At 40.6% G+C, this 72,089-nt stretch overlaps 1 protein-coding gene across 3 annotated transcripts; it reads right to left on the bottom strand.

Annotated features, from left to right (window-relative positions):
* Positions 1-22,629: 22,629 nt before the first annotated feature.
* etaa1a (ETAA1 activator of ATR kinase a) lies at positions 22,630-55,598 on the bottom strand. 3 transcript variants are annotated; one of them, XM_073051243.1, is made up of 6 exons: positions 55,352-55,598; positions 49,417-49,554; positions 48,598-48,674; positions 47,412-47,512; positions 26,425-28,652; positions 22,630-24,320 (listed from the first exon to the last, which is right to left on the bottom strand). In XM_073051243.1, the coding sequence occupies exons 1-6, from the start codon at positions 55,530-55,532 to the stop codon at positions 24,187-24,189; spliced, it is 2,859 nt and encodes a 952-aa protein (XP_072907344.1). In that variant the 5' UTR covers positions 55,533-55,598; the 3' UTR covers positions 22,630-24,186. The 3 variants fall into 3 exon arrangements, with proteins under 3 accessions (XP_072907344.1, XP_072907346.1, XP_072907345.1); XM_073051244.1 differs by lacking the exon at positions 22,630-24,320 and adding an exon at positions 25,905-26,323; XM_073051245.1 differs by lacking the exons at positions 47,412-47,512; positions 48,598-48,674; positions 49,417-49,554; positions 55,352-55,598 and adding an exon at positions 40,618-40,755.
* Positions 55,599-72,089: the final 16,491 nt, after the last annotated feature.

Here is a 72,089-nt window from a genome sequence, read left to right as displayed (position 1 = left end):
AGTGATACAGACCATCAATCTTACTTGCTGACAGGATCTTGCTCAACTATTGTCTAGGGTAATTTTATCAAAGAAGCAAGAATACACTTGGCTTTAAATATATCCAAAATAATCCATTCTTAGAAAATTATCAGAATGTGCAAACTTGCCTCAAGGCAAGACAAAATGCAACTGTTATGTTGTCAATGTTAGCTTATACATTTATACAAAGTCTTAATGTAGCAAACTCATGGATTTTACAGGACAATTATTTAGCAGAATCTATCACTGAATAAATTATGCAATATTTCTGCAGGTGGCTGGAAATTTGGCCAAATGTATTTATTTTGAGAAAAATCTTAAATGAAGTAAAGAGGAGGAAAATATGCTGGAGAGAATTCCAGAGCCCAGGATACAGGCAATTGATGACATGAACATTAATAATAGATAATGAACTGTGGACAACACACACAAAATGCTGGAGGAACTCAGCAGGCCGGGCAGCATCTATGGAAAACAATAAACTGTCAACATTTCTGACTGAGACCCTTCATGTTAGTCCTAATGAAGGGTCTTGGCTGAAAAGCCGATTGCTTACTCTTTTCCATAGATGCTGCCTGGCCTGCTGAGTTCCTCCTGCATTTTGTGTGTGCTGCTTGGATTTCCAGACCTGTAGATTTTCTCTTGTCAATGAACTGTGGGATTTACGAAGACCTGAGTGCAAAATCTGTGAGATTCAAGGGATGGAGAAGGTGTAATGGGATTTGAAAACAGAGATTTGAAATTATATTTTGTCATAAATGAGAAGGTGGATTAAGTTATCTCAGCAGTAAGTTTCTCTGACTTTGTTAATGTCTCTCAGCTCGGCACTAAAGTGCCAAGCTAGATTTTAACACACAAGTCCGTGGACTGGGTCTTTAACCTAAATTATAAAAGTGTGTGGGACCTATGTAATAACATTTGCAAAATCTTTGGCCATTACAATTGTCTTCATTTTAATATTGGTATCAATATTGATGTAAAAAGAAAAAAATGTATGTGATTTACATGGCTATTTCTCTTGAACCCAGATTATCCATGAGATGTGCATTAAAGAGTCAACATGATTACACGGACATGGAAGAAATAATTTACTAAACAATTACCCCTGGAAGGAAGATTTCTCAGTTCAAATTTTCCATCTATATAGAGAATTAAGGAATATGAAAACATAGAACTAGAATAATTGGCAATAATCCAAAATAAGATTATGGATATTGCATAGCATTTGGTCTTTTGCAAAGTGAAATCTTACCTTGTGTCTGAAAATGATTTTCCTTTCCTGCCAAAGACCCCTTTCTTTCATTTAGTTTTGTAGGTAAAAGCAGAAACAGATGTCAGAAGCATGCCATGGACTCAAGGTATTACCTGAGAGAGGAACTCAACCCTGCTGTTTAATGTTCCCAATAGTTACAGTAAGATCTGGGAGATAGCAGTGAGCACAGTATTCACTTCCTATTGCAACGCATGCAAGATATTCCAAATCTCCTTTTCACTTCGGTTAAACAGTCAACACCCTCACGTGTTTGGTGGTGCTCAGTGCAATATGGCTATGTCGAAAGATCCATCAAATTTGTCCACTTCCTTTGCTCTTTGCCCCATAGCTCTTCACATGTTTCCCCTTTAGGTGTTGATAGATATGAATAGTGAAGTTGGAAAAAAGGGCAGAGAGCAGCATGAAGATTTTCAGTTCAGAGTGGAGGCAGGATTTGTTTCCCTTGGAGTGAAGGAGACCTGATTTGAGGACTACAAGATTATGAGGACTTTTTCTTAGCAGAGATATCTATGACAGAATGCATGCATTTAAGAAGTATGAGGGGTTTTGAAGAGATTTGAGGAATAATTTTTACACCCAGAGGATGGCTGAAGCCTTTGGCACACTGCCTATTGTTGTGTGGCAGACAAGTATTCTCATAACATTTTAAAAGTATTTACAAAGGTTTGTAGATGAGCACTTAAAATGCCATAACCTGGAAGGCTATGTCTGAGTACTGGGAAATGGGATTAGTGTGGATAGGTACCTGATGGCTGGCATGGGCATGGCTGGCCAAAGAAACTGTTACTGTCTTATATGACTCTGCAACATTAATTCCGTTCTGAAATTATTAATGATTCTGTTCTCCTATCTTTATTCACTTCACCATACAAAATAGGTTTTTCACACCTACAAACTCTACATTAAATCCCTGCCCCTCCCAAAAGCACATCCTCAAGGCCAGGTCAAATCAATCAAAGCTGGGAATTTCTGCTAATTATCATTTTTTGAAGCCTTTCAGGAGATTCTATATCTTCACTTTTTTCATTTCTTGAACATTGACACGTACATGGTTTTGCATGACTTATTTTTAAATTTACAATAAGACAAAATGTTCAAACGCAATGTATCTGGATTTGTAATTTTAAAGGGTAACTTCAGTTCTTTAAAATTATGTTATACGTGGGTGGTAGATTGGCACAAAAATGGGAAAGATTTATTTTTCTACAAACCTATTTTCATTAATTTTATTAATCAACTCCAATGTTAAGTTCTTGAGTAAGTTGAGGGACACTGGAAAATGATTTTTCATCAAGTTTCAATTAAAACTTCATTTTGATGTACATTTCCAGTGAGATTGAACAAGAATCGATGGCAAAAAGTGGGTCAATTTTTTTTGCCAGAATTGCTAATTCTTTCCAAAGCTAAATTTTCCAAAGCTAAAAAAATTCCAAGACAAAAGCGAACTCACTTAAATGGAGCACATATTTCACAAAATCTTTAACATTAAAAAAAAATTCAACATGACAGAACTTTCGATATTGGAAGAGGAAATCTGAAGGGGTGACTGATTTAGAAAGATCTATAAAGATGGTAAGTTGCTACAGCAACTCGTATATCAAGCTGAAAATCTAAAAGCTATCAAGAGATGCCATCAAAGAGGAATTAAATATTTTCAAAAATCTGAAGCAATTTCTATTGGATAGGAATAGCGGGTCAGTCAACAGGACTTTATGATGATAACCAAGTCCTTTGATTTCTCTTTATATTCCTGAAAGGAGATCTATGAAGAATCATAACAGTCACTAGTCAATGCAAATAAACTTCACACAGATGTAGAATGGCCTTTTTTAGGTGTTAACATTATAACAGTGTACTATCAGAAATTGAAGTGGTTATAAGAAACTCTATTTACTTGTTCCACAGAGATCTAGTCTGAATCACAAGGAAATTTCATTTTTAGCCACCCAGGACTAATTCCTGCAACTCTTGATGTTGGAGAGCAGGAGCCAATGATTGACCAGACTGGCTAATGCAGGTCTGGCTAACCCACACATTGAACCAAAATATGCATCTGTAGAAAAGCAGATTTCAATTCAGGACTTCAATCAAAGAGCAAAGTGCACTCAATAGAGAATATAGTTATGTACCAATAAGTAATCAAGAGCCACTGAAGTCTTGGAATTGCTGTATGAAATAGCCCATGAAATGGTGCCAAAAGAGAAAGCACTGTGATGTGCCATTATAACTTTTATTACTCTTTCAGCAGCAACATTCCTGCTTCACACTAGGCACATCATAATGGCCGTAAAATAGAAAAGGATGCAATTTTAAACTGCAATGAATAACCCATATATTTGAGACGGATTAATCTTAAGGTTCTGTTGATGTACATAAAATATTCACTTGGGATTTATAACAATAAGACAAAAACATTGATGGCCGGCTGTTTTGTGTCTTACTGCCTCCCATCAACAGCTCAACAAGCGGTGGCCTTCCACAAGTTCAAAAAAATGTAGAGACCTTGTTTTATGCTCAGACTTACTCACAATGGTCTACTTCTGTGGTATATAGAAGTGTGGGTGTACCTTTAAGAACTGAGCATTCCACGTTATGTGATGTTTGATTCACTGTTGTAAGCTGAGTGCTGTCCATCTTCATTAAGGGAAGCTTTGTTGGCAGCCCAACCTTGTCACTTGCTGTAAACAGCAAAACAGATGACCCTGTGTTGAGAATGAGGGAAAGGCAGGGCAGTATTTGAGGGTGAGGCTGTAGCTGTGCTACAACTAAAGACTGCAGTTTCCTCATTTTAAAAAAAATACATCAGAATTACAATATGTGTCTACTGAATCCATGAAAGCCATCTGTCTCACATTTCGATAATTCCACATTAATTTCAATTTGCATAATGAGCAATTTACAGTGGCCAACTAATCTAACGAGCTGTTAATTTTTGGGATTTTGAGGAAACCGGAGCACTCAGAGGAAATGCACACATAGAGAATATGCAAGCTCCACGCACACCATATCCATGGTCAGGATTGAACCCAAATCTCCATTACTATGAGGAAGAGGCTCTATTCACTGTCCCACTGTTAAAGCAAAATTTAAGAATCAGAGGGTAAGAAAATATTCTGGAGCCAGTCATGCTTTGTGCCTTTAGTCATGTGGGTTTGACAGATGCCAAGAAGTCTAGAGCTCAACCCAGACCAGACCAGTCCAGATCTGAGGCTCCAACATGGAGAACAGATAATGAGAAATTGATGGCATTTGTTTCACTGCCTGAAAGGTAATTTGGGAAAAGACGGTGGCAAAATTAGATGGCTCCCTCTATGGAAGTAAGTGCAATGATCAAGTTATGAATAGTGATGGACTAGCAGCATTACAGCCAGTGTTTATTGGTAGCTCATTTGTAAAGGAAATTAAACCCCAAGGTAAAAGGCTTGCCAAGCAGCTAGAACTGAGTTTCCCAGAAGAAGCAAGCTAGAAGTTGGGCCAACAGCTGTGTGCCAGTTAGTTTGCAAAAGTATTGAGTGATGTTGGAATGGAACGCCTATGATGGAATTGCATATCTATGAATTTAAAGGTGAGGATCCTAGAAGTGGGGTAAAACAAGTTGATGTTATCAATGAAGAATATACCTGGGGAATAAATGACTACTAAGACTCCTTTCAAAACTCAGGGTTAGAGTTGAACTCTTATTTACATGGTTGTGAGGCAACAAGTAAAGAAAGATGCTGTTGTGCAGTTGAATGGTAGCAAGACACCTCGGCAGAAGGCAATCATTGTGGAAATACCTGCAGAGGCAGAAAGGCAAAGCTACAGAGTATCCATCAAGAGGCAGAAATTCATGTCAGAGTGAGTATTTTGTGGTGTCAGTCTCTGACAGCCGGGCTAAGTTCAGGTAATGGCCTGGATGATGCATGTGGCCCAAGTTCAAATTCAAGTTCAAGTTTAATTGTCACTCACCCATACATGAATACAATCAAACGAAACAGCGTTTCTCCAGGGCCGAGGTGCAAGACACAACACCGGCAATCACACACAGCACAGGGCGTAGCCTCATAATTACAATAGCAGTGAGTATGCAGTACGGTCTCAAAGAAATATAGCCCGAGTCTCCGAGTGTCGTATCCTGTAGGTTGATTGTGCACGGATGATGCCGGTAAAACACGCCTGCAGCCGCCCGGTCATCAGACACTAGTGTAGCCGCTGATGAACACAACCCAGCTTGTCTTCCACTGAGTGGACACTGGAGGGACAGGAGGGGCCAGCTTGGACGCCTGCTGCTCCACACTGTCGGAGGGCTACGCCAGTGACCCGGCAGCATGATGTTCTGGACTGAGCAACAACCGAGGCCATACAGCTCCCTGCTGTCGGTCTCACCGGTGAACCAAACTTGCAGTAGTTACCAATATCCAACAGGGTCTTGTGATGACAAGAGGGATGTCCAAGGTAATTATTTGCACTGCTTGTTGGACTGCACACAACCTCCGTGCGCTGCCTCCAATGCCTTTTCATAGTCCAGCTCCACTGCTATTGAACTCCTTGCTAGTGGGGCAGACCTGCAGTGACTGATGTTTTTAATATCCAGCAGTATCTTGAGATTGTAAAAACAATTAAACGATGAACAATTACACCTTTGTTTGGACCCCGCGACGCAGCTGTGACTGGGCATGCCACCATCTTACCAGATGTGATGAGTCATAGGTATAGCAATATTTCACAAATCTGTTTTCAAAGCAACCCACTATGTCACTTAATCACATATCACCAGCAAATGGATATATTACGCTAGGTCCCTTCATCACAAGCATTATTATAACACTATGGTGATTATGAAAAAATAAACAAAAGATGCAATGTAATATATTTAGTCTATTAGAAGGTCTTTGATAAAGTCCAACATAAAATGTTATTGCACTTAGATGGCATACTGTGGACTAAGTATTGGTTAGTGAATAGAACATAGGATCAGGAATAAATGGGTGATTTTTTTGGCTGGGAAATTGTATCTCAGGGTTATTCAACTTTGAACCAATTCCTTCAGATCACCACATTTTCTCTGATCATCAATAACTCAACTAATCCGACTTGGACCATAAGATGTAGGAGCAGAATTAGGCCATTTGGCCCATCGAATCTGCCCTGCCATTTCATCATGGCTGATCCATTTCCCTCTCAGCCCCAATCTCCTACTTTCTCCCTGTATTCCTTCATGCCCTGACCAATCAAGAATCTATCAATCACTGCCTTAAATATACATAAAGACTTGGCCACACAGCTGCCTGTGGCAAAGAATTCCACAGATTCACCACCTACTGGCATAAGAAATTCCTCTGTGCTTCCATTCTAAAAGGATGCCCTTCTATTCTGATAGAGTTTTCTGGTCTTAGACTCTCCCACCATAGAAAGCATTCTCTCCACATTCGTTCTATTTCACCATTAGGTAAATTTCAATAATATCACCCTTCATTCTTCTGAATTCTAGTTAATACGGGCCTACTACCATCAAATGCTCTTCATATAACAAGCCATTCTATCCTGGAATCATTTTTGTGAACCTTCTACAGTTTCAGCATCTCCTTTCAAAGACAAAGGACTCAAAACTGCTCACAGTACTCCAAGTGAGGCCTCTCCAGTGCTTTATAAAGTTTCAATATTACATCCTTGCTTGTATATTCTAGTCCTCTTGAAACAAATGATGACCTCACATTTGCCTTCCTCACCACAGACTCAACCTGCAAATTAACCTTTGGGGAATCCTACACAAGCACTCCCAAATCCCTTTGCAACTCAGTTTTTTGTATTTTCTCCTCCATTTAGAAAATAGTCTAAACTTTTATTTCTTCTACCAAGGTGCATGACCATACTCTTCCAGACATTGTATTCCATCCGCCATTTCTTTGCCCATTCTTCAAATCCGTCTAAGTCCTTCAGTAGCCTCGCTACTTCCTCCATCTATCTCCTTATCATTTGCAAACTTGCTGGCAGTCTGGTGCGGAGCAGTTGCCATACCAAGCTATTTTGCATCTAGATAGGAAGCTTTCCATTGTGCATCATTAAAAATTGGCGAAGGTCGAACGGGACATGACAAATGTCTTTACCTCCTGTGGAAGTAAAAGCACGGATGGTTGTGGGAGGGATGTTATAGGAAGGCATAATTTTAATGAGATTGGAGGAAAGTATAAGAGGAATGTCAGAGGTAAATTTCTTTATACCAAGAGTGCTAAAGTGCATTGAATGCGCTTCCAGGGATGGTGGTAGAGGCAGATATATTGGAGATACTTAAGAGACTTTTAGATAGACTCATGGATGACAGAAAAATGGAGGGATACAGAAGAGGGAAGCATTAAATTGATTCTGAATTAAAAAACCGGCACAATTCAATTAGTCAAAGGGCATGTACTGAGCTGTACTGATCTATGTTCAATATTCTAAAAGATTTAGAAGAATCTGGGTGTCTTTGTACATGAATCAGTGCCAGTTAATATGAAGACCATGAAAGCAATTAGGAATGTAATTGAATGTTTGTCTTTATGGCCAGAGGGTTTAAATATAAAAATGAAGACATCACTCAGATGTCTTGTAGGAAAGGCAGATGAACTCAGGGCATGGATCAACACATGGAATTATGATACTTAGTCATTAGTGAGACTTGGTTGCAGGAGGGGCAGGACTGCCAGTTTAATTTTCTGGGATTCTGTTGTTTTAGATGCGGCAGAGTGGGAGGGATTAAAGGAGGAGGGGTGGTGTTACTAGTCAGGGAAAATGTCACAGCAGAGCTCAATCAGGACAGACTAGAGAACATGTTTAGTGAGGCCTTATGGATAGAACTGAGAAATAAAGAAGGTATGACCTCATTAATGGGGCTATATTATAGACCACCCAACAGTCTGTGGTAGAGGACCAACTTTGTAGAGAGATCACTGACTGTTACAAGAAATATTTACTCGGGAGTTGGACACCGAGTCTATAGAAGTGAGGCAAAGCAGCATGTGAGATCATGAAACCTATGCAGATTAGAGAGGAAGAGGTTTTTGCTGTCCTGAGGCAAATTAGAGAGGATATATCCCCAGGGCTGGACAAGGTGTTCCCTCAGAACCTCTGGGAGGAAATTGCAGGGGCTCTAGTAGAAATTCTGTATTTAAATGATCCTTAGCAACAGGTGAAGTACTGAAGGATTGCAGGATAGCTAACGTTCTTCCGCTGTTTAAGAAAGGCTGTAAAAATAAACCAGGAAATTATAGGCTGGTGAGCCTGACATCAGTAGCAGGGAAGTTATTGGAAGATGTTCTAAGGGACTGGATATATGAGTATTTGGATAGACAGGGACTGATTAGGGATAGTCAGCATGGCTTTGTGCATGGTAGGTAATGCCTAACCAATCTTATAGAGATTTTTTTGAGGAAGTTACCAGGAAAGTGGATGAAGGCAATGCAGTGGATGTTGTCTTTGTGGACTTTAGCAAGGCATTTGACAAGGGAGGTTGGTCAAGAAGGTTCAGTTGCTTTGCATTCAAGATAAGATAGTAAACTAGATTAGACATTGACTTTGTGGGAGAAGCCAGAGAGTTGTACTAGATGGTTGCCTCTCTGACTGGAGGCCTGTGACTAATGGAGTACTGTGACAATTGGTGCTGGTCCATGTTGCTTTCCATCTGTATCAATGATCTGGATAATAATGTGGTTAACTGGATCAGTAAATTTGTGGATGACACCAAGACTGGTGGTGCAGTGGGCAGTGAGGAAGATTATCAGAGCTTGCAGTGGGACCTGGACCAGCTAGAAAAATGGGCTGAAAAATGGCAGATGGAATTTAATACAGACAACTGTGAGGTGTTGAAATTCAGTAGGACCTGATGCAGTGAATGATAGGGCATTGTGAAGTGTGCTAGAACAAAGGAATCTGAGAATATAGGTCCATAATTCATTGAAAGTGGTGGCACAGGTAGATAAGGTCATAAAGAAAGTTTTTGGCACATTGACTTTCATAAATCAAAGTACTGAGTACAGGAGACGGGATGTTATGGTGAAGTTGTTTAAGATGTTGATGAGGCTAATTTGGAGTATTGTGTGCAATTCTGGTCACCTAGCTACAGGAAAAATATAAATAAGTCTGAACGAGAACAGAGAAAATTTTTAAGGATGTTGCCGGGATATGGAGGACCAGAGTTATAAAATCGAATAGGTTAGGACTTTATTCCTTGGAACATAGAAGATTGAGAAGAAATTTGATAGAGGTATACAAAATTATGAGGGGTATAGATAGCTTCAGGGCTATGCTTGTGAATGCAAGCAGGCTTTTTCCTCTGAGATTGGATTGGACTTCAACTAGAGGTCATGTGTCAAGGGGGAAAGGTGAAATGTTTAAAGGAAACATGAGGGAAAACTTCTTCACTCAGAAGTTTGTGAAAGTGCCGAACGAGCTGCCAGTGCAAGTAGTGAATGCAACCTCGATTTCAACATTTAAGAGAAGTTTGGGTAGGTATATGGATGGGAGCAGGGGTATTGAGGGCTATGCTCCGGGTGCAGGTCAATGGGACTAGGCAATTTAAATGGTTCAGCACAGACTAGACGAGCCAGAGGGCCTGTTTCTGTGCTGTACTTTTCTATGACGATAACTCCACACTGCAATTGCATGTGGTTTATATAACTGCAGTGAGACCACAGCTGGAAAATTGTGTACAGATCCCGGCACACTACCTAAGGAAGAATAGATTTTGTAATAGATAGGGTTCACTGGATTAATTCCTGGTAAAGGGTTGGTTTAATGAGGAAGGATTAAGCTAATTGGGTCTACACACTCTGTCTTCTGGAAGAATGTGAGTTAATCTCTTTGAAACATGCAATATTTTTACAGAGATCCTCAGGGTAGAGGCAGGAATGTTGGTCCCCCTGAATGGGCGAACAGAACATCAGGCACAGCATCAAAATAAGCAGTCACCCACTCAGAAATCTTCATCCACAGAGTAGCAAGCTTTTGGAATTCTCTACTCAACAGGAATGTGGAGGCTCAGTCATTGCCTATAATCGAGAAAGAGCTGAATATTATGAGGATCAAAGGAGCTGGAGTTATTGTAGGAAGTTGGCACAGAGGTAAAAGGTCAGTCATCATCTTACTGAATGACCATTTCATTCAAGTTGGATGCGACTGCACAAGTATTAAGAAACAACATGGTTTCTATCAGGTTTCTGTATTCATGGATTTAGTAATTGGCTGAATCAAACTCAGGTTGCACTGGATGCCTCAAGGGAAGAATGTATTGTGTTGTGTACGTGAGTCAGGGTTTCCATAGATTCCCAAGAGTGATGTTATTGTAGGCCTGGACTTAGTGATTTTGGCTGGATACTGTGTACCACAGGTACACTGAGAGAGACTGGAAAGAGTTACATTCAAAGTGCAAGCACTGGAAATAATGAAAAGCAGAAAAGTCAGAGCAGATGGGCTTATAAATTCAAAAGGGGCCCAAGTAAAAAGATCTATCTTCACCTGGTTGTCTATGGGAAGCCAAACAAGAAGACTCTTAAATCTGAAGCTGGGGAGACCGATGAGTTACCCAAGTATCAGATAGTTATTACATAACAATTATTAGGAGATGTTATTATCGAGTTTATGATGTTTGGGAATATATTGGAAACAATATACGTACAAGATTTTATATTGAACAAGTATTATAAACCGGCATTAAGCTTAATGTTATAGTTGATGTTTGGAAAGTACATGATACACTAACTCTTTTGAACAACAATTGTCATATGGGATGTGAGATTGTTCATGGATAAAACTTACTTGGAGAAATGATGATATGAAAATTTTTAGTACTTGAAGTGGTTACTAACGAGTTTTAGTTCAACTTATCGGGTATAGTTCATGACTGAAGGACCAAAGAAATAAACTTATTTAAGTTTAAGAACATTATATGTGGATCATTATAAACAATTATTCATCCATTTAATTTCATATAAATAGTTACCTACATACAGTATACAGTTTGTGGTTTACTTGAGTTTGCTATTCTTTAAAGGATATTTGTGGTATAAATTACTGCGACTGTGCTTTTATGAAATGCGTGAATCATCTCGTATAACTTTTGATACCTTGTTGTGTCAGCCACTGGCATTAGTTGAATGCTGCCTGATTTCAATCAAGTATTTTTGGTAACTCTGTCCTTATTAGTTGCATTATTGAATAGCACCAGACAAGAGCCATCATGCAATACATTCTTCTTTAATTAGCATGTTGAACATTCTCATTTTTCATATCTCTACCTCACTGGCAATTTGTGGGCTCTGGTTCTGTACTATTGTTAATTTTAGTCAAAACTCTCAAGAAACTTATTACAAAGTTCCTTGGGACATTGTTTGCTACCAAATTGACAGTGAGCATAATTATATCAATTAAAGGGCATGAAAATAGTGTTTTTAAAAAATCTGAACATCTTTTAAACTTACAAAGAAACTGATCCAACATGACAAGCAAATATTTTCTGTGCTTTTAAAAATAAATTTCAGTAGATTGATATTACAACTTAAAACACATTTTTGTGATAATTCCATTTAAATATGACTTAATTTTATTTATTTTTAAATTTGCTTTAAGTTTAAAAATTACCTCCCAATTATGCCGGCTCATGGCAGATTTTGCTTTTGATATAACACAAATGCAGAAACTGGAAATGGAGAATATTCAAAACAGACAGGATTTGCAGTGAAAATGCTGACTGTGCCTATCACAGAAATTCTGCTCTCTAATTCCAAACAGATCCCAAGTCTCTACGCATGTTGAACAGAAGCTGGCCTGCACTCCACCTTTCTAGCAGAAGAAACTTGGTAAAATTTCCTTTCAATACGTTGATCATGTTTCTGACTTGGATAACCTTCATTCTATGCCTGGTTGTCACTCAAAATACACTTGCAAATCTAAGTTCATCTTTTAAACTCCAGCTGAGCAGAGCCCTCAAGTCACTGGGTCAGTGAATAAATGTTTCTTAAACAAATTTTACAGTTTGATTCTTCAAAAATTTCGACCATCTGGAAAGAAAATGGTCTGCAGGTGCTTCACTTAGAGAAATATCTGGCCTGAAGCATCTGCAACATCATTGCTCTCTGCTCAAAACTTGTTTGAGTAGTTTTAAGCCATAACCACCTGAAATTGATTGCACCCACAGTAAGTTTAGTATAAGGTTTTATTAAAAAAAGGTACAGGATTTTTCTCCCTTGCACATAGCTGATGTTCTGGATTCCAGCTGTCCCATTATTTGTACTATCTTTAGTCCCAATGTGAATGGGTGAATTGTTGCAGATCGTAGCATATTAACTCTATTATCCATAATACAATCCAAGGCTTGACTTTCAAAACTTCAGGGACTTTCCACATTAATTGACATAGCTAGAATGGGGTACAAAAGAATCTCAGCAAGCCTTCAAGTTAACTTTTAGAAACTTTGCTCCTTGTTATGCTTTGTTCAACCTGCACTTTAAACCAGCTGCCATACAAAGCAAACTAATACATACAAGGAAGTACTACAGAAATGAGCTAATGAAAATAATTAATTAATAACAGAGGCTAAATATGTAGTAATTTATAGTTATAGAGAAATATAGCACAGAAACAGACCATTCAGCCCCCTAAGTCCATACCAACTATCAAAAAAATGTTTATGTACTAATCCTGCTCTCTTCTAATGCATCTCCATTTCCTAGATATGTCAACTCATCTTCCCGCTGCCTTAACATATATGGAGATCCTCTTGTCCTCACCTACCACTCCCCTGAGCCTCTGCATCCAACACATCAATCTCCGCAACTTCCATTATCTTCAGTGGGATCCTACCACCATATACATCTTTACTTCTCCTCCACTCTCCACTTTTCACAAATGTGATTTCCTTGTCCATCTGTCCCTCCTGGCACATATCCCTGCAAAAGGCAGAAATGCTTCACCTGCCCATTCACCTCCTTTGTCATCTCTATTCAGGGTCCCAAACAGTCCTTCTAAATTATATAACAGGTCACCTGCAAATCCATTGGGGTTCTCTATTGTATCCAGTGCTCCCAGCGTGGCCTCCCCTACATTGGTGTGATATGACATGAATTGGGAGACCTCTTTATCGAGCACCTCTGCTCCATTTGCAAAAAGCAGAATTTCCCGATGTCCAACCATTTTAATTCCCATCCCTATTCCTGTTCTGACACGCTGGTTCATGGCCTCCTCTTTTGCCATGAAGAGGCCACTCTCAGGGTGGAGGAGCAATGTCTCATATTCCGTTTAAGTACCCTTAAACCCTGATGGCCTGAATGTTGATTTCTCTTTCCGGTAGTATTTATCTCTCCCCCCCCTTCCCTCTTCTTTCATTCCTCACTGGTACCCCTCCTTCTTCCATTTTTCCCATGGTCCACTTTTCTCTCCTATTAGATTAAAAGCTATTGGTGTACTACAGTAGTTTTATGCTGTCGAAGTCAATCCTGTGGCCATTGTGAATGTAATACTCTGCTACCAGCAATTTCTCCCAGTGTGGCCTCCTCTACATTGTTGAGACATAAGTTAGGAGACCACTTTGTCGAGCACCACAAAGCAGCGTACATCGGCCAGAAGGCACACACAGTGGAAATCAGCATCAAGGAACACAGAAGGTGTATCTGTTTACACTACCTGGAGAAATTGGCAGCAGCAGAACTTTGCATTTGCATTGGCCATAGGATTATCTTCGACGGCACAAAACTACTGTGCCATGCCAAAGGTTTTGGGACTGCCTGGTAAAGGAAGCCATTGAAATAAACGTAGAGGAAAAGAATTTTAATTAAGATGAAGGTCTCACTCTAAGTAAGAACTGGAATTTGATTGTAAATAAGATAGCAGAGCAGAAATCTGATTGGATAAGGACTAACCTATCAGGAGGGGCCATCTACGGTGTATAATACAACTGGACTAGACATGCCCAGGCATCATCCCTGATGAAAATGGCAGAATTTGTCATCGGTAATAGTCGATATCTGTACCAGGCTGGAAGCCCGAGAAGAGTTTATTCACCTTCTAACTTGTCCTCCCTCCCCTCCCTCACCTTTTTATTTTGTCATCTTCTCCCTTTCTTTCCAGTCTTGGCCCAAAATAACGGCTGTTTATTCATCTTCTTAGATGCTGCCTGACCCCCTGGGTTCTTCCAGCATTTTGTGTGAGTTGCTCTGAACTTCTTGCATCTGCAGAATCTCTTGTATTTAATCCTGTTCTAACCTATTTAAATCTCCTCATATTTCCATCAAGGCCCCTATACCACTCATCTATTTGATAGTGGTGACTATTTAAACAAATGACCTGTGTATTTTTGGGATGTGGACAGAAAGCAGGAGCACCCAGAAGAAACCTAGGTTTACTGCCTGACTTAGCTGAGTATTTCTGTGTGAAGCTCGACCCTGGTAATCAATAAGATACAGGAAAACATAAACCTCATCTAGTTTTTAGGAGCCTCTATCCAGTAGGCGCAGAGTTTGATTGAGGAAATTCACTACTGCAAACAAAGCAGCCTTAGCTTATCTTAGGAAATGTGTGTTTGAATATCAAGACCAAACCTTTTGCAAAGTTAACACGAGTGAATTTGCAGATGCTGGAAATAAATAAAAACACAAAATGCTGGCAGAACTTAGCAGGCCAGACAGCATCTACGGGAGGAGGTAGTGACTGGAACCCTTCATCAGGAGTTGCAAAGTTAGAGGGCTTTCAGTCAGCAGTGATTTGTCATCCTCCTACATGCTCCTGAGACCACTGACAGCAAGTACCTCAAAGCCCTGGACGCCATTGTCAATAAGATGCATGAATCAATGAATCATGATAGCTAAGTCATCAACAGTGAGATCCTAATTACATTTAATCAAACAGGCTACATGCATATGTTTAACAACAGATTCCAGTGTTCCAGAGTCATAGCTACAGGTAGATAGTGAAAAAGAATCTAAGGATATTCTCGAAGTCTCCTTTGAGAAAATGCAATATCCACACTGACTCCTGGAAACCTCTGACCCATGATTGTTCAATGTGAAGAAGGAGCATCTGGGTTAAAATTGAGGGAATCCAATATAAAGGACTGGAAGTTCAAACTACCTCCCAAACTACTCACCTACCTAAAGCCACTTGTGCCCCACCTTTAGCAGAGTTTGTAGAGCCCACATTGACCTCATCAGTCACTTCTGAACCCATGGAAATAAATCAGAAGCATGTTATTCTTGATTCTGAAGGACTGCTTTAGAAGAAGCAGCTATAAGGAAAATATACTCTATATTTGAATTTGTTTTCCTCTGTAGAGCTTATAATATATTGTAAATTTTATTCTGAGCATATGTGGCTCTACTCAGCATAAATGCAGAGGAAAAAGATGCTCTAAATTGAGCTGGAAAATGTGTATCAAAATACAAAGGAGCATTGTTAAAAGAAATTATCAGGTCTAGTATTGTGAAATTAGCATGGTGAAACAACATTCATTTCTGTAGATGAATGATTGTTTTGTGCAGTTACAGTAAATCTATTCACCTTTGTTGTGGCTTTCTTATTTATTGATAGTATAAATGTTTGTTCAGTCGTTTTGTAGCCAAGGGTCTGGCAGACTGTCAAATCTGCTTTCCAGCATTTAGGTGATGATAAGTGGGCTTGTGATGTACACAGTAACTAGGGTTTCTTTTTGACCCCCAGCATGCTCCTTTACAGTGAAAGTCTGCTGCCAGGTCTCAGAGAGTAAAGGACTATCTAAAAGTGCAGAATTATAGATTAATAAGGTTAAATTAGGAGACCAGTATATATAGATTGGATTGGCAGTCCCTTGTTTACCTAAAATTAATGACTGATATAATTGAGGTGTTTGAAGCAATTAAAGAATTTAAAAGTTTAGATAGAAGCACTGTCCTCCAGCAGGAGTCCAGAACAAACAGGAATACAAACCTATAGCCAGATCGTTCAAGTATATCTGAAGCATTTCTCTGCACAAAAAGTAGAGGAAATTTGAATAATTTCTGCCAAAAACCTGTTGAGATTTGGGCCAAATATAAATTTCAAAATTGACAGAGTGTTCCTTATTGGCTAAGGTTATTAAGAATGATGATATCAACTAGGTGGATGGAGTTAAGGTACAGATTAATCATGATCTCAGTGAAAGGCAATTCAGATTTGAGAAGCTGTGTGACCTCCTCCTATTCCCACAAGGGGGATCTTTGCCAACAAGTACAAGGAAATCTTGAATACTAAGATCCAGAATGATAATTATAGTTGATTTATTGAATACATTATTTGTGAGGCTGGATAGTCAAGTTTCATATATTCTAGCTGCACCTTCCCTCTACTGAGTTCAATCTATCATGCACCCATCTTCCACCACCATGACTACCTGTGTTTATACTATTTTAAATGAGAGTTCTTGTTTGCTATATTGTGTTTCCAGCTTTGCAAAAACAAAATCATGCTTATTTTGAGCCTGACCTAAAGTTATGATTGCTGTTCCAAAAATATGCTTGGGCAGTGATGTGCAAACTAATATACTTCTCCCAACAGGAAAGGCCATGTTAACCAAATAAAATTTCTCACTAATGGTTCCTCCAGAATCTTCACTCATTCATTAAAATACAGCAAGGAATATAAGCTACAATTCTGCATTTAAATCTTTTTGCAATAAGGACAAATATAAATGCATTATTTTTCTGTTGGAAGCCAAAACAGCATTGGAAACCTTCCCAAAGTGAAGTCAAATTCTGAAAAAAAGTGCCTTAGGCTCAAGTTTAAGACATATGATTAATTGCAGCATTTTGTTAAATAGAGACATATCTTGGATTCATTTCTTTTCATGAAACTGGGTTTTTTTATTTTGGCTGGTTATCAAATGGAAAATATTCAAGTCCTTTCAGAACTGCTTCAATGAATAAGACTGTCCGTTCATTAATAACCACTCTTGTTACTGAGATGGGGGCTTTCTAGAACTGAAAGATCTTTTTTAAAAATACTTGAAATGTCCTATATCGTACTTTGATAGAACATTAGTACCTTCTGCTTCTTTGAAAGCGTACATTGTCAGCAGACCTAAAAAGGATTTCAAAGTTTGTCAAACTAGCACCTTTGTTCTTTATAATTTAAATCTTTAACTTGACCTCAATTTATAATATTGTCTCCATCTCATTAAGAAATAGAAGAAAGTGGGGGGAAAAAAAGGATATTGCATTTATTAAATACTACCTTTCACATCCTCTGGCATGCCTTATAGTGAGTGAAATACTGTAAGGTTTTGTGGTTATTCTGTAGGAAATGTGGCAACCAATACATGCACAGCCCACACCCACAAATGAGAATCTAAAACAAAACTGCAAAAAGTGGAATACTAAAATTAAAACAGAATTTGAAGTCAGGCAGTATCTGTGAAAACAGAAACAGAGGAAACATTTCAGGTCTCTGACTTTTCATCTTAAAGTGGAAAAGTTAGAAATTCAATGTGTTTTAAATTAAAAAGGAGGGATGGAAAGAACCAAGAGAATGTCTGTGAAAGGGTGGAGTCTGAGGGACATAGTGCTACTGCCAGCTGAGAGAGGGTCTTGAAGGCTTGTGTGCATAAGACTGCAAGCATATCATTTGCTTTCTTCACCACTTTATTGATATGTGTTGCTACTTGCAGGGAACTAAGCCTTTGATTCCTGGGTCTTGCTGTTCATCAACACTCCTTAGTACCTTATCATTTACTGTATATGTCTTACCTGTATTTGATTGCCCAAGATGTACCACATTTCACTTCAGGTAAATTTCCATCCACTAATGCTCCCCCTAACTTTCATTTAAATTATATCCTGCTTAGACAGCTTGCTTGCTATTCACAGCCTGACCTATTTCTGCATCATTCACAAATAATACCTTCTACATTCACATCCAGGTGGTTAATATATCCGACAAACGCAATGATCCCAGTTCCAGTCTTTGTAGTACGAGTCACACACTTACAACAAGGAAAACCTTCTTCCACTATTACATTCTGCCTCCCATCTCCAAGGCAATTTTGATTCCAGTTAGCCAGCTCATCTTGTCACCATGTGCTTTAACCTCAAACAGGAGAAAATCTGCAACACATACAAAATGCTGGAGGAACTCAGCAGGCCAGGCAGCATCTATGGGAAAATGAAAAGTAGTACAATCAATGTTTCATGCCAAAACCCTTCAGCAGGAGCCCAAAACGTCAACTGTACTTTTTTCCCCCCCCCCATAGTTGCTGCCTGGCCTGTATAGTCCCTCCAGCATTTTGTGTGATGTGTCTTAACCTTCTGGGCCAGCCTACCTGTGGGCTTTGTCCAATGCTTTTCTAAAGTACATAGACATTTACCACCTTGTCTTCATCAATCGCTCTTGCTACCTCCTCAGAAAACTCACACAAATTAGTTAGAGAGTATTTCTTAAGTTTCCTATTCATGACCAATACCTGCTTTTCCAAATATACATAAATCCTATCCCTTAAGATATTCTCCCTATCCCTGATGTAAGTCTAACTGGATTGTAGTTACCTGGCCTGTTCCTGCTGGCTTCTTAAATAAACACACAACAGTAGTTATCCTCCAGTCTTCTGGTAACTCAACTGTGGCTAATGAAGATGCAAAAATCTCTGCAGTACCTTATCAATCTCATCCCTTGATTTCCATGGATAGATTTCATCTGGCTCTGGAGATTTATCCAATGCTATAATTTCCAAGATATCTAATAACACCACCTTCTTAATGCGTACTTTCTCCAAAGTATTAATGTATCCGGCCCTGAACTCATTTCCTATATGCCTTTGTCCTTGATGAATATAGACAAGAACCATTGTTTTAGGATGTGACCCACATGTTTGGCTACACACTCATTCCCTAGCTACCTTCTTGCTCTTTATAGATTTATGAACTATTAGGATTCTCCTGAATCTTCACCACCAAAGATATTTCATGGCCATTTTTTTGCCCTCATAATTTCTCTACAAAATGTTCTATATTACTGAAGAGATGCTTGATTGTAGTTACCTATACATGAACTATGCTTCTGATTTTTTTTCTGATCAAACCTTCATAAACATTGTCATCCAAGGATTCTTAATCCTGCCATCTTTGCCTTTCTCCCTAATTGGAACATTCTGTCTTTGAACCCTTAGGGTCAGATGCTGTATAATTTTTGCCAGGTCCTCTCTTACACTATCAAATCACCCATCCACTAAGTTAAGATCCTAACTTTCTCCCTTTCCAGAACTACACTGAAACTTACAGGAATACTGTCACTGTTTCAAAATGTTCATCCAATGACCCTTTCATCACTTACCCTATTTCATTTCCTAATATAAGACTAAATACATCCCCTTCTCTTGTAGGATTGTTTACAGACCTGAAATAGTAAGTTTCTCTTTCCACAGATGCTGTTTGACCAGCTGAGCCTTTTCAGCATTTTCTGATTTTTATTTTCAACAATGATATTGTCAACACTGTAATAAAGTGGAAACTTGATTTGAGTAGTAGCACTTAATCAAGAGTTCGAGAACACAGAGAGGGTGGAAATTATGAAAGTTCAAAGGAAAATTTATCTAAGTACATATATATTACCATATAGCACCTTGAGCTTTAATTTTCTTGCATTTACAGGAAACAAAATAAATACAATAGAAATAATGAAAAACTATACCTAAGCAAAAATTGACAACCAACCAGTGTGCAGGGCAAATTATGCAAATAAAAAATTATCATCTAGAACATGAATTGTAGAGAGTCCTTGAAACTGATTCTGTACGTTGTAAAAGAGTGAAGTTATCCATACAGTCTCCGGAGCCTTATGGTTGTAGAGTAATAACTGTTCCTGAACCTGGTCGTGTGGGACCTAAGGCTTCTGTACGTCCTGCCTAATAGCAGTAGTAAGAGAACATGGCACAGATGGCAGGGATCTTTGATGATGGATGCTGCTTCTTTTTGGCAGTGCTCCATGTTAAATATGCTTAATAGTGAATTTGAAATGAAAAATGTGCCCATTTTTTGAGTAGGAGACATGATACAATATTATTCCACGATTTGCTATCTCAACTTTATTCCCCCAGGGACCATTTAAGAAGTTTGCAAACAACACAAACATTTGTAGTCACGGATAACGAAGAACACTTTCCAAGGATACAGGATTATAGATCAGTTAGAAAATTGAGAGCAGTGACAAATGGAAATTAATCCAAACGTATGATGTAATGCACTTTGAGAACTGATATTCTAGTAGAACATATTAGTTAATGATAGAGACTTCAGGAGAATTTATGTACAGAGGGACCAAGAGTGGAAGTACATAGGTCCCTGAAAATGGTAACACAGCAGGATAGTGAAGAAGACTTTATCACCTTCTACTGAATGCTCCTCCACATAAAGGCAAACAAATTCATAGGTTGAGGCTTTGAGGATAAGTCCTTTCCAGACACTATTCTGATTAACTGTTTTTAACCTGAACAGCTCACAATCAGAAATGAAACTGTAAATGGACTGCCCGCAGCCCTGCACTGGTAAATCCATATCACTGGTCTCCAAATGCTCATTCATGTGTGCAGGCTGTACATAATCTGAGTGTTCATAAGAAGGAAGAACTGATGAGAGCTTGGGGCATCACGTTACAGCTGAACAAAGCATTGATTAGATTGCACTTGGAGTTTTTGTCAATTCTGGTTTGTGTACCTTAGGAAGCTAGTAGTTGCAATATAGAGAGAATGCAGCAGAGATTCACCAGATGTTGCCTGGATTGGAGAACTGTAGTTAGAAGAACTTTGATATGCTATTCTCACTAAAACAAAGGAAACTAAGGGGTAACCTTAGAGAGATGGGGTTGAGGATTGTGTCAAAGGTTGTCGTAGGTTACAAAGGGAAATTGACAGAATGTACAACTGGTCTGAGAAGTGGCAGATGGAGTTCAATCCAGAAAAGTATGAAGTGATTTACTTTGGAAGGTCAAATTCAAAGACTGAATACAGGGTTAATGGTAGGATTCTTAGCAGCGAGGAGGATCCATGTCAATAGATCCCTCAAAGTGGCTGCACAAGGTGTATGAAGCTGGCCTTAGTTAGTCGGGAGATTGAGTTCAAAAGATGCAAAGTAATTTTGCAGCTCAATAAAACCATGGTTAGACCACAGTTTGAATATCGAGTTCAGTTCTGGTCACCTCATTACCGGAAGGATGTGACAACTTTAGAGAGGGTGCAGAGAATATTCACCAAGATGCTGCCTGGATTAGAAAGCATGTCTTATGAGGAAAAGTTGAGCAAGCTCAGGCTTTTCTCTTTGGAGCAAAGGAAGATGAGAGGTGACTTGCTAGAGGAATACAAGATTCTAACAGGATCAAATGACTAATATGAGAGGCATAATTTTAAGGTGATTGTTAAAAAGTATAGGGGATGTCAGAAGTAGCTTTTTTAAAAACACAGTAGTGGTGGTAGAGACAGAAACATTGGGGACATTTAAGAAACTCTGAGATAGGCAAATGGATGATAGAAAAATGGAGGGCTATATTGGACAGAAGAGTTAAGATTAATCTTAGAATAGGTTCAAAAGTCAACACATCTTCATGGGTCAAAGGGTCTGTTATTTCTATGTTCAGGTTTATAAAATTATGAGATGCATACTATTTATGAATAGTCTATTTTTTTTCCCAAGGCAGGGGAGTCAAGAACTAGAGGCATTGGTTTAAGATGAGAAAAGAGGAATTTAAAGGAGATCTGCAGGGTTAATATTTCCACTCAAAGGGTGATGGTTATCTCGAATAAGCTGTCAAAGGTGGTAAAAGCAGATAGAATTACAGCAGCTACAAGGTATTTGGACAAGTACCTAGACAGGAAGGGCATAGAGGGATGAGGTCCAATGCAGTTAAATGGAATTAGCACGGATAGTCTTCACTGTTGAAACGGATGTTGCGCTGTAAGTGCCCATTTCTATGCTGCATGATTCTATGATAAATTGCAACCACCCAATCTTACCAGCAGCCATATGCTGGTCAATAATGTAAATGGTTCATTAGAAATGTGAATCATTAAGATTAACATCCAATGAGATCAACTCTGCCTATTAGCAAGATTGCCAAATTCACAGATACTGCAATATTTTCACAAGCGATTCATTTAAAACTAGTTCCGTGTATATTAAATTTCAAATAAATTTAGTATGGTCCTAGACAGAGCGGCAGTATATGAAATCTTAACAGAAAATCTTCAGCTTTGCAACATAGTTGATTGCTACAATTTTATCAAGCACTCAGCCAAATACAGAAAGTTAACTAGATTATTCCCTTAAGAATAGTAAATGGAACTGCATATAAGCAAAATGCAAGGTACATTAGTTTGCCATTTTCTAATACCAAATGACTCCTTGAAATTTTTCTTTATTAGATGTCTAGACTCTTGGTTAAAAACCACCAGGTATACATAAACACTTACATATGTACACTTGCCGAAGCATTAGAGGTCAGCAGAAATCTACTGCAAAGAATAATGCTGCAGAATTGGAACATTACAATTGCTCTCAGACTGCTCTTTAAGTCTTAGACCACAAACATTAACAAAGTAGTGCATACAAACCAAAAAAGGTATCAAATTTAACTAAAAGGCATATATCTAATAACTGACGAAGTATCACAAATATTTCACCCAATTATTACATTAAATAAACCATTGGACAGGGTCAAGAATAGTTTAATTAAATGTCCATGTTTTGAGGTAGATTATAAGAGATAACAGAGACTGTTTGTGACAAAACATTTATGCAGTAAAAGTTATGGAACATTATTGCAGTCATCTATGAATACATTAAAAATGTCACCTCAGCTTTATTCACATGACAAAATAAATCCAAATGAAACATTTGTCTGGGTCTGAGCTTTGGAATTGACCTTTCATCGTACTCAAATGTAAATTAAAGAAAAATGGAAAATGCTTATGTTTTAAGCAACACCAAAGTAGTGACAAATGAACATAAAACTCCATGGTGTAAAATGAAAAAAAATACTCTGATTTCCATGATTCTGGGCAGCTATTTGGGGCAGCAGTTAATGTGTTTAGAAGAAAAGTCAAATGGTGTACAGGAGCTTTAAACCAAAACATTTTTAAACCAACTAAAAACAACTTAACAACAACAAGAAAGTAAAACTCTCTTTAAGATGGAACATCTTTCACAGCAAGAATGGAACTTCTTGGAAGCACCTCATTGGCAAAGCAAAATACATAAATTAAACTAAGGCAAACTATTTAAATACATAGTGCAGCTCAAAATTGTGCAGTTTAATCTGGAAAGTCTGATATAGGTTGCTGGTATCACTAAGGAACTCAATTCAAATTTTGATTAGTATTTCATGCATAACCAGTAAGCAATTTCTGGAAATCTTTCAAATAGGATTCTCAGTGAAACATCTGGTTAAGACTCACCCACGCAGACCACCGCTTGAATTCCCAGTCTTTGCTAAGTGAACTTTTTTCAAATAGGTAGCAGCAAGGAAAATTTAATTAACATCTATGTCCTTGATTTAAAGGAAAAAAATCCTGATTTTTTTCTCCTACTCAATACTGTTGCTGAAATTGTACCCATAAACTGCAACATTGGGCTTAGAGGGCAGGAACAGAGAGTCAAATCAGTTAAAAGATAAACAAAAATAGAAAAGAAGGCTGTGGGAAAAGCACAATGTAAATCATGATATTAGAAATACATCTGTGAGATAATACTTCAAATTCCTCTTTAATAAAAGAATCTTCCATAACCTTTAGTTCTGTTGCTCAGCAATGTGCTCCATTAACTTACTGGGCTACATTAGAGAAGGAAAAAGATGCAGAACCTGATTATCTGGTTTTACCACAGAAAAGAAAAAGTACACTCCTTTATTCAAGTGCTGATTTCTTCATTACTTTCTTATAATAAAGTCATTTTTTGGATTCATGAAGTCACAGTTGATGGATGAGTGCAGTTGGCTTGCATTTTCATCTTCCTCCGAGCTAATGCTGCTTGCTTCTTTTTTTCAATCTCTTGCTGAGAACATTTTGCCACTGGCTTCTCCACCATTTCACCAACTGCACAAATGAAAACATAAAAAGCATCATTCTTTGAGACAAATAACAGCTTAGATGTGCAACCCATGCAGCATTTAGTTTTACTTAAATTTTAAATAATCCAAATTTTGGAATATAGTCCAACAAACAAGATGCTGGAGGAACTCAGCAGGTCACGCAGGCAGCATCTTTGAAGGGAAATGGACAGTTGATGTTTCCGATCAAGGCTCTTCATTGAGACCAGTCAGATGCTACCTGGCATGGTGAGTTCCTCTAGCATATTGTTTATTGCTCCAGATTCCAGCATCTAAATCCCTTGTGTTTCTATTTTGAAAAATGGTCAGTTAATGTGGATCACAAGATATGATTATTTAGCAGAACACACATTTCAAGACAGATGAAGAGTCTCGGCTGGAAACATCAACTGTTTACTCTTTAACAGAGATGCTGCCTAACCTGCTGACTTCTACCAGCATTTTGTATGTGTTGCTTTGTTTCCAGCATTAGCAGACTTCCTCTTCTTCAAGATAGATTAAGTTGCTGCGGTTGGTTATTACCATTATACAGAATCCTTGAAGTTAGCTTTATCTGCATAATTGTGCCTTCCTGCAATCTAAGCCTGTATACTGTAGCCCGCAACTATTTAACTATCATAAACCTTTGCCATCTCTACAAAAAGCTGGTTGACAGTGGCACAGCTTGCAGACCTACTGCTTCACAATGCCTGCGTTCAAACCTGATTCCGTCCATGTGGAATTTGAATGTGTAAGTTGGTAGGTTAGCTGGCTGTTCCAAGTTGTCCCCAATGTACCAGTGTGTGGTAGAAACTGGGGAGAATTGCTGAGAAAGTGGTGAGAACAAAAAAAAACACTGGAATAATGAAACAAGTGTAAATATGTAAATGGGTGATTCATGATCAGCATGGATTTAGTTGGAGGGGCTTGTTTTGTGCTGTGTATCTCTATTACCTGTATTCTCTTCATAAACTGTATCCACTTTATCCAGCACCATTACTTCCTTTGACTGAGCTCATTTCCTTATTTTAATTTTGACACAGATTTTGTTTTAACCAAGAGTATTAAGGGATATGATGGGAATATGTAATTAGGCCAAAACTCAGCCAATCCTGAATAGAATCATATGTAACAATCATGGAGGGTGAATGGTTATGTTCTCACAAATGATATTGGCCCCTTATCCTCTCCTGCTTTAAAGAAAAACTTTATCGTACATTCCCTCTGTGTTCTATACTCAACTTATTCTCTGAAATCTCTTTCGGATTTGCCTCCTCCATCAATGTATCCTCTAAATCTCTCTCCAAACAAACCATGTTCATTTCCCCTTTTAGAGTCAAGCCCATTTTTAGTAATTACTTTTCTTGTTTATGTTAAGAATTCCAGTATAAAAAGCAAAACTTTGTATCTAATCACAAACAAGAGAAATATGCAGATGTTGGAAGTCCAAGCAACACACACAAAATGCTGGAGGAACTCAGTTGGCCAGGCAGCATCAATGGAAAGAGTACAGTCAACATTTCGGACCAAGATAATTCAGCAAGACTCACAGCCCGAAACATCGACTCTACTTTTTCCATTGATGCTGCCTGGCCTGCTGAGTTCCTCCAGCAGTTTGCGTGTGTTACTTTGTATCTAATGGTGGGGCTTGAATGGGAAGGAAAGAATAGCATAACCGCGGAAGAACAAAAATCCTTATTGCTGCAGTCACAATATCAACATAACATCTGTACAATCTAAGGAACGAAGATATTAATTATCAAACTGTGAACTAAACTGGGAGGAATGTTTAAATACTGACAATATAATCAAGGCAACTTAATCTACCTGGGGATTATTCAGCTCAATTGGTACTGCTCTGAGAACAAGTCTCAGCGGCTTGGAGTTCACATTATGAATTCAAGTATAGATAAACCCATTCCCTGATCAGAATTCATTGGGCAGGCTCCCTGTTTCTGTTGTAAATGAAGGAATTATCCCTGTTGAATCAGCATTTGAAAACACTATTTCCTGAAAAAGACACCAGCATGAATAGATATGCCACAAAAGTGCAATAATTACAACTGATTACAAGTGAACGTTAAATGGTGAAAACTAAATAATCTGATCACCTTTGAGCTCTAAAGTAGAGTCTGAGAAATGTCTCTTCAGAGATGCTGTTGGATACTGTATAGTTGCAGTAATTTCACTTGACTGAACACATTTTTCCATGGAGCTTTTTACATGATCCCTGTTGCCGAAAGCATACTGTGTTGCGTGACTACTAGTGTTCCCTTGAACACCAATCACAGAAGAACTTGTAACTTTACTGAAAGTGAACCTTGGAGTTCTGGTAAGGCCAGCTATACCACATGATTTGGGGACTGGATGACCTGTGGTCACAGTGGACATGCAAATTTTCTGCCCATGGCCAAAGTTTGCAGAACCTGGAATATTTGAAGCATCAATAGAGTTTCTTGAACCAGACCCAGAAGCCATTCTGTTAACATTCACAGCACACATTTTGGATATATTTGATAAAGATTTACTCTGGAAATTGCTTGCAGAATTCAAATGATGGCTTTGTGTAGAGGACGTAGTTATAGTACAGACTGTGCAGATCAAATCTGTTGGCGTAGGTTGAGCCCTCAATGAAGGTAAGACATTTTGTTTTGATGGTTGATTTTGATTTAAATGCTTTTGCTGTCCATTAAGCTGATTGGTACACTGATTTTTATGCATATTTTTGTTTGTTAAACTCCGGTTGCCATTCGCTACCTTCAATTCTATCATTCCAGTATGTAAAGTCACTTGAGAATTCTGGTTTTCAATCAGCTTTTCTACGTCATCACACATCCTGTTTAAATCATCATCATCATCACCAGTTTCCCATAAAATATCAGATTCAGAAAACGCGTTTTGAATTTCACTGTAGAACTCTGCATCATTCCAATCATCAACCACAAACTCAGAAGAAGTACTCTGCATCTCTACATCAGATCCCTTCTCTGTGCCAGCACCACAGGGTCTTTCAGATGCCAGCATACTAACCAAGTTCAATTCAGAATTCTCACTAGAAGCAAGCTTTTGTAAAACAAGGGAATGCTGTGTTTTTTTCTGTGTACTGTCATCATATCGATTCTCCTGTTTAAAAGATTTTGCACAAGTCAAAGAAGTCAATTTCCTTAGAGATTCCTTAGACAGGTTGGAAACATGTTGAGGTGTTGAAAAATCAGAATTCTTTAGTTCTTTTTTCTTTACCGTATTAATTGCACCTGTAAAGTCTTTATCTGGCTGACATTTTTTGACAGATTGCTCATCAGATATCTTACAGTTTGCTTTGTTTTGTAATGTAAACGTAGCCCTTGGCTTTGCTCTTTCAGACTTTTTTCCAAACTGTAAGGTCTTGGTTACAAACTCTTTGCTGTTGGACTTGCTGATAGAACTTTGCATAAATGACACAGATGGTACTACGTCAGAATTATCCTTAGGCTCATTTGCATCCTTAAACTCCTTTGTAACTTGTTGGCCAGGGGTATCCAAGGACTTGTTTCCAAAGTGTGTGCATTCAGTGGGAGAATCAATCAGTTCTGGGATTTGTGAAATTTGCAATATAAATGAGTCATCTTCCATCCAGTCATCATTCGTCCAGTCATCAAACCCATTATCAAGGACGGATTCAAATGAACAAGCTGCAGCTGTTTTGCCTTTGGGTTGAACGTCAATTGTCTCTTGTTGGTGTAATTTAAAATCAGTAGTGGAATCTTCATAAACCAACTTTTTGTCGTGTTTAGAGTTGTTTAGATCCAGTTCAACTGGCGAAGAGACATGAGGAATTGTCTTTTGTTTAAAAGCAGTTGAAAATGAAACCACTTGCTCTCCTACACTTGTTATATCCATGCTCCTGTCATGATCAGTGTTGCCTTTTGCAGGTGTTGAAGCTGCTTCGGCAGTATGACAGTCATTTAATTTCGGACTTGAACTGTCATCTCCTGAGAAGCCCTGACTCAAGGGAAGGCTGGTATACTGAGTGGGCCCATCAAACAAGGCATTGACAGCAGCTTCAGCTTCTAGATCCAATGACTTCTGACTACTAATCTGACTGTGCAACCTTAGCAAGGGAAGGGTCCGTCTTCCATCATGTTCAACTTGCTCAGTAATTTTAGTCTCAGCCACCTTTTCCAATGCTGAAACGTCACAGTTTGCTTGCTTAGTGCATATTGTTTGTTCTGAATCTCCATCGCCCAGAATCTCGTTAAGTTCACTAATTTCTTGACCATAACTGGTATCTTGTTCTACCATATTCCGATCAAATTCTTTTGCCAACTTCATTAATTCTTCCTCTGTGCTTCTTTGAAATCTGAAATGAAAAAACATTTGAAAATTTCTCACATTTTCTTTCCTTGGTTTAATATCTTTACACAAGACAAAATGTCTGTAGCGTTTTCCAAAATGTTAACAGCACAAAAGTCACACCATCAAGAGATTAATAAGTGGGTGAAAAGTAATTTTAACCTTGGGGGAAAAAAATCACGAGACCACCAAATTGAAAATGTTTACCTGCGTTAATATTCTTCATTAAAGCGGATCTGATGTACAAAATGAAATTAAAGGCATAAGAGTAAGAGTTGCACAAAAATAATAATGCAAACATAAAAGGAAGAAACTTCAATAAAGTTTAATTAATATGGAGATGGAAATGCAACCAAATGCAGTAGCAGCATGCAAATTACTCCTTTTATTAAGGAAAATACCCTCAACTTAGATCAACGCATATATACAGATCCACAAGTCATTGAAATCTGAGGAACTGAAAGAAGGTTTAGAAATAGAAAAATGTACCTTTTAAGAAAAACAATTAAGTTGACTTTTTCCAATCATGATTATTATTTTACCAAAGTCACAATTGATGCAAAGCATAATGATAGAAACAAATCCTTTTCCAAAATGGTCAACACACAAAATGTTGGAGGAACTCAGCAAGTCAGGCAGCATCCATGGGAAAAAGCACAGTCGATGTTTTGGGCCGAAACCCTTTGGGCAGGACCCTTCCAAACCTTCCTGCATTTTGTGTGTGTTGCTCTGATTTCCAGCATCTGCAGATTTTCTCGTTTCCAAAATGGTCATGTATCTCAAACAATAATAAACTGCTTGAAGCAGAATTAAATTTGGTAACATCCTGAATAACTGCACCCAAATGTTACAGGTCATAAAGCAGTTAACTTGCAAGCAGGTTCAGAGCCTTGTTTTAAATTCAAAGCATCTCTTGGGTTTCTTTAAACTTGATTAGTCACCCAATGATGTCATTATTTTACCAGTGTCCCCAGGAAACTAAAACAAATAAAGGTCAAACTGCCCCAGCAAGAAATGAAATCCAAAAGTTCACAATGATTTATATGACATGAAGAATTTTTGGGTCAGTGTTGTGAATGGGCTTTTTCAGACTATTACTCAAGTACTCTGCAAGGTTTGACGTTAATTTATAATGTTATCAATTCTGAGTGTTACATGCATTGAAACATGTGAAAGCCAAGCCCAAATATTTTCAACAGTTTTGGCACAAATTCTTAATTAATAGCTCTCAAATGCAAATGAACCATGGAAGCTATTTTAACAGCAAATTTTACATTTCCTGGTTACGGATTCTGTATATATCTTGAACATAATACTCAATAGGAAACAATGGATAGTTTTGTTTTCAATGGATTACATTGACTTGTCTTTTTTTTTAAACCTGTGATTAGAAAATTATATTTCCATCATAATCCAGCTTTCTATAAAAGTTTCAGTCCTGAAACATAATATTATCCACTCCAGACCCTGGGAGTCAATGCCTTCCTCAGCATCTGGATCCTTGATTCCCTGACCAACAGACATCAATCAGTAAGGGAAGGCAACACAATCTCCACCACGATTATTCTCCTTCTTCTTCGGTTGTCCATCGAAATCCAATAATGACGTCCACTCCTTTAACGGTGAGATCTTTGATGACTATACAGTCCTATCCTGGACCCACAAGCTCTATTGCAGGTGGGACATGTATATGTGGTAGTGGTGGCAACCATGGCTGCATTTCTCCTGGCTCTCTTCTGCTGTCTTCTGGTTGTTCTATCCATCACCAGAATACGAACCCCGTCCCTACGCAACTGTCGCCAAGTGGTATGGTCAGCAGCAACATCCTCCAAGTCCTCAGGTCTGATCTTGCACTTCCGTAAAAGCATTCTTCATCTGATCCTTATAGCACTTCTTCGACCCTCCAGCTGAGCGTTGACCATGATGTAGCTGGCCATATAACACTCTGCGGGGTAGCCGACATGGGGGCATCCTTATCCTGTGTCCCAGCCACTGCAACTGACGCTGGCTGATCATGGCCTCAATACTTCTGCAGTTGGTCTTTACAAATATTTCAGTATGAGGCACCCGCTCACGCCAGGTAATTCACAGGATGTGCTGGAGGCAGCTTATGTGGAAACTTCATAGCTAAAAAAAGGAGGGTGGTGACACAGACCGCTAGGTATACGACGACCTTTGTGGAGGGACAAAGACTCCTGTTCCGAAAGACTCTACTCTGAAGTCTCCCAAAGGCAGCTGATGCCTGTTTAATGCAGCTCTGGATGTTGTCGTCAATGCCGCTATCCTCAGAGACAATGCTCCCCAGATATTTGAAAGATGGCACTACTGACAGCTTTTCATCACCACAGTGAAGGCAGGACACTGGTACTCCTTTGGCAAACCACTTCTGTCTTGGTGGTATTGACAGTCAGCCCCATCCTGTTGTACACTCTCACTGCCACAGCAAGGACAGTCTGAAGATCCTCCAGAGTACGGGCCACTAAAGCACAGTCATGTGCATTCTGCAGCTCCAAGATCCACTCTCTATGCAGTTTGGTGGTTGCATGGAGCCTCCTGATGTCAAAGAGGTTGCCATCTAATCTGACGTCCACTGCCACAACACTGTTGTCTTCAATCTCGTTGTGGAGAAGCTTGGTAACACACAAGAGGAAGATGTTAAAGAGCACTGGCACTAGCACACACCCCTGCCTCACCCCTGTGCGTACAAGGGCTCGGACTCTTGTCCTCCTATGGTCACCCGAGCAGTCATCCCACTGTAGAACTGGCGGAGGATGTTAACAAATTTATTGGGACAGCCAAACCTGAGGAGGACATCCCATAACAGCTCTCTTTGCACAGTGTCAAATGCTTTGGAGAGGTCGACACAGGCCATAAATAGGTTCTGATGTTATTCCCAGCACTTTTCCTGAAGCGTGATTCAGGCAGTATTGACTTGGCGATGTTACTGATGAGCCTCTGAAGCATCACCTTAGCCAGGACCTTTCCAGCAACAGAAAGGAGTGATATGCTCCTACTATTGCCACAGATGGCCTTGTCACCCTTGTTCTTATAAATGACAATGATGTTTGCATTTCTCCATTGCTGTGGGATGTTCTCATTAGTCCAGGCCTTGGTGATGTACTGGTAGAGCGTGCGCATACACATGTATCCTCCATTCTTCAGTAACTCAGCAGGGATATTGTCAGTGCCGGGGACTTATTGTTCTTAAGGGAATGGACAGCTGATAGAACCTCCTGGAAGGTTGGTGGTAGACTGAGGTCGTGGATAGGAGGAAGTTCAGGCAGTTCATCCAGGATGGTGGGGTCTGCATCAGAATCCTAATTAAGCAGGGTGTTAAAATGCTCAGCCCACCTCAGCAGAATGGTATTGATTCTTCAAAAGTGTTAGTCCATCTGCTGTTTTCAGGGGAGTAACACAACGATTTATTGGGCCGTAGATGGCTTTGACAGCATTGTAAGAATTATGCACGTCATTATTATCGGCAAAGGACTGGATTTCATGTGCCTTTTCAGTTCACCACTCATTTTGTATGGCCGGATTGCTTTCCTCTGAGCTGCCTGCCAATGCTGTCTGATGCTGGTGAATGAAGGGTTGTCTAAAGTTGCCTGGTATGCTTTGCGCATGTCCTTAAGCAAGTTCTGGATGGTGTCTGAGTTATCGTCAAACCAGTCTTGATGGTTCCTGCTCTTATGGCCGATGGATTGGGCTGCTGCCTCATAGAGCACAGAGCTGATATAGGTCCACTGGTGTTCCATGGTATTTTCTGAGCCCAGAGAAGAATCCAGCTCCCTTAGTTTCTCAGCTACGATGCGTCGAAACTCACTTCTTGCTTCTGTGTTTCTCAGGTGGTTGCAATTTAGCCGTTTTTTATTGGGTTTTTGCAACTGCAAGGGGGGACACACTTTCATATGGAGCTTGGCTACAATCATACGATGGTCAGTCCATCACTCTGCACCTCTCATGGCATGGGTGATGAGAACATCCTTGATGTCACTCCGTCTCACAATGATGAAGTCGATCATGTGCCAATGTTTAGAGCGAGGGTGCATCCACGAGGTCTTACATTTTGCCTTCTGCTGGAAGATGGTGTTGGTTATGGTAAAGTTATGCTCAGAGCAAAGAGTAAGTAGCCTCATGCCATTTGTATTCACCTTGCCAATACCATGCCTACTTAGCATTCCACTCCATATCCTGTTGTTCTGTCCCACCCTAGTGTTGAAGTCCCCAAGCAAAAGGATCTTATCATTCTTAGGGATCCGGCAAAGAACTTCATCCAATGTCTGGTAAAAGCATTCCTTGGCCTCGTTCTCAGATGGCAAAGTTGGTGTGTAGGTATTGGTGTGTGGCATAACATTTCTTTACCGGGGGATATGAAGGGTCATTAGTCTTTCACTAAAGCCAGCAGGTGGTTCTGTGAGACTTGGTAGAAAGGTGTTCTTGATGGCCAATCTTATTCCGTGGAGATGTTGTCCACCTGGGGGGAAACCTTTCCAGAAGGTGTAACCCAACCCTTCCTCTGTTAAGGAGCCTTCATCCAGGAGCCTGGTCTCACTCAAGGCAGTAATGTCGATGTTGTAGTGCCTCAGCTCAGCAGCGATCAAGGCTGTTCTCCGGTGAGGTCTGCCAGAGATGACATACAAGTCCAGGAGAGTCCTTACATTCCACGTTGCCAGCTTTAGGTTGTATTGTTTTTTTATTTCGACTGCAGTAGTGGAATAACCCGACAGGCGTGGTAACCTATCCAGGTGAGTGACTGAATGGGCAATTTTTAGGCCACCTTTTCTAGGCCCTTCCCCAATTAGGGTGAGCACTGCAGTCCAAGAGTCGCTGCCGTGCAAGGTTCTGACTAGGAGCTCCCAGTCCATTCGTACCTGCTCCCGTTGCCAGACGCCCCATCGCCGTCAGACTTCAACCATAAGTAAGATCCAGGTATTGTTCACTATGGTCAGAGGTGGAGATCTGCGCAAGAAAGATTTTAAAGTGCCACAGGGGGTGTGCCATCCCCAGTAGCACTATCTTCACCATGATGAGGTAAATCCCGGTGGCTAGGGTGATCCCAGGACAACTGGTCCCACATCTTGGCTGCAGGAGGCTGCCGGATCTTTTGTCTGTTAAGGCCCGCCGATTGTGCGCTGCCAGCGCATTGCTTTTCTGTCAGGGTGTGCTCCCTTAGCCTTGTCTCAACAGACTTACCACAAGGCAGTGGGGCTATTTGCCCATAGCTGGGACAGTGGTTGACGGGCACCAGGGTGTGTCCACACAGTGGTGGGCCTGCATGCCACGTCCCTGGGGCCCACTGCTGCTCCGAGATCCCCTGTAGTTTAGCCTGGGACCGTAAAGTACCCAGTTTCCGTGTGTGGTCCCGAGGAGGGACTGCAGGAGTCTTGGTGGTGGAGAGGCTCTGTACTGGCAGGAGGAGGCTTACACACTCAGCTCCTCTTTTCACCCTCTATTAAGAGGGCTAGCCAGTGGCAATAGCTGTCAGCAGACAGTAGCAAGCAGAGAGCACCATGCGGCATGCACTGACTACATATGTGAAGTGAGCAAACCACTGATGGGTGGGAGTATTTGCTCACAGGGTGTGTGTGAAGCATCTAGTGCAGTAGTGTAGTAGTGCTTGATTATTCTAGACACTGGTGCTCCACAAGGTTGGGTCCTTACTCTCTAATCTGTCCCTATACACTCGTGACTGTGGCCAGATTCTGCTCTAACTCCATCTACATATTTGCAGATGATACTACTGATACCACCATAGTGGGCCACATCTCAAATAATGAGTCAGAGTACAGGAAGGAATTGAAGACAACAACCTTTATCTCAATATCAGCATAAGAGCTGGTCATTAACCAGGAACGGGGGAGGGGGGGCAATTGCTCCTGTCTACATCAATGGTGTGGAGGTAGAGAGGGTTGAGAGCTTCAGTTTCCTGGATGAGAACACCATCAATAGTCTATCCCAGTTCAACCACATTGATGGCTTGGTCAATAAAGCTCACCAATGCCTCTAATTCCTCAGGATACTAAAGAAATTTGACATGTCTCCATCGACCTTTGCCAATTTTTATTGAATCACCATAGAAAGCATTTTGTCTAAATGCGTAACAGCTTGGTATTGTAACTGCTCTGCACATTAACAACAAAAAACTACAGAGCTGAGTCTGAAGTTCAGCACATTGTGGGAATCAGCCTCCCCTCCGTGAACTCTGCCTGTACTTCTCACTGCCTCACTAAAGCAGCCAGTATAGTCGCAGATCCCACTCATCCTGGGCATTCTTTCTTTTCCACTCCCCAGCGAGCAGAAGATACAAGAGCCTGAAATCATGTACCACCAAGCTCAAGAGCAGCTTCTATCCCACTGTCATCAGATTCTTCAACGGAGCTCTTGTACGATAATATGGACTTTGGGTCTCATAATTTACCTGGTTATGACCTTGCACTTTATTGTTTACCTGCACTTTACTTCTTCAGTAGCTTTTATACCTCATTCTGTTATTATTTTAACTTGCATTGATGAGTACTTCTTGCAAAGTCAATCAACTAAGTAGAGTGAAGTTGATCAGACAAGCTAAAATTCACAGAGCATCAACACCCCTGTCACTGAGGAGGTCAGCACAGAAATCAACCTACCAACCAACACTTCTAAAGGAGGGAAAGATCAAAGGGCATAGACCACTCATGAAGTGGCCCAAAACTGCTGAACAGAGTGGGAAATCATCAACAACTTGATGAAAATTTTGGAGCAATTAAAAGAAACAGCAGAAAAGAAGCTGGATGCAATGGGAGTCACTTTCTATTGCTACGAAGAAGAGTGGATTGGAGCCAGCGCAATAAAGAGTGGAAAGACATCATCACCACCAATAAAATCCAGCAGAAAGGAGATTGAGTGACTGGTTCAAGAACTAAGACAGCTGAGGAAACAGTGGAAGAAAGCCCCAGATAGTGAGAGGGACAGTCTCAACCAACTTCAAGTGCATATTAAGAGCTGGCTGACAAAGTTGTGAAGAGCTGAGAATTTAAAGAAGCTGCACAGAAAGAAAGAAAGAACAAACAAGAACACATTTCTACAAAGACCCCTTTAAATTCATTAGAGGTCTCTTCACACCAGAAAAAAAGTGGAACTTTGTAAAAAGTTCCTGGGAAAAAAAAAGGAACTGGAAGAGCACCTGGAAAAGTTTCACACCAACTTGAAAAGGCAGAAACATATGATCATTTCATCTGACATCCTGCCAATTCAGCCTCCCCTCCCCACCTAGATTTTGACCCTCTAAAATGGAGAGAAGTGGAGAAGGGATTCCGATGGGCAAGGGCGGCATCTTCTCCCAGCCCAAGTGGAGTACCATACAGGCTTTATAAGAATGCATTGGATTTCTTGCAGTTTCTCTGGTGAGTCATGAGGGCAACGTGGCAACAGTGAATAATACCAAAGCATGGCAAAGCACTGTCCTGATTCCAAACGAAAAGGATGCAGAAAACATCAGTCAGGTTTGTCTTATCTACCTTCTGAACAGCGAGGGGAAAATCTTCTTCTCTGTAACAGCAGACGGGCTGGCCACCTACCTGGACAGAAACGAATACATTGATACATCTGTACAGAAAGCAGGAATTCCAGGGTTCTCCAGGTGTTGGAACATACAAACATGATATGGCACCAGATCCAAGCAGCTAGGAAGGAGAAAGGAGATCTCTATGTGATCTTCTTAGACCTCGCCAAAGCATTCGGCTCACTTCCCCATACATTCCTCTGGGGAGTATTGGACTTCTTCCAGATACCAGAGCCTTCACAATGCTGGTGAAGTTGTACCTTCAAGACCTGCAATTGTGCTTCACAACAGCAGATTTTACCACAACATGGCAGAGACTAGAATTAGACATTATGGCCTCCTCACCTTCATAATGGCCATGGAGGTCATTACCACAGCTTCAATATGAGTGGTAGGTGGTGAAAGAACAAGTACTGGGCTTCGTCTTCCCCAATTAAGGTGTAGAAGGACGATATAACAACATTGACCACTACTGCAGCATGCATCAAGCGACTACTTGGAAAGCTGCAGGAAAGCATCAAGTGCGCTAGAATGAAAATCAAACCCAGTAAGTCATGAAGTATCTCCACAGTCAAGGGAATGCTGAAAGACAAAGTTCTTCAAAGGTGATGACCCAATTCTAACAGTGTCTGAACAGCCTGTCAAAAGCCTGGGTAGATGGTACCACGTCAGCCTCACGGACAAAGAGAAGGTGCAGCAACTAAAGCAACACATCATCAACAGCCTGGATAACATTGACAAGACCATGTTGCCTGCAAAACTGAAGCTCTGGTGCTTATAGTTTAGACTCCTACCCTGGGTGATGTAGCCACTCACTGTCTACGAGGTCCCACTAACAACCGTGAAGAAGCTCAAACCATCACATCGTTCGTAAAGAAGTGGCTCAATGCCCCAAGGTGTATTAGTCTCCATAGTACAGGGTCCTTAAACTACCCTTCACTGGCCTTACAGAGGAATTCAAATGTTTCAAGATGCATCTACAGATAACACTCAAAGACTCTCATGCCAAGACCATTAGTAACACTACAAGGACCTTAGTAACTAGGCAGAAATGGACCCCAGCTGATGCAGTGCAGCAAGCAACATAGAGACATTGGTCTGGCAGCAACTGGACCCAACCCGCACAATGCCACCATTCCAGAGCGAAGGAAGATGGTTGCAGAGGAAGTACAGTGACAGGAAGAGTCAGACAAAGGCTGTCTCCCTGGCTAAGCAGGAACAATGGGTGCAGTGGAAAAGCATTGAGAAGAGGAAAATCAGCTGGAAGGACATACGAGATGGAAGTAACTCAGAGTTACATATGACGTGCTTCCCTCACAAAAATACATCCTCCAGTGCTTCGGTGAGGACCCAACTTGTGCCCTGTGCCTGATTCCAGCAACCCTCAGCATTATCTTGGCAAGCTGCAAATCCAGCCTCACACAAGGCAGATACATGAGGTGTCAAAATCAGGTCTTAAGGAGTCTGGCAGCGGCAATTGAGACCAACGAAGAGGATAGCAACCAACTCCTTGCCACCTAGAATGACCAATGCTCTGAAACCAGCAGCATTCATCTTGGATTGAGGAAAAAGACCAACTAATCTCCCTCCTAAGCCAAAATCATGAAAGACGAACACAGCCATTGGCTGAAAAATGCTAATGGATGTCAATAAACAACTCACCTTTTTGCTACCATCAGTTTTAGGCCTGAGTTGGTTCTTTGGTCCTATTTATTACAGATTATCTACATCATAGAACTCACAGTCCCATGGGAGGATTCAGTGGCTGAAGCATATGAGTGCAAGGATCTATGCTATACATATCTAGCAGCTGAAGCTCAGCAACGGGGCTGGAAAACCAGTTTGTCCTCTGGACGTGGGTTTTGGGGATTTATAGCCACATTCATCATCAAATTGCTGAAGGAGCTAGGTTCCATGGTCAGACTCTATGGCAAGCCATCAGAGCCACTTCAGAGGCAAAGAAAAGAAGCAGTCAATGGCTTTGGATCAAGTGAAGAGACCTCTCCAGGGCTCCTAGATAGCATCAAGAGAATGGAAGGACACAACAAGGGGTGACTCTGGAACACCAAGGAGGATGCCCACTTGAAAACCACTGCGTGCCAATGCTGCGCCACTCCCAACATCAAGGCAGTCTCGAACAGGTGCTCATGACCCATTGGCACAGGGGATATTAACACCTTATCCCGTGTTTCTTGATTTTACCTTATTCTAGTTCAATGCACTGAGTAATGATTTGACCTGTATGAACAATGTGCAAGACAAGCCTTTCACTGTATCTTGGTACACGTGACAATAATAAACTAATGCCAGTAAAATGCAGAAAAATCTATTTGCAACTCCTCGGCAAATGATGTTGCCCAAGCCTGCACAAAGCAAGACCTAGACAGCATTTAGGTTCAAAGGTTCATTTTATTATCAAAATATGTATGCAGTATACAACTTTGAGATTCGTCTTCTCCAGATAGCCACAAAACAAAGAAAAATATCAATACCCCACACGAAAAACTAACAAGTCTTGGAAAAGTACAGCAACAAGAGCACCCCCCCATGCCGAAAAACAAATTGTGCAACTGTAAGAAAATCAAACCCAACCTCCCCGCACCAAAAAAACATACAAATCGTGCTAAAATTAAATCACAACTAGAAAGAACGGGCAAATAACACAGGATATAAAAGACATAAAATTGAAAAGAGGTCTATCCAATCCATAAATCACAGAATTTCAGTAACATCCTCTAACAGCCTCGAAAGAGGCAGACGACTCGAATTCAGAGGCAGAGCAGCGAGAGAGATAGGCTGTCACACACAGTCACCTTATCTGCTAGCAGCAAGTGATAGGCAGCTACACACAGCTATCTGGCAGCAGCAAGCGATACTTAGACTCTTACAGACTCCTTATCCAGCTGAGATCCGTCACTGCATAGCAAAAGGCAGGCAGTTGGCGCTGAATACTCACACACCTTCTGCATTCGATTTGATGTTTCAATCCTCCCCAACACTTTAATTGGCAATTAACGGATGCTTCAGTTGGTGAAATGGAGTTGATCACGTGCTGCAAGCTTCGCCTTGAGGCCTGCACCACTTTCCTGGAATTTTCTCAGAGACAGCAGAGCGCTAGATCACTCAATCAATCTCCAAACTGTAAATCACAGGCTCCAACAGCTCCAGAAATTCATTTATATAAAAAAAACACATACAAGAAGTGGAATAAGCAGTATCTTAGACTATCTAATAGACGTCGCTCAAGGAATTCGTGTTCCCTTCGCCATCTTGACCAGGAGGTACGAGCAAATAAGTGTTTGTACCAAGCAATAACTGGCTTCTACACTTAAATAGTATCACCATCACTAGCTCCACTTGCATCAGCATCTTTTGTGGTGAGGGGTCACCACAGTCAGAATTGCAACATAAATATTGTTTCAACAAGAGCAGGTCAGAGGCTGGGTTGCTGCTGCAATTGATTTGCCTGATTCAAAACTTTTCCAGCATCTACACGACACTGTCAAGTGTATAGCAGAATATTTTCCACTTGTCAAAATGAGCACCCCAATCAGCCACCCTGCACATTTATTCTGTCCATCCTGATGCAGTGGCTGCACCATCTACAAATGCAGTCACTTATCTAGGCTGATCTGAAAGAACCGCCAGAACTTGAGATGAAGCTCATGGCAACATCACCATTTGCAGTTTCCCGTCCATGGTGCAAATTATAGTTCTGAAATATATTCCCAGTCCATCATTATTGCTGTATCTGAAAATCCTGAAACTTTCTATCTAACAGTACTCTGGGAGTACCTTCACCAGAAGGAATACAATTGTTTAAGGCAATGGCTCAGAAGACCTCTAAGGTAGCAAATGCTTGCTGTGAGACAACCTTCCAATTCCACCCCTCAAGAAAAATAAGAATTCAATATTTCATTAATAATGCCTTTGTTAATATCAACAGCAGAATTTGCTTTAAAATAAAATACCACAAGAAGTCTCAAGTTGTTAACTTCAAATACAGATTTCCCCCGCTATCCGATGGTAGAGTGCTCCTATGAAATGGTTCGTAAGCCGGAATGTCGTAAAGAAGCAATTACCACTTATTTATATGGGAAAAATTTGTGCGCGTTCGCACACCCAAAAAATAACCTAACAAATCATGCCAAATAACACATAAAACCTAAAACAACAGTAACATATAGTAAAAGCAGGAATGATACGATAAATACACAGCCTACATAAAGTGGAAATACTTTTCTGCAATCAAGCACTGTCTAGCATAGTGAAAATCTCATGCAAGCGCTCTCAGCAGAAGCACTCTCTCCAGTAACCTTTAAGCTATGAAGTTGCCAAATCAAACCAAATAACAAATCATACCAAATAATACATAAAATTACACAGCCTATATAAAGTAGAAATAATGTAAGTACAGTGTAGTTTCACTTACCAGAATCGGGAAGGCAGCGAGCACACTGATGATGGTGTGTTAGGCTGAGTCAGAGGTTGGGGTGGTGGGAGGTAGAGGAGACTGGGGTGTCGTCTCATTGTCATTTGTTTCCATTAGGGCAGGCAGGTCACCTTCTTCCATGTCTGCCTGCCTCGATGTCGAAGGTCGAGGTTCGTCGTCTGCTGTGGCTGGTGTGGAAGGCTTGAAAAACGACAGTATGCTTGATTCCTCATGCATTTTTCTATCATACAGTTCTTTGTAAGCACTCAAACCATCCTGCAAATACTATGTACCCTTTCAAAATTATAGTCATACTTTTCTGCAATCATTGCAGCGTTGTCAATCACAGCAAAAATCTCAGTTCCTGGACGACTTCACTTTGGCGCTGTTAGCTACTGTGTTCGGTTTCGATTGTTATCCTTTCCTCTTGCAATTGTATCTGTCAGTTCTTGGACATAGGATGCCAAAACTTCTTCAATATCATCTTCGTCAACTTCCATAAACCCAGTCTCCTTAGCCAAACACACTATTGCCATATTTATCGTTATGGTTCGAAATCTTTAAAATCATTCACTGCTCCGGGACATAGTTTCCTCCAAATGACATTTCTCATCGAGAGCATCTCCAACGTTGGCGATTGCCAATTTTATATTGTACTGTTTCCAGATCTCTCGCAAAGATGCTTCGGAGTTGCCCTCCCTGTCAATGGTACTTACAATAAAATCACATCACATTTCACGTATAGTAAGCCTTGATTGTGGCTATTAGGCCTTGGTCGCACGGCTGCAGCAACAATGTCGTATTCGGTGGTAAGAACGCAACACGAATGTTACCGCCATACTCTGTAATGCCAGGTGGATGAGCAGCACAATTATCGACAATCACAAGACACCTATTATCGAGGTTATTTTCTCTACAGTATTTTTCAACAAAAGGACTAACATATCCACTCATGTACTCAGAAAAAAACACTTGGATATTCCAACCACTTGAATGTGAACGGAACACAACGGGAAGTGTTTTCTTATCAATGCCTTTAAGTGCCCTCGCATTTTCTGAATGGTACACTAGTAGAGGCTTAAGGACAGCATCACCAGTGACGTTAATAATAGGCATTAGGGTAAACCTGTGTTACGAAGGATGAACAACTCTGATGGGCAGAAGGGTACAGAGTTGCCCATGTCCCCCTCCCCTGGGAGAATCACAAACTGTTACTGTCACCACGCTGTTCATGAGAGAGAATGAGAGGAGCCATTGATTTACTGTTACGTCTTTTGGAGAGGGCTGTTTACTTGGTACCATTCTGTTCATTAAAATTCCTCAGTGGACAGCTGGAGTGGGCTGGTTTGATGGGCTAAGCCATTCAAAACTGATTGACACCTGAGACCCCGTGAGTAGGGATAAAAGTGAGGTCTGGGGAGACACCCCTCAGACGCACCAAGAGACACACTAGTGAGCACTGCTTAAGTGTTGGAACCCACGAGAAAAGTGTGGGGCATCGGAAACCGAACGAAGGATCGGTCAATTTTAACTCTCAGTGTTTATAGCGAGGCCGGTGGGGGCTTGTGTGTGTGTCCACCCTTGCCTGGGTGACGAGTCCACCATAGAAGAACGGTCTAGCTAAAGGACAGAGGGGTCATACCTGAATGGCCACAACAACACATCGACGGATCAAGAAAGTAAAGGAAGGTTTGAATGACTGTAGCTGTCACTGTTTGCTCGCTCGCTCTCTCTCTCTCTCCCCCTCCCTCCAACGGTTACAACAAAAGAATCAACAACTACCTCAGCCTACATGAATTGAACTGAACTTTAGACTTTCCCATGATAATTCATTATCCCCTAGACAACGATAGAGCTTGTTTATTATTGATTATTATTATACCCACACTTTTAGGTTTAGTATTGCTAATGTGTATTATCTGTATATTTGCATTGTTGATATTGATTTGTACATTTTACTAATAAACACTGTTTTGAAAATAGTACCAGACTCCAACGGATACTTCTATCTTTGCTGGTAAGACACCCAGTTGCAGGGTACGTAACAAATTGGGGCCTCGTCTCGAGATTTGATACCAGATTGGGGGGGCCAGTGAATCGGGCTATAAGTCCATTATTTGTTTTCGTTGCATGGGTAACCAGACGGGAAACCAGCAAAGATGGATGTAGATGAATTTATAGAAAACCCAACTTTGAATGTGCTAGAGAGTGCCAAAAAGACGGACTTGGTGAATATTGCAAAAGGTTTAAATCTCACAGAGGTGAAGTCGTCAATGAAAAAGTGGGAGATACAGAGGGCCATAGCCCAGTATTATATATCCAAGGATGTGTTCACGCCGGGGGTATTGGAACCTATCCCTGAAAAGAAACCAGTTGTTGGGGTGGTTCAGTTAGAGTTGGAAAAATTAAGGTTGGACGCAGAACAGAAGAAAAGGGAGTATGAGCTCCAGCTAAAGGAGAAAGAGAAACAGAGGGAGCATGAACTTAGGTTAAAACAGCTGGAAGCAGAGGAGGAAGAAAGGAAAGCTGAAAGGAGGAAAGAAGAAGCTAAAAGGCGGATGGAGATGGAGGAAAGGGAAAAGGAGAGGGGTAGGCAGCATGCGCTGGACATGGAGAGGTTAAAGCAACAGGGAAAAGACCGAGAGGAAGGCTCACGAGAGAAGTTTAATGTTCGTAGGGAGTTTAGGTTAGTACCTCCGTTCGAGGTGACGGATGTTGATAGCTACTTCTTGCATTTTGAAAAGGTGGCAGTGAATCAGAAGTGGCCCAGAGATCAGTGGGTGGCGTTGTTACAAAGTGCATTAAAAGGGAAGGCTCAACGGGCATATGCAGCATTGTCCATGGACGAGTCTGAGGATTATGAGGAAATAAAGCAGGCTATCCTTCGGGCCTATGAGTTGGTACCTGAGGCATATAGACAAAAGTTCAGAGATTTAAAGAAACTGTGGAATCATACGTATGCAGAGTTTGCCTATGAAAAGGGTGTGCTCTTGGATCGCTGGTGTGCTGCAGAAAAGGTGGAGGAGGATTTCCATCATTTCAGAGAGTTAATTCTGATTGAGGAATTTAAAGGTTGTTTTTCGGATAATATCAGGATGTATCTGAACAAGAAGCCGAATAAGTCTATATCGGAATTTGCTAGGTTCGCAGATGAATATGCCCTAACCCACAAGTCAAGATTTTCCTCGAATAAGAGTTATCAGAAAGGCAGTAGGGACGGTAGAGAAAGTCCACCGGCTAACGTAGAGAGTAGGCCGGGAGCTAGTGGAAAAGGTGAGGAGGAGGACAAGCAGGCTGGCAGGAAGGTTCCTGGCTTGACCTGTTATAATTGTGGAAAGGTTGGTCATATTGCATCTAAGTGCTTTGCTCCGAAGAAGGAGACAGGAAAAGGGAAAACGGTAGTCCCTACAGGGTGTATTGAGTCGATTAGCAAATCGACGAGGAAGGCAAAGGTAGATAGAGTACGAGAGGGGCGTGAGAAATTTATTTCAGAAGGGACGGTGTCTGTGAAAGAAGGAGAGACCCCAGTTCCAGTGAGAATCTGGAGAGATACTGGGGCTGATCAGTCATTGATCCTAAGTAAGGTGCTAGATTTTGGTCCTGAGACTGGAGAGGTAGTTTTAAGAGGTATAGGAAAAGGGACAGAAGCTGTGCCTTTGCATGGGATCATTATAAATTGTGACCTGGTATCTGGACCAGTCGAAGTAGGGGTGCGGTCAGAATTACCGAGAGAAGGCGTGGACATCCTTCTTGGTAATGATTTAGCAGGTGGTGACGTGTGTGCAGCAGTGAAATTAACGAGCAAGCCTGTGAGGGCTGAGGACACGCCCCTGGATTCTAAGATCTATCCCGCATGCGTGATCACTCGCAGCATGTCGAGAAAGGCAGCTGAGAAAGAGGACAGTTTAAATGAGTCCAGTGTTGTTTTGGCTGAGACGTTTTTACCAACCCTGTACCAAGAGGGGTTAGGGGATGCTGAAGCGGAGAATAGGGAGGTGAAAGAGAGTAAAGGAGAGGAGGTAGACCTACCCTTAGCCAGGAGGGACTTTATAGAGGCACAGAGTAAAGATGAGAAACAGATAAGGCAGTTAGAAGATCCAGGGTTGGACATGGATGATCTGTCTGGCTAGACAGAGCAGTTTGAAGAAGTTGAAAATTTTAAATGTGTTCCCAATAATGATATAAGGGCAGTCCTAGATGAAAAGGATGCCATTACTTTGAAGGAGTCTGCTGGGTTAGCAGATGAAGTTGTTTTAACCCGCAGGGTTGAGTTTATTCCGGATGGGAGTTGCCCAGAGAGTAACTGGGAGGATCAGGGGAACTTAGAATTTGAAAAAGGGACTGGTATGGAAAGCCTGGAAGAGGTAGATGTCCCGTTTGAGTGTGTTCAAGATGTGGATGCACATGATACTGAACCTAGTATTGAAACTCAGGAAAAGTCTGAGGTATCTGATTTAGTTGAAAAGGAATGCAGTCCTTTTGGGTCAGATAGACTTGGTTCAGTAAAGAAAGGGTTAACCTTGGTACCAGTGGAGAGTGAGAATTCTCAGTTGTTTGTGTTAGAAGGTGTGTTAAAAGTTAGTGAGGAGATGAAAGGTGGTGATGTGAATATTATTGAAGGAGAAGGGAAAGGTGTTGTTCCTAAATTGAATAAAGAAAATTTAAAGTCTGAATTGGTTTTAGAAGCAGTAACCAGGCTGAAGGAACAATGGCTTGTTAACAAGGTGCCTGTGAATCAATTACAGTTTGTTTTGGAATTTAAAGGTAAACAACTCGCTGATGTTATTAAAGGAAGTGACAATGTAATCGCTAACTGGTTATCTAGATGCTAAGTTGAAGGTATATCTGTATTGCTTTGTAGTTAAAAACACTTCTGTATTTTTGCTAAACTCTGTAATCCTGTAAAACGCTATACTAGTTAATTTTCCCCTTTGGTGAAAATTCCTAGAAGGATGGAGGTGTTACGAAGGATGAACAACTCTGATGGGCAGAAGGGTACAGAGTTGCCCATATCCCCCTCCCCTGGGAGAATCACAAACTGTTACTGTTACCACGCTGCTCATGAGACAGAATGAGAGAGAGAGACACAGATAAGAGGAAAACAAGTTGGAACATCTGCTGCTGATAAGAGAGAGGAGAGGAGCCATTGATTTACTGTTATGTCTTTTGGAGAGGGCTGTTTACTTGGTACCATTCTGTTCATTAAAATTCCTCAGTGGACAGCTGGAGTGGGCTGGTTTGTTGGGCTAAGCCATTCAAAACTGATTGACACCCGAGACCCCGTGAGTAGGGATAAAAGTGAGGTCTGGGGAGACACCCCTCAGATGCACCAAGAGACACGCTAGTGAGCACTGCTTAAGTGTTGGAACCCACGAGAAAAGTGTGGGGCATCGGAGACCGAACGAAGGATCGGTCAATTTTAACTCACAGTGTTTATAGCGAGGCCGGTGGGGGCTTCTGTGTGTGTCCACCCTTGCCTGGGTAACGAGTCCACCATAGAAGAACAGTCTAGCTAAAGGACAGAGGGGTCATACCTGAATGGCCACAACAACACATCGACGGATCAAGAAAGTAAAGGAAGGTTTGAATGACTGTAGCTGTCACTGTTTGCTCGCTCTCTCTCTCTCCTTCCAACGGTTACAACAAAAGAATCAACAACTACCTCAGCCTACATGAACTGAACTGAACTTTAGACTTTCCCATTATAATTCATTATCCCCTAGACAACGATAGAGCTTGTTTATTATTGATTATTATTAAACCCACACTTAGGTTTAGTATTGCTAATGTGTATTATCTGTATATTTGCATTGTTGATATTGATTTGTATATTTTACTAATAAACACTGTTTTAAAAATAGTACCAGACTCCAACGGATACTTCTATCTTTGCTGGTAAGACACCCAGTTATGGGGTACGTAATACCTGTCCTTCGATGCCTTGTGTCCCTTAGCCTGCTTTTCTTCTATCAAAATAAATGTCTTGCTCGGCAATTTTTCCTATAAATTGCAGTTTCATCACAGTTAAACACTTGCTTATATGAATAACCACCTACTGTAATTATTTTCTTCCGTTCTGCTGGGAACTTTTCGGAAGCTTCAGTATCAGCCGAAGCACTCTCTCCAGTAAACGTTAAACTATGAAGCTGCCCTCGCTTCAGAAACCGATCAAACCACCCATGACTGCCTTTAATTCCACTTTCGCAACACTTTCATCACCATCGTCTAGTGCTTTCTGTTTCAGCTTATTAAAAAGACTGACTGATTTCTTCTTAAGTATAACTTACTCACGCTTTGTACACTCAAGCAACAGACTTTCCATTTTATCCAGAACCAATAGTAACATCGGCAGCTTTCAAAATTCTTTCTCTCTGCGTGTAAATAGTGTGAACAGTGGACGCAGGCAAGTTCAACGCGCGGACAATGTCCTTACTTTGTTCACCACAATCGAAGCGCTTAATTATGTCTAGTTTTACGCTAAATATAACACCCTTACGAGCTCTTTTAGGCTTTTCCAATACCTTAGAACTCATCTTGCTAATGGATGCACAAAATAAATCAACATAAAGTAAAGCACAGATGCTCACAGGCACGTGTATAAGCAATGGCGGCTAGAATGCAGTTCCGGGGGAGGAGCTTGGCTGCTCAGAGCGCGCACTGCTTTTTTTCTTAACAGTGAAAATGCCTTCTGTTAACGAAAACAGGTAACTAATGTAGGTCTTTCATAACAGTGAGGTGTCGTAAAGCGAACGTTTGAAAAACGGGAGCCATCTGTACTGTAAAATTGTACATACCTTGAATTATTTGCTTTGATTCTTTCTCGAAAAGAAACAGCAGGGCTGCACTGGATTGCATCTTCTCCTAGCCAGATATTCAAAGGTACTTCGGAAGATCTCTGATTATGCCAAACACAAGGCTGATTATTAAGATATTTCACTTAAATAATAATCTTAAGCAATTAAAGCACTCAAATATTAATTCCACTTAGGAGCCACCCTTGCTAATGGCAAGATGCCTTAAGAAAATTTAAGGTCACAAAATTCTACAAGTAATTATTTTGGGCAGCGTGTGTGGATGCAGAAACATGAGTTAATGTTTCAGGACAGAACTGAAAATTGAAGATACAAAAGGTTTTAACATTTTATAGCTCTGATGAAAAGTGATGAAATATTTATTCTGCTTCTCACCAATATACTGCCTGAGCTACTGGGCATTCTCAGCATTATATTTTATATTTTGACAATTTGTATGATACTGACTTTATGCTTTTTCTCATTTATTTACCTTTTTACTTACAAACACGCATAAACAAAAAAATAATGTTTTTTGAGACATACTGAAGTACACATTCTCAGCTGCACAACTTTTTCATCAAATGCCATATTAGCTTATTTAATAACTATTGGTAGCCTGCGCATTCATTGGTAAAATGACAAATTTAAAACAAGCAATTAAAGTTTCTATTTTAAAATAGGTTGCTGATAATATCTAACTTTAATGAATTAACTTGTTAAAAATACACCAACATTCTCTCTAGTTCATTCTATGGATGATTAAATATCACCAGCAACCACTGGACACCAATCATTCAATATCTCTATAACTACATTCAAAATTATTGAAGGACTTCAGAAAGCACATGTGGTAAAATAGCTTGCATGAACCTAAAATTAGGAATCAAAAAATATGATAGCCATCATATACATTCCAGAGAATTCCACAAAAAGTTCTTTAACCAGAGAATGATAGTACTTGATCAATATAAAACAAGAATTTAATAGATTATGTTGATAGACAGACTGAAATAGGGCATTATGAAGATGGTGTGCAGCACAATGCTGACATAAACCAGAAGGACTGAATGGCTAATTTCTATTCACCGAGTCTAAAAATTAAAAAAAACGTGCAAATTTTGAATGTGTTAATTTCATATTTACTCTATCACACTTTGAAAACAGCTAAGGGGTCCTAGTTTGTTACCTGAGGAGCAATACGGTTAACTATATCGGATATTTCTACCACATGTGGACAAGTTCCAGATGACTTCTTTCCATTACCTGTAAGAGAAGGTGAGAGGCTAAATTAACTTAATATAACATTCTATAAAAATATTCAGTTTCAATAAAAATTGACACCATTCATTTTTAAGGAAATAACTACTGGTTACTTTTTTCAAGCAATTTAAAAGTTGGTTTTTCTGTTTTCCAAAGTTTTAGAAATAGGCCTGATTTTTAATTTGAATGCCTTGATATTATACAACATGTTATATGGAGGCAAATGCTTCATAACTCAGTACTGCTATCAATTATTTCAGCAGAGGAGTTAGTCAATTCAAAAAAAAATGCAGGACAATAGTTTTACATTGTACAAATAATGAACAAACATTTCCAGCCTGAAATGGAATGTCATATTAGCATCCTCTTTTTCTCAGTAAAGCTTGCTAATAGCTAACAACAAAAACAGAGTTTAAAATGTATGCAATAAATTCTAGCCAGCTTAATGTTAATAATTAAAATATAAGAATAATTTTAACATTTATATTGCAGAATTTTTGATATTTAACAAGACAGATATTAAGATATGATGAGCAACTTGGGCAGATTTGTTATGATGAATGATCCAAAATATACAAATGCTGAAACTGGAGCCAATTAGGAGTAGGAAGCTGGACAATGAGAAAAAAAAGATTTTTTAAAAACTGAGCAAATGCACAACATTGATAAAAAGGAACAACAATGAGAAAAGGAAATGCAGCATTTCTTAAGTCTAAATCATTCAATTGATAACTTGCTACGTTACCCAATTTAAATGTAGTAGGTGAGTGCTGATCCCAATAAATATCCTGCTGCAACTCTGAATCATTGACTGGAGATTCTTGATTGGCAGTGAAATGTTGCTTTCTAAATATCCTCTTGGGTGTTTTATATGACAATATTTCTGGAAGATAAAATATTACTGGATTTGAATATCACAAATAAGTATTTTTAGGAGGTTATGTCTTTCCAACTCAGACAATACCGCACAAATACAAGATATAAAACAAATCCCTTGAAGGGAATTATTTTGAACTACATATTAACAAAGTAGCATCTGAAATAAGTAAGTACTCTACTTTTCTTTACAAGTCTTTCTTACTATGGTGGATTTAGTTAATTCTTAACTGATGTAAAACAAATAGAAATAAAAATAACGGTAGCTTTATGGAATGAGCTGTCAGAGGAAGTTGTAAAGGGGGAAACAATTACAACAATTAAAAGATAGTTACAACACACACAAAATGCTGCCTGGCCTGCTGTGTTCCACCAGCATTTTGTGTGCCAGCATCTGCAGATTTCCTCATGTTTGCTCTTTAAAAGGTAGTGAGGCTGGTATACGTTCAGGAAAGTTTTTGATGGACAAACACACGTAAGTGCAACAAACAACCATAAACAACTTGATCTGCTTGGACAAGTTGGGTTGAGGGACCTTTTTCAATGATACATAGTCATAGAATTATGATACAATTGCCAAATACTGCCCCAGTACTAACCAGGCAAGGATTATTATGTTACTACTCCTCACCCATACCTACTGGCCATTGCAAGGGAGAGGTCTATCCTGCACATAGTCCCTCTCTCACCAGCTGTGTCCATTACAGTTCAAGTATATGGTCTGGTATACAAAACTGATGTAGTGCTGGGAGGAATTTAGCAAGTGGGCAGTCACTCTTGTGGACAGGAATTGTAGTTCTAATACCAGCATAGTGCAGGAAAAGTGATTAGGGAGAAAGAGGAGATGGGCCTATCATCTCGACATTCCTATGCTTGAAATTCTAAATAATTCTTTTCAAATCCCATTTTAAAGATCAAGTTCAATTGTCATTTAACTATACACATGAATACAGCCAAACAAAACAGCATCCCTCCCATGCAAATCACAATACACAGTAGTCACATGCAGCACAAGATACATATAGCACATATAATTATGATAGAAATGAAAATGTATAGTCCAAAAAAATACTATAACCAAAATTCCTGATAGTCATGGCCTGTAGTTTGATGATGATTAGGATGTTGTCCTGGAGCCAAGTTTCTGTAAGAACAAGGATACAGCAGTCCTGATCATGCGTGAGTGCAACTGAAGAGGAATGCAATCCAGCTTTCCTTCCACCTACAAACACTACAGGGCAGCACCCAACCCAGTAAGAACTTCAATGTGTCCGCTGCATCCCTGCTCTCTCCCACATTGCCTTCAGCATCTCCTCCCCGGGCGAATGCAACAGACAACCCTGTGACATGAGGGCCTAGTCTGTGCAACAACCAAGGCTACGCAACTCCCTCAAGTACAGATAAAAGTGCTAATAGAGGAATTACAGGCAACCTTTATTCCTCAGTCAACACCGACGTAACAGACTACATGAACATTACTACAAAGTTAAATGCAAGGCCTGACTGTGCCTAAACCAGCACCCACACTTATCTGCTTTAATTATGACCATACACCTAAAAGATCCTAACTCTCTGCAAAACAGTTTGGTATGGCTTTGAAAGACATATTTTTTCTTTCCTTTAATTAGGATTATTTCCTTAACTTTCTGTGTTTACATCACTTCTTTATCCAGGTTGGATCTATTAAAGGCTTCAAATTACTCTTTCTTAACCCTTGCTCAATCATATGCTTATTTTTTTCCCTCCAGAGCATTAACAAATAAAATTAAATGTTGGGAAAATTCTCAAAGTACTTTACTGAGATAATTATCAAACAAAATTTGATATTGAGCCACTCATGAAATAATAGGCAATATGCCCATTGACTCTGATCCACAGTTCAATAAAATCACAGCTGTGCTTCTATCCCAACACCAATTTCCTGTTCTGTCCTCCACCCTCTAGAAATCTGTTGATCTCAGTTTTGAATACAAATGGTGACCGAGGTCCTCTGGGAAAGAGAATTCTAAAGAGTCACCACACCACAAGTAAAAGCACTTCGCCTCATTTCAACTGTAAATGAAATAAGTGTAATCTTTTATTTTGAGGTTGTTGCACCTAGTTTTAGACTCCTCAGCTAGAGAAAACATTATCAATTTATCCAGCATTACTTCCCTCTTACAATATTGAAGCTGCTTTTCATGAATCAAAATCCTACAGAATAAGCGGCTTGCATTACTCAGTCTTACAGATCTGCCACTGGGGAACCTTAGCTGCACTCCCTCTTAATTTAATCCATCAGGTCCATGTCAGTTCCCAGCAAGTGGTAACCAGAACACTCACTATCTTCATAGCAATCAGTTTCCAAATACTAGAATAAGGATAATCAGGTATTTAGGATTTATAAAGCTCATTAACTTCTATATTAATATTTATTTACCAATACAATTTTCTCTTATCCCACAGATACAAGCTTTCCAGGATCGTTGGTAGATTTTCCTGAGCCGCCTTCTGTCAATAGAGACAGAGAATTTATCAATTTCTTTGCCATTTCCTTAACTGATTTTGTAAGTTCGCCTGTCCCTGTCAGCAGGGTACTCTTTTGCACTTTTGTTTGCCTTTCCCTTTTGGTATTTTTACAGTATTTCTCACTGATTTATCATCATATTCTGTTTCCCTTTCTTTAGCAAAGTCATAGTCATCACTTAGTGAACTCTAAAATGTTTTCAGTTCTCAGATTCACTGCTTTTTTTTGGGTAACTTATAAGGATTTTCCTAAGATTTACTAATATTCTTAATTTCTTCTGTGATCTGTGCTTGGATTATTTCCTACTGTGCCTTTGTGATTTAAAGAAATATATATTTCTAGAAAACTATGCTTTTCTTTAATTGCCTGTCTACTTTCATGCCCTTTAAATGAATCAGAATCAGGTTTATTATCACCGGCATGTGCTGTGAAACTTGTTAATTTAGCAGCAGCAGTTCAATGCAATATATAATACAGAATAACAAGAAAAAAATAAGTAAATCAATTACAGTATACGTATATTGAATAGATTACAAATCGTGTAAAAAACAGAATCTATATTAAAAAGTGCCCCAATCTACCACAAGCAAGCATCCCATCAGATCTTCATATTTTCCTCACTTACAGTAAAAATACTGTTTTAAGAATAAATTATATAATTTTCAAATTAATGGAAAATTCTATATCATGGTCACTCTTTCCTAAGGGTGCCTTTACAACAAAATAATGAATTAACACTTTCTTAATGCACTGTACAACAACTAAAATAGCCTGCTTCTTAATTGACCTAGTTCAACTTACTGAATTAGAAATCCGTTCCATTCCTTTTCTATATAATTTTACTAAGTTGATTTGCTCAGTATAAACATACATTCAAGATCTCACAATTACTTTATTGGTAAATAAAGAGAACATACTTAATGCCTTAGTGGATTTAGAGGTAGATAAATCCCTAAGCTGGGTGAAATTTATCCCAGTCTGTTACAGGGAAGAAAGGGAAGAGACTGTTAGGATTCTGGCTGACATTTTCAAATTTTTGAGGTACCTGAGCATTGGAGGAGAGCAAATATCTTTCACTCTTAAAGAAAGGCAACAGGGAAAAGATGGGTGACTGTAGACCTGTGAGCCCAACAGCAGTGGTAGAGAGGATACAGGAAAAAATGCTGAGGGAAAGGATTAATAATCATTTAGAATAGCAGGTGCTTTAACAGTTACAGCTTTATGGGAGAGCAGCAAAGAGAAAACCACTGTTGAAAAAAACTCACATGAAATCTCAGTTAGAGCTTGCCAGAAGCATGTGGGAGACTCTGAAGAAGGTTCTATGGTCTGATGAAGCCAAAATTGAGCCTTTTGGCCATAAGACTAAATGCTATACACATCATCAAAAACACACCATCCCTACCATGAAGCATGGTGGTGGCTGCATCATGTCGTGGGGATGCTTCACTGCAGCATGCCCTTGGAAGGTAGAAGGTATAATGAATGCAGCAAAATACAGGGAAATCCTGGAGAAAAACCTGATGCAGTCTGCAAGAGAACTGCGACTTGGAAGAAGATTTGTTTTCCAGCAAGACAAAGACCCCAAGCATAAAGCCAAAGCTACATAAGAACGGCTTAAAAACAACAAAGTAAATATCCTGGAGTGGCCAAGTCAGAGTCCAGACCTCAATCCAATTGAGTATTTGTGCACGGACTTGGTAAGAACTGTTCACTCACAATCCCCATGCAACCTAACAGAGCTTGGGAGCAGTTTTATAAAAACGAACAGGGAAAAATTGCAGCATCTGGATGTCCAATGCTGGTAGAGACCTATCCACACAGTCTAAAGGCTGTAATTGTTGCCAAAGGTGTATTAACTAAATACTGACTTGAAGGAGGTGAATGCTTATGCAATCAATTATTTTGTTTTATATTTGTAATTAATTTAAATCATTTTGTTGAGATCTGTTTTCACTTTGACATGAGAGTCTTTTTCTGCTGATCAGTGTCAAAAAAGCCAAATTTAATCCACTGTGATTCAATGTTGTAAACCAAAAAAACAAAACTTTTTATAGGCACTCTACATGAATATCTTGTCTGTGGGCAGCAAGCTTACAGATGATATAAAGATTGACAGAGTTGTTGTAGTTTGGAAGCTAGTCTTCGACTGCAGAATGATACTGACGTGTTGATGAAATGGGTTGAAAAATTAGTTTAATCCAGACAAACGTGAAGCAATGCAATTTGGGAGCATTAATAAGGTTAGGCCAAAAGTGGGAGGGCCTTATAGATCATTAAAATCAGAAGTAACTTTGAGTACAAGTCTTTAGATCTTTGAAAGTGGCAACATAGATATGTTTCGGAAGTTGTATAAGATCCCAATTAGTTGGCATGTTGAATACAAAAGCAGGGAGGTAAAATGTTGAAAGGTATATAAAGACAACTCTTCTCCATAACAAGACACAGATTGGGTATGGGGGAAAAGAGATTTACAGCGAATATGAAGGAGACTTTCTTCACCCAGGCAGTGACAAGTACCACCTGAATCTGGATTTCTGACAGTATTTAAGAAGTGTCCAGATGAGCATTGAATCACTTAGCCATAGTAGGCTATGTAGTACTATCAAGTACCACAAAAAGGGATTAATAGGAATGGGTACCCACTGGTCATCTTTACAAGTTGAGCCAAGCTGACTGTTTTAATGTAGGATTCTAATAAATAAATATCCTCATTAATTGCTTACCCTAAGTCATTGCTACTATTCAAAAGCATAGATACAACAGATATCAAAGATTGCTGAAACGTGCTTCTACTTAACTTCACCCAGACTGATAATTCTATTCCACATTTTACCAATCCAAGAATCTTCATAACTAATCATTAAATCAGCTTGATCAAAAGTAGATTTTATGGAATGACAAACGGGCATACTTCAGTAGCTGGAGCGACAGCTGACAATGTTAAAGCAATTTTACATGTTAGATCAAAAGATCAGAACTGAAGGCATTTCAGATAATTAAGGGGTCAGAAGAGGGTCCTGGGATAGGGAGGGTCAGACCGTGTAGGGATTGAACAACCAAGGCAAGAAATTTATTATCTAGTTTGGGAGTGGGAAGTCCAACAGCAGGGGTTTTGGTGCAAGTTAGGAACCAGGGCAGCAGAGGAAATGCAGTTGTTGGGAGGGTGTGAGCCATCTTCCTCCATCGACAGAGAGATGACAGAAGAGCAAGTGGCTGCAGCAGTCCCGCTGGTTAGTGGTAAGGAGGTGGTTAGTCTGGGAAAGGCGGAGAAGGGTTCCAAATGACAGCGTGCTTTCACCTTCAGCCGTCCCGGGCCTAGCTGCAGGCCTGCAGCTTCGGCTCAGCCTGTTGCCCCCGGTCCGGGGAGTGCGCCGGGCATTTCTTATGCCCGTGTCTTCGGGTGTGACCGGTGGGTTTGGGAGTGGCTCTGGCCTTCTTCTGCTGCTGCTGCTGCCGCCGCCGCCCGCCTCCCCTTTCATTCTTCACACCGTCGCTTGACACTGATTCCCCTCCGACATCTTTGTTCCGCCCTCAGAAAACTGCCGCCCGGCCAGCTCGGCTTCTCCGATTGGTTGCGGCCGATCCCGCTTCTCACGACGTCGGGCAGCGATGGGTGGTGCTGTTGCTATGGCTACCGGTATCGCTGTCAATCAAATTGGATAGGCATTTGCCCGCATTTTTAAATCTCCGTCTTGCCAATATAGAGGTGATAACAGAAGTTTCCGAAGTAAGGTATGAAAAGAAAGTAATTTGGAAACCAGGTCTATCCCTCTGTACTTACCTTCCCATTTAAAGTATTGTGTACAATTTTGATCTTCTAGCGTAAAGGTCCCGTTTGATATCAGAGGGAATACAGCAAAGATTCGCCTTACTGGTCCCTGCCGTGACGGGTCTGTTTACTTGTAGAGAGTGAGAAGCCGTTGCCTCTGATCTGCAGAGTTTATGAGAATGAGAGGTGTCCTCATTGAAACACACAGGATTCTTCGATTATTTTGTGTATATTTATGCGGAGGATGTTTTCCCCTGCTGAGAACCCTAGAACTAGAGGTCACTTTTAATCCAAACCATTGTTTCAAAATAAGGGGCTGGCAATTTGGGACTGAAATGGGAGAAATATCTCTCTGAGGGTGTCAACTCCAGAACTTTCTACCCCAAAAGTTTTGGCTATTATACTGTTTGGTTGTATTTGACTGGTTGATTGTACTTAAATGTAATATCTATATCTTTTTGACTCTTAATGAATCAAGACATATGGGGATAGGGTAGGAATACAGTATTGAGGCTGATGATCAGCCAGTCATGTTCAATGGCATGAAAGGCTGAAAGGCCTACTCCTGATCCTTTTTTTTGTATTTTTTTAATTGGTACACATGAGCCAGGACCTCTGGAGAAAACTCATCTAGTCATCTTCAAAATTTTACCCTGACATCCCTTGCCCATATGAAGGGACAAGGAAAATCTCAGTGTAATGCTTTACAGCTTAATAGGGCATGTTTGACAACCTGGCAACTTGTTCACATCCACCAGAATATCAGTTTATGTCATCTATATAACTGCCTTTAGTGGGGTTCTCAACATAAAAGACTTGGTCTCACAGACTTGTGGGCCCTTCATTAAGTCACAGCAGAAAACTGTGATGTGTGGAAGTACATGGACACAGGGTATCCTTTAATTATTAAAATGTGTATTATCTGTCCTGCTGAAGAGATTAAGATTAGCTTTATTTGTCACAGGTACATTGAAATATACAGTGAAATGCATTGTTTGTATCAAATCAAATCAGTGAAGTTTACGCTGGGTAGCCCACACGTTTCACCATGCTGCCAGTCCCAAAATAGCATGCCCACGACGTGTTTAACTCTAATCATACGTCTGTTTGGGATGTGGGAGGAAACCCAATCAGTCACAGGAAGAATACACAAACTCCTTATAGACAGTGGCAGGAATCGAACAATCACTTTTTACAGCTGGCCCTATAAAGCATTGTGCTAACCATTACACTAGAGTATGAGGTATACATTTATCTGATATCCACTGTAGTGTCTTCATTTCTCTCAACTGTTATATCTAAAAGTTACACTGAGGCCATTCTATCCAATATTGTTTGCCATTACTCAAAAGAACTTTCACCCACCCAGCTATATCTAACCATATTAGTTTATTTTATTTTAAGGAATTGTAAACTAAGAACCTATTTGCTCTCATATTGCTGATGTTAACTCATTTCCAGCAGAAAGACCAACAGAACTTTTCTTTGTTATTGTATCATTGTTGATGTAAGAAATAATAAGTTTATAATATTTAGTATATATTTATCTATCCTCTGAAACATAAAACAGCTTCTAATTCCAGACCTGTTAAATCACAAATCCATAAAACCAGAAGACATAGGAGCAAAATTAGACCATTCAGCTCATCACCATTCCATCCTGGCTGATCTCAGATCCCACTCAACCCCATACACTGCCTTCTCGCCATATCTTTTGATGCCCTGACTGACCAGAAAATGATCAACTTCTGCCTTAAGTATACCCATGAACTTGGCTTCCAGCGCAATCTGTGGTGGAGAACTCCACAGGTTCAGTACTCGCTGGTTAAAAAAAATCCTGCTTCCCTCTGTTCTAAAAGGTTGCCCCTCAATTTTGAGGCTGTGCCCTCTAGTTCTGGATACCCCCACCATAGAAAAGATCCTCTCCACATCCACCCTATCTAGTCCTTTCAACGTTCAGTAGGTTTCAATGAGATCCCCATATAGTTCTCTAAATTCCAGTGAGTACAGGTGCAAAGCTGCCAAACACTCCTCATACATTAACGCCTTCATTCCCAGAATCATCCTCATGAACATTCTCTGGACTCTCTCCAATGACAAAACATCCTTTCTGACACATGGGGCCCAAAACTGTTGACAATACCTCAAGCGTGGCCTGGCTAGAGCAAAGCCTCGGTATTATCTCCTTGCTTTTATATTCTATTTTCCTTTAAATAAATGCCAACATTGCATTGCCTTCTTTACCACAGACTCAACCTGCAAACTAACCTTCTGGGAATCTTGCATGAGGACTCATAAGTCCCTCTTTACCTCTGATGTTTGAACCTTCTCCCCATTTAAATAATAGTTCGCACTATTGTTCCTTTTACCAAAATGCATTATCATACATTTCCCAACACTGTATTCCATCTGCCGCCTTTTTGCCCATTCTTCCAATTTGTCTAAGTCCTGCTGCAATCACATTGCTTCCTCAGCACTACCTACCCCTCCACCTATCTTTGTATCACCCACAAACTTTGCCACAAAGCCATCAATTCCATTATCTAAATCACTGACAAACAATGTGAAAAGTATCAGTCCCAATAAAAAGCCTTCTGAAAATCTAAGTATTATCACCAATGTAGCCATTATCTCTTCAGCAACCTCTCTCAGGACTCTGTGATGTATTCCATCTGGTCCAGATGACTTATCCACTTTAATGCCTTTCAGTTTGCCAAACACTTTTTCCCTTTGTAATAGCAATGGTGCTCACTCGTGCCTCCTGACACTCATGGATTTCTGGCACACTGCTAGTGTCTTCCACAGTGAAGACAGATGCAAAGTACCCATTAAGTTCATATGTCATTTATTTGTCCCCAATTACTGCCTCACCAACGTCGTTTTCCAGTGGTCCAATATCAACTCTCGCCTTCCTTTTATTCTTTATATAACTGTAAAAAACCTTTTGGTGTCTTGCTGTATATTATTGGCTAGTGTGCCCTCATATTTCATCTTTTCTCTTCTTATAGCTCTTTTAGTTTCCTTTTGTTGGATATTAAAAGCTTCCTGATCATCCAACTTCTGACTCATTTTTGCTACATTTTATTTCCTTTTCTTAGCTGTTGTGCTGTTCTTAACTTCCTTTGTCAGCTACGGTTGCCTAACCCTGTCATTTGAGAACATCTTCCTCTGTGGGACATATCTATCCTTCACCTTGTGAAGTATTCCCAGAAACTTCAGCCTCCTTTGTTCTGTCATCATCCCTGCCAGTATCCTCCTCCAATCCACCTGGGCAAGCTCCTCTCTCATGCCTCTGTAATTCCCTTTATTTCATTGTGATACTGATAAATGTAACCCATGCTTCTCCCTCTCAAATTGCGGTATGAATTCAATCATATTATGATCACTGACTCCTAAGGGTTCCTTTACATTAAGCTCCCGAATAAGATCTGAGTTATTACACAACAGCCAATCTAAGATAGCATTTCCCCGAGCAGGCTCAAGCACAAGCTGCTCTAAAAAGTCATCTTATAGGCGTTCAACAAATTCCCTCTCTTGTGATCTGACACCAATCTGATTTTCCCAATCCTCTTGCATATTGAATTTTCCCATTACAATTGTATCATTGCCCTCATTACATGCCTTTTCCAGTTTCCTTTGCAATATCAAACCTACAGAGGCCTATATATGATTCCTATAATGTTTTTTTTTTGCCCTTGCAGTTTCTTAACTCTGCCTACAAAGATTCAACATTCTCTCACCCTATTTCACCTCTCTGTAAAGCTGTAATTCCATCTCTTACCAACAGAGCCACACCATCCTCTGTCTTCCTGCCTGTCCTTTTGATACAAAATACATCCTTTGACATTAAGCTCTCAACTCTGGCCTCCTTTCAGCCATGACTCAGTGATGTCCACAAAGTCATACCGATCAATCTGTAATTGCGCCACAAGTTTATCAACCTTATTCCGAATGCCACGTGCATTTAAATACAGCACCTTTAGTCCTGCATTTTTTGCCCTTTTGAATTTTGCCTCTGAGGTAAAATTTAACTGTTTGCTCTGTCAGCATTTGTATCCATTTATTGGCTTGTCCTTCCTTACATTCATGTTACACCCATCATCTACTTGTAAACCTGTTGGCTCATCCTCAGCTCTATCATACTGGTTCCCATCCCCTTGCCATATTGGTTCAAACCACTCCCAACAGTTCAGGTAAACTTGCCACTTGCCCGTAAGAATATTGCCCCCCCCCCCCCCCGGATTCAAGTGCAACTCATCCCTTTTGTATAGGCCCCACCTGCCCCAGAACTGATCCCAATAATCCAGCAATTTGAATCCCTGCCCCCTGCTCCAATTGTTCAGCCACACATTTATCTGCCACTTTATTCTATTCCTATCCTCACTGTTGCGTGGCATAGGCAGCAATCCCAAGATCACTACTTTGAGGTCCTGCTTCTCAGTTTCCTTCTTAACCCCCTGTATTTTTTCAATACCTCCTCCTTTTTCCTTCCTATGTTGTTGGTACTGATATGTACCACAACTTAAGGGCACTCACCTTCCCTTTTTGGGATATTGTAGACACATTCAAAAGCATCTCAGATCCTGACACCTGGGAGGCAAGCTACCATCTGTGTTTCCTTTTTGCATACACAGAATCACCTATCTGTCCCCCTAACTATAGAGTCCCCTATTACTGCTGCTATCCTCTTCTGTAGCTCTTGTCTATCACCTCCCCACATTCCCTAACAGCCGAAGGTTATCAAGCTGCAGCTCCAGTTCCCTAACACGGACTCGAAGGAGCTGCACCTCGATGCACCTGGTGCAGACCTGGTTATCGGGGAGGCTGGTAGTCTCCTGAAAATCCCACATTTGACACTCAGATCACTGGCTCTGTGGACCAGCTAGCAGATTTTCTCACTGACATCTTCAACATCTCCCTGAGCAGCACCATCGTTCCAATGTGCTTCAAGGCCGCCACCATTGTCCCCGTGCTGAAGAAGTCTTCAGTGTCCTGCCTCAATGACTACCATCCCATTGCACTCACATCCATCATCATGAAGTGTTTCGAGAGGCTCGTCATGAGGCACATCAAGACCCTTCTGCCCCCCTCCCTGCAGTTTGCGTACCATCCCAACTGTTCAACAGACAACGCCTTTGCCATCACCCTCCACCTGGCCCTAACCCACCCGGACAAAAAAGACACGTACATTCGAATGCTGTTCATAGACTTCAATTCAGCATTTAACACAATCACTCCTCAGAAACTGATTGGGAAGCTGAGCCTACTGGGCCTGAACACCTCCCTCTGCAACTGGATACCAGACTTCCTGACTGGAAGACCTCAGTCAGTCCAGATCAGAAGTAGCATCTCCAACACCATCACACTGAGCATGGGGCCCCCCCAGGGCTGTGTGCTCAGTCCACTGCTGTTCACCCTGATGACCCACGACTGTGCTGCAACACACAGCTCGAACCACATCATCAAGTTTGCCGATGACATGACCATGGTGGGTCTCATCAGCAAGAATGATGAGTCAGCATACAGAGAGGAGGTGCAGCGGCTAACGGACTGGTGCAGAGCCAGCAACCTGTCTCTGAATGTGAACAAAACAAGGGAGATGGTTGTTGACTTCAGGAGGGCACGGAGCAACTACTCTCCGTTGAACATCGACGGTTCCTCAGTAGAGATCGTTAAGAGTACCAAATTTCTTGGTGTTCACCTGGTGGAGAATCTCACCTGGTCCCTCAACACCAGCTCCATAGCAAAGAAAGCCAGCAGCGTCTCTACTTTCTGCGAAGGCTGAGGAAATTCTTCCACCCCCCATCCTCATCACATTCTACAAATGTTGTTTTAAGAGCATCCTGAGCAGCTGCATCACTGCCTGGTTCAGAAATTGCACCATCTCGGATTGCAAGACCCTGCAGCGGATAGTGAGGTCAGCTGAGAAGATCATCGGGGTCTCTCTTCCTGCCGTTATAGAGACATTTACACTACATGCTGCATCCGCAAGGCGAACAGCATTATGAAGGACCCCACGCACCCCTCATACAAACTCTTCTCCCTCCTACCATCTGGGAAAAGGCACCGAAGCATTCGGGCTGTCATGACCAGACTACGTAACAGTTTCTTCCCCCAAGCCATCAGAGTCCTCAATACCCAGAGTCTGGACTGAACACAACTTATTACCCTCTACTGTGCCTATTGTCTTGTTTATTATTTATTGTAATGCCTGCACTGTTTTGTGCACTTTATGCAGTCCTGGGTAGGTCTGTAGTCCAGTGTAGTTTTTTCTGTGTTGTTTTACGTAGTTCTGTGTAGTTTTTGTATTGTTTCATGTAGCACCATGGTCCTGAAAAACATTGTCTCGTTTTTACTGTGTACTGTACCAGCAATTATGGTCGAAATGACAATAAAAAGTGAGTTGACTTGATACCCCCTATTCACTCAATATTTAAATAAAAAAAAGGAACAAACTCACCTACTTACATGCTGAAGCTTTGTTAAGCCAAAGCATTACTACTCTGCCTCAAACTACTCCGAAGACGACCATTCCCACGATGACCACTCTGCTAGGTAGTACCTCTCTTTTACAGAGACTGGGTTTTTAAAACTCTTCACCGGACCAATGATTGGTTAAAAATGCAAGAACACTTATTTTGCCACTGCACAGTACTCTAATCATTTGAGTTCAAAAAGTATCACCCATTGTGATCCATCCCACTATAAAATTAAACATAATTCTGTGCTTGATGTGGTAACTCCTTGGTGAGTCTTTTTCAATCATAAATCTGAGTGAATTCTTTATCATGACAAGTCAGGTACCATAATTTAGTTATTTTCTATAAATAACTTTAACCACCAGTGCTCTATAATTACTCTAGTTTAGCACTGCATTTAAAATTTCAAGTAAGCCTTGTTGTTATTGGCACACTGTTGTACAGAAAATCTTAAAAAATATAAATCTGACATTAAGAAATGGGTTTTTGTTTTATGTAATTTCCTTCCTTTCTACCATAGTTATAAAGTCTTAGTATCTGACATCACGTAATAGTCGTCTACATAGAACACGACTCAAGCGTTTTGTAGGATTTAATAGATTTATACACCAAACTACTTGAACTAAACAAGCAAAGGGTACATAATGTATTGAATATATTTCCTGCACAGGGCAGAGGCAGTAGTCATTTGTCATGGACTCTTCCTGTTATAATTTGAACTTCTCCAAAAATCAGAGCAAGTAAAATTCCAGGATGTAATTCAACTCTAAAATCAATAGTGTTTATTGCACAGTTATATATGTAAATGCACTACAATATAGATGACATGATCATATTTCTCTTTACCCTGTTCCTCAATAACTATATACCTCCCTATTCACAAAGGAATTAACCCTTTAATTGTTTTAAGAATTAAAAAAAATAAAAACACATGTTGGCTATTGAATCTTCGAGCCTGTTCTATCATTCTTAAGGATCGTAGCTACTTTCCTACCTCAGCACTATTTTCAAAGTCCTTTCAGTTCCCCTAATATCTAGTGAACTATCAGTCTCTGCTTTGAATACATACAAATAGTGAATAGTTTTCATAGCCTTCTAGGATAGAGAATTCTGAAAATTCACTACCTTTACTGAAGAACTTTCTCCCTATCTCAGTACAAAGCAGCTTACCTCTTATTCTGGGGCTGTGAACTCCCAAATTTTGCATCTAGTCTGTCATCCCTCTTAGGACTTTTGTTCATGCCAGTGAGATCTCTTAATCTTCGCCACTCTGGAGAATACCATCCTAGTCAACTCAATCTCTCATTATATGGCAAATCTGTCATCCCTGGGATCAGTTTAGTATATCTATGTTATACTCTATGACAAATATAAGGCAGGAGGCAGAAATTATACACAATTTTACAACTGTGGTCTAACAAAGTCATGTGTAATTATCATAGGATTTCTTTGCTCTGTACTTAAAATCCCCTGTAATAAAGACCAATAAACTACTTCCAATCCTAATAACTTGCCGTACAAGTATGTTGGCCCCAATATGTGTGCATGGACATCTGAGTACTTTTGTATGACAACATTACCCAGTCTCTAAATGTTAAAAAAAAGTTCTTTTTTAAAATTAAACATTTTTCTAAATTATATTGCATCTACCGTGTTTTTGTCGATTCAGTCAGTTTGTCTATATCCCTTGATACCAATCTACAACTCCCTTCCTCCTCCAGCGATTTACAATCTCACCTAGTTTTATATAAACAACACATGTGTGAATAGGACATTTGGTTCCCTGACAAAATTGTTATTATAGCAGATCCCTGTGATACCCTACTGCTCAAAGCCTGCCAACCTGTGAATAATCTTTATGTTCCCACTTTACTTTCTGTCTGATAATTAATTCTCCATCCAAGTCAATATATTATTTCAAGTCTTGTGTGGTAATGTTGTTGACCAACTTTCTGCTAGAGTCCTTCTGAATAAGACTTATGAAAATCCCAATGCTCTATGTCCATTAGTTCCCGCTCATCTATTCTCTTGGCTAAGGAATTCCACTGCATCAATCAAACATGAATTTCTTTTCATAAATTTACACTATCTGTCCTCATTCCTATTATTCCTTCCAAGGTATTCTGTTACTGTATCTTTCACTCAAGATTTCATCAATTTCCCTCCTACTGATGTTAAGCTAACAGGTCGGAAGTTCTCTATTTTCTATGTTTATCAGGGCATTCAATAATTCTATAGCCAGCTCTTTTATTGAAAGATGGCTGTACATGTCTAAAATGAGACTTTTTCAGATCTGATATATCCTAAAGGACTTTTCAATGAATTAATTACTTCTTGTAACAGAAAATATTGGAAATACTCAGCTAGTCAAGCAGCAGGTTCAATGAGTAACAGGATTAATGCCGTGGATCTGTAAAGTTTCCTGTTTTTATTCCACATATTGACTATGTGTAGTATTTTGGCTCTGAGTACCTCTTGTAGTGCATCCATTGCTGTAAAGGCTACACTTCAGTCAATTTCTAATAGAAAGTTTCTATAAAAAAACAGAGAACCTTTTTAACTTCAGCACTAGATATTATCTTTTCAATCTTTTTTGCAATTATGCTATGGGAAAACGTTTGCTCATCTAGGACAGCAAACATTGGGATAATATCTCATGGATAATGTGGAACTTCCCAAGCAGCAATACTCCCAAAAATCTACTAAGGTTTGTATGTACCTGTATGAATAAAAGGTAAAGATGCAAGTGCAAGGAACCTTAGTTTCCAAGAGATGTTGAGGTTCTGGTTAAGAGAAAATAGGAAGTGGATAGCAGGTATAAACAAGTTGAACTAAATGAGGTGCTTATGGAGTATAAGAAATGCAAGACAACACTTAAGATAAATTAGTCCTCTGGAAGACATGTGTGGAGCCAAAGCAGATGGGGGAGATCTCTACATGCATTATTTGCATCTGTATTTACTTGAGAGATCAATGTAGAGTCTATTGAATTGTGGCAAAGCGGCATCAACTTCATGGAGCCTGTACAGATTACAGATGATGAGGTGCAAATCGGGGTGGATAAATCCCTAAGGCCTGACAAGTTGTTCCCTCAGACCCTACAGGAGGTAAGTGCAGAAATTGCTGGGCCCTAGCAGAAATATTTAAAATATCTTTAGTGACAGGAGAGGTATCAGAGGATTGGAGGATAGCCAACGTTGTTCCACTGTTTAAAAGAGCTCTAAACAGAAACCAGGAAATTATAGACCGGTGAGTCTGACATTAGTTGTGGGAAAGTTATTGGAAGATATTCTAAGGGTCTGTATATATAAGTATTTGGATAGTCAGTGTGGCTTCATGTGTGATAGGTCATGTCTAACCAGTCTTACAGAATTTTTCAAGGAAGATGCTGGGAAGGTGGATGAAGGCAAGACAGTGGATGTTGTCCTCATGGACTTTAGTAAGGCATTTGATAAGGTCCCACGTGAGAGGCTGGTCAAGAAGGTTCAGTTGTTCAGCATTCAGGATGAGGTAGTAAATTGGATTAGACATTGGCTTTGTGAGAGAAGCCAGAGAATGGTCATAGAGGATTGCCTCTCTGACTGGAGATCTGTGACTAGTGGTGTGCCGCAGAGATGTCACCAAGGTTGGGGGTGTAGTGGACTGTGAGCAAGGCTATCATGGCTTGCAAGGAATCTGCGTCAACTGGAAAAATGGCAGATGGAAGTTAATGCAGACAAGTGTGAGGTCTTACAGCCCATGGTAGGGGAGTCCAGGACAAGAGGGCACAACTTTAGGATTGAAGGACATCCACTTAGAACAGAGATGTGGACAAATTACTTTAGGGTAGTAAATCTGTGGAATTTATTGCCACGAGTGGCTGTGGAGGCCAAGTAATTGTGTGCATTTAAAGCAGGGATAGATAGGTTCTTGATTCGCCACGGCATCAAAGGGCATGGGGAGAAAGCAGTGGAGTGGGGATGACTGAAAGAATTGGCTCAGCCCATGATTGAATAGTGGAGCAGACTCGATGGGCTGAATGGCCTACTTCTGCTCTTATATCTTATGGTCTCATGGTTCTGAACTTTGGTAGGACCAGAATCAAAATCAGAATCAGGTTTATTATCACTGGCATGTGACGTGAAATTTGATAACTTAGCAGCAGCAGTTCAATGCAATACATAATATAGAAGAAAAAAACTAAAATAAAGTAATAATTATAAATAAGTAAATCAATTACAGTATATGTATATTGAATAGATTAAAAATCATGCAAAAAACAGAAATAGTATATATTAAAAATGTGAGGTTCAATGTCCATTAGGGAATCGGTTAGTAGAGGGGAAGAAGCTGTTCCTGAATCACTGAGTATGTGCCTTTAGGCTTCTGTATCTCCTACCTGATGGTAACCGTGAGAAAGGGGCATGCCCTGGGTGCTGGAGGTCCTTAATACTGGATGCTGCCTTTCTGAAACACAGCTCCTTGAAGATGTCCTGGGTACTTTGTAGGCTAGTACCCAAGATGGAGCTGACTAGATTTACAACCTTCTGCAACTTCTTTCAGTCCTGTGCAGTAGCCCCTCCATACCAGACAGTGATGCAGCCTATCAGAATGCTTTCCATGGTACATCTATTGAAGTTTTTATTTGTTAACATACCAAATCTCTTCAAACTCCTAATGGAGTATCGGCACTGTCTTGTCTTCTTTATAACTACATTGATGTGTTGGGACCAGGTTGCATTCTCAGAGATCTTGACACCCAGGAACTTGAAACTGCTCACTCTCTCCACTTCTGATCCCTCTATGAGAATTGGTGTGTCTTCCTTCATCTTACCCTTCCTGAAGTCTACAATAAGCTCTTTCGTTTTACTGATGTTGAGTGCCAGGTTGTTGCTGTGACACCACTCCACAAGTTGGCATATCTGACTCCTGTACGCCCTCTCATCACCATCTGAGATTTTACCAACAATGGTTATATCATCAGCAAATTTACAGGTGGAATTTGAGCTATGCCTAGCCACACAGTCATGGGTTTAGATAGAGTAGAACAATGGGTTAAGCACACACCCCTGAGGTGCACCTGTGTTGATCGTCAGCGAGGAGGAGATGTTATCACCAATCCGCACAGATTGTGGCCTTCCGGTTAGGAAGTCAAGGATCCAATTGCAGAGGGAGGTACAGAGGCCCAGGTTCTGCAACTTCTCAATCAGGAATTTGGGAATGATGGTATTAAGTGCTGAGCTATAGTCAATGAACATCATCCTGCCATAGGTGTTTGTGTTGTCCAGGCGGTAAAGCCATGTGGAGAGCCATTGAGATTGCATCTGCCATTGACCTATTGTGGCAATAGGCAAATTGCAATGGGTCCAGGTCCTTGCTGAGGTAGGAGTTCAGTTTAGTCTTGACCAATCTCTCAAAGCATTTCATCATTGTAGATGTGAGTGCTACGGGGCGATAGTCATTAAGGCAGCTCCCATTATTCTTCTTAGACACTGGTATAATTGTTGCCTTTTTGAAGCAAGTGGGAACTTCCGCCTGTAGCAGTGAGAGTTTGAAAATGTCTTTGAATACTCCCGCTAGTTGGTTGGCACAGGTCTTCAGAGCCTTACCAGGTACTCCATCGGGACCTTCCACCTTGCGAGGGTTCACTCTCTTTAAAGACAGCCTAATGTTGGCCTCTGAGACGGAGATCACAGAGTCATCAGATACAGTAGGGATCTTCACAGCTGTAGCTATGTTCTCCCTTACAAAGCGGACGTAGAAGGCATTGAATTCTTCTGATAGTGAAGCATCGCTGCCATTCGTGCTATTGGGTTTTGCTTTGTAGGAAGTAATGTCTTGCAAGCCCTGTCAGAGTTGTCGTGCAACCGATGTCACCTCCAACCTCATTCAAAATTGTCTCTTCGCCCTTGAAATAGCCCTTCGCAAATCATACCTGGTTTTCTGCTACAGGCCTGAGTTGCCAGACTTGATTGCCACAGAACTAGACTTTAGCAGACAACATACATTCTGGTTCAGGAATGTGCATTAAGTCTTTGTGGGCACACACTCATCTACACAGGTTTTACAGACAGACAGACAGACAGACAGACATACTGTATTGATCCCGAGGGAAACTGGGTTTCGTTACAGTCACACCAACCAAGGATAGTGTAGAAATATAGCAATATAAAACCATAAATAATTAAATAATAATAGGTAAATTATGCCAAGTGGAAATAAGTCCAGGACCAGCCTATTGGCTCAGGTGTCTCAAGACGTACAAAAAAACTTGATGAACTCAGTAGATTGGCAGCATCCGTTGAAAGGAGCAGTCAACTTTTCGGGTCGAGACCCTTCGTCAGGACTAAAGAAGAAGGGGGCAGGGGCCCCGTCATCAATGATGTCCTCACCCGCATCTCCTCCATTTCCCGCACTTCAGCCCTCACCCCATCCTCCCATCACCACAACAGGGACCGTGTCCCCCTTGTCCTCATCTATCACCCCACCAGCCTCCGGATCCAGCATATTCTCCGCAACTTCTGCCACCTTCAATAGGACCCCACCACTAAGGACATCTTTCCCTCTCTACCCCTCTCTGCTTTTCACAGGGATCGTCCCCTCCACGACTGCCTGGTTCACACGTCCCTCCCCACAGATCTCCCACCTGGCACTTATCCCTGCAAGCGTAAGTGCTACACCTGTCCCTACACCTCATCTCTTACCACCATTCAGAGCCCCAAACAGTCCTTCCAGGTGAGGCAACACTTCACTTGTGAGTCTGTTGGGGTAATCTATTGGTTCTGGTGCGGCCTCCTCTACATCGGTGGGACCAGACGCAGATTGGAGGACCACTTCGTCGAGCACCTACGCTCCGTCTGCCACAACAGACAGGATCTCCCGGTTGCCACTCACTTCAACTCTCCTTCACATTCACATCCGGATATGTCCATACATGGCCTCCTCTACTGCCATGACGAGGCCAAACTTCGATTGGAGGAACAACATCTCATCTACCGTCTGGGTAGTCTCCAGCTCCTTGGTATGAACATCGAATTCTCCAACTTCTGGTAAATCCCTCCCTCTCCCTTCCCCCATCTCACCTTCACTCTGTCTCCTCTTCTAGCTGCCTATCACCTCTCATGACTCTGCCTTCTTCTGCCACCCATAGTGCTTTCCCCTTAGATTCCTTCTTCACCTCTCCTGCCTATCCCCTCCCTGCTTCCCCTCCCCCACCCATTGATCTTTCCTCTGATTGGTTTTCCACCCTCCCACCACCTTCTTTATAGGGCCCCTGCCCCGTCCTTCTTTAGTCCTGATGAAGGGCCTCGACCCGAAACGTTGACTGCTCGTTTCCACGGATGCTGCCCAACCTGCTGTGTTCATCCAGCTTGTTTGTACGTGTTGATTTGACCACAGCATCTGCAGTGTACTTTGTGTTGGCTCAGGGTGTCTGACACTCCAAGGGAGGAGTTGTAAAGTTTGATGGCCACAGGCAGGAATGACTTCCTATGACGCTCACTGTTGCATCTCGGAATGAAGTCAGTAACAACTGTAGCATACTCATCCAGGTTTGAAGATAAATCCCTGAAAACAGTCCAGTCCACTGATTCAAAGCAGTCCTGTAGACGCTCCTGTACTTCCCTTGTCCATACCTTCGTCCTTGCTACTGGTACTGCAGTCTCTGCCTATACTCAGGGAGTAGAAGTACAGTCAGATGATCAGACTTGGTGAAGTGAGGGTGTGGAATAGCATGGTAGGCATTCTTGATGGTGGTGTAGCAATTGTCCAGTGTGTTATTTCCTCTAGAATTGCAAGTGATCTGTAGATGGTAATTGCTTAGTGATTTTTTCGGAATGGCCTGGTTAAAATCTCCCGCAACAATGGTGAAGGTGTTAGGGTGCGCTGTTTAGTTCATGTTGATCCCATTGCTCAAATTATCTAAAGCCTGATTGACATTGGCCTGACTGAATGTATACTGCTACCAAAATGACCCCAGAGAACTCCCATGGTAGGTAAAAAGGACGGCACTCCAGATCTGGTGAGCTGGATTGGGACAGCACTGATATATTTGTGCACCAAGAAGAGTTGATCATGAGGCATACTCCTCCACCTCTGCTTTTGAGAGACTCTATCGAACTATACTAATGGTGTATAGTAAATCCATTGATCTGAATCACTGCATCTGGTACAGAAGGAGTTAACCAGGATTCCATGAAATAAAGGACACACACGGTCCTAATGTCCCTCTGATTCAGCAGCCTAACTCTGAGATCATTGTTTTGTTTTCACCAGAGACTGCACGTTTGCACGTTTTCACCAACCAGGATAGGTTTTACACAGTGAACTGTAGGACACTGAGGAGTGTGTAGAACAAAGGATTCTGGGAATGTAGGTCCATAATTCATTGAAAGTGGTGTCACAGATAGATAGGGTTGTAAAGGAAGTTATTGGCACATTGACTTTCACAAGTTAATGTATTGAGTGCAGAAGATGGGAAGTTATGTTGAAGTTGTATTAGACATTGGTGAGGCCTAATTTGGAGTATTATGTACAGTTATAGTCACCTACCTACAGGAAAAATGTAAACGAAGTTGAAACAACACAGAGGAAATTTACAAGGATGTTGCAGGTTCTGCAGGCCCTGAGTTATAAGGAAAGATTGAATAGGTTAGGACTGTATTCTTTGGAACGTAGAAGATTGAGAGGAGATTTGATAGAGGTATACAAAATTATGAGGGGTATAGATAGGGTAAATGCAAGCAGGCTTTTTCCACTGAGGTTGGGTGGAAGGTAAAAATTTTAAAGGGTGCATGAGGAGAAATGTCTTCACTGAGAGGATTGTGTGAGTGTGGAATGAGCTGCCAGCACAAGTGGTTCATTCAAGCTCAATTTCAATGTTTAAGAGAAGTTTGGACAGGTACATGGACAGCAGGGATATGGAGGGCTATGGTTCTAGTGCAGGTTGTTGCGAGTAGGCAGTTTAAAGGGATTTTGGCATGGACCAGATGGGTTGATGGGCCTGTTTCTGTGCAGCAAGCTATGACTCAATAACTCTCGATCAGGGGTTACCAACCTTTTTTGCACTGCGGACTGGTTTAATATTGACAATATTCTTGCGGACCGGCCGACGGGGGTGGGGGCACTGGGATGTTAATCATGACCGGAATATAGTCAACTATAAGTCACTTGTAAGTGGCTAATACACTCAATTTTGTTTCTAAAAGGATTTATCTAATGAATTTAATATTAAACACATATACGATTTTCCTCGTATGAACATATAAAATCATTGCAACACAAAATATCGCTGAAACAGTGGGAGCCCTGGGCTTGTTTCCCTGCAACAAGACAGTCCCATCAAGGGGTGATGGAGATAGCAATACTCGAAGGGGGTTCCTTATGTCCAGTCTATTCTGCAAATTAGTTTTCGTTGCATTCATTGCAGAAAACCCCACTTCACAGAGATATGATGTAGGAAATGGAAGCAATGTTTTCAGTGCTTTCGTGGCTATTTCAGGATATTCAGCCTTGACTTTGATCCATAATGCCAGCAGAGATGTAATGTCAAACATACTTTTTAGCCCACCGTCATTTGCAAGCTCGAGGAGTTGATCTTGACATGGATGATTCACCGGGGACATTCACAAGTGGGTCATGGACCCATTCCTTTGCATGTCTTGGGTCATTTGCGGTTGGGAAGTAATGCTCGAATTCTGTCGACAGCGAAGATAGGTGATCGCGCACCAGCTGTGAGAAGGACGGTGCAGCCTCAGTCTCTCCCAAAATCCCAGCTAATGTTGGGAACATGTCAAATATGTTCCTGTCTA

This window comes from Hemitrygon akajei, chromosome 7 (assembly GCF_048418815.1).
Source record: "Hemitrygon akajei chromosome 7, sHemAka1.3, whole genome shotgun sequence".
Taxonomy (NCBI): Eukaryota; Metazoa; Chordata; class Chondrichthyes; order Myliobatiformes; family Dasyatidae; genus Hemitrygon; species Hemitrygon akajei.
The sequence above is the reverse complement of the archived record's forward strand: the minus strand, read 5'-3'. Positions and strand labels throughout refer to the sequence as shown.

Excerpts from the sequence above, each read along its gene's own strand:
- etaa1a (XM_073051243.1), bottom strand. The coding sequence starts at position 55,532 with ATGAAAGGGGAGGCGGGCGGCGGCGGCAGCAGCAGCAGCAGAAGAAGG. Across the intron at positions 49,555-55,351 it reads TAGGCCCGGGACGGCTGAAG|AAATATTGTCATATAAAACA; the intron begins GTGAAAGCACGC and ends TTTATCTTCCAG. Across the intron at positions 24,321-26,424 it reads CTCTACTTTAGAGCTCAAAG|TTGGTGAAATGGTGGAGAAG; the intron begins GTGATCAGATTA and ends TCATTTGTGCAG.